General features: G+C 44.5%; 2 protein-coding genes across 3 annotated transcripts; both read left to right on the top strand.

Annotated features, from left to right (window-relative positions):
• Positions 1 to 41,452: 41,452 nt before the first annotated feature.
• On the top strand, positions 41,453 to 43,126 carry LOC125509938 (GDSL esterase/lipase At5g45910-like). Of its 2 annotated transcripts, none has more exons than XM_048675006.1 (5): positions 41,453 to 41,774; positions 41,867 to 42,082; positions 42,165 to 42,304; positions 42,388 to 42,655; positions 42,720 to 43,126. In XM_048675006.1, exons 1-5 carry the CDS (start codon positions 41,516 to 41,518, stop codon positions 42,929 to 42,931), a joined length of 1,095 nt encoding a protein of 364 aa, XP_048530963.1. In that variant the 5' UTR covers positions 41,453 to 41,515; the 3' UTR covers positions 42,932 to 43,126. The 2 variants fall into 2 exon arrangements, with proteins under 2 accessions (XP_048530963.1, XP_048530964.1); XM_048675007.1 differs by having other exon boundaries at positions 41,455 to 41,774; positions 42,388 to 42,628.
• A 139-nt stretch (positions 43,127 to 43,265) lies between these two features.
• LOC125509939 (vegetative cell wall protein gp1-like) lies at positions 43,266 to 44,939 on the top strand. The gene is made up of 2 exons (XM_048675008.1): positions 43,266 to 44,054; positions 44,216 to 44,939. The coding sequence occupies exons 1-2, from the start codon at positions 44,000 to 44,002 to the stop codon at positions 44,872 to 44,874; spliced, it is 714 nt and encodes a 237-aa protein (XP_048530965.1). The 5' UTR covers positions 43,266 to 43,999; the 3' UTR covers positions 44,875 to 44,939.
• The last annotated feature ends 17,440 nt before the right edge of the window (positions 44,940 to 62,379 follow it).

The following is a 62,379-nucleotide window of genomic DNA, read 5'->3' as shown; positions in this document are numbered from 1 at the left end:
TCCTGCGCCTAGGGTTGGAAACCCTAGGGGTGGGGGGCGCCACCCTTGCCTTGGGGGGCAAGGCATCCCCTTGGCCGCCGCCCCCCTAGGAGATTGGATCTCCTAGGGCCGGCGCCCCCCCTAGGCACCCTATATATATAGTGGGGGGGAGGGAGGGCAGCCGCACCCAAGCCCCTGGCCTCTCCCTCTCCCTCCCGTGACACTCCTCCGTCTCCCTGCGCTTGGCGAAGCCCTGCCGAGATCACCGTTGCTTCCACCACCACGTCGTCGTGCTGCTGGATCTTCATCAACCTCTCCTTCCCCCTTGCTGGATCAAGTTGGAGGAGACGTCTTCCCAACCGTACGTGTGTTGAACGCGGAGGTGCCGTCCGTTCAGTACTAGGTCATCGGTGATTTGGATCACGTCGAGTACGACTCCATCAACCCCGTTCTCTTGAACGCTTCCGAGTGTGATCTACAAGGGTATGTAGATGCACTCCTCTCTCCCTCATTGCTAGATGACTCCATAGATTGATCTTGGTGATGCGTAGAAAATTTTAAAATTCTGCTACGTTCCCAAGAGTGGCATCATGAGCTAGGTCTATGCGTAGTTACTATGCATGAGTAGAACACAAAGTAGTTGTGGGCGTCGATATTGTCAATTATCTTGCCATTACTAGTCTTATCTTGATTCGGCGGCATTGTGGGATGAAGCGGCCCGGACCAACCTTACACGTACACTTATGTGAGACCGGTTCCACCGACTGACATGCACTAGTTGCATAAGGTGGCTGGCGGGTGTCTGTCTCTCCCACTTTAGTCGGATCGGATTCGATGAACAGGGTCCTTATGAAGGGTAAATAGAAATTGGCAATTCACGTTGTGGTTTTGGCGCAGGTAAGAAACGTTCTTGCTAGAAACCAATAGCAACCACGTAAAAACTTGCAACAACAATTAGAGGACGTCTAACTTGTTTTTGCAGCAAGTGTTTTGTGATGTGATATGGACAAAGGATGTGATGAATGATATATGTGATGTATGAGATGATCATGTTCTTGTAATAGGAATCATGACTTGCATGTCAATGAGTATGACAACCGGCAGGAGCCATAGGAGTTGTCTTTATTTATTTATGACATGCGTGTCAACATAAACGTCATGTAATTACTTTACTTTATCGCTAAAGCGTTAGCCATAGTAGTAGAAGTGATAGATGACGAGACAACTTTAAGAAGCCACGATGATGGAGATCATGATGATGAAGATCATGGTGTCATGCCGGTGACAACGATGATCATGGAGCCCCGAAGATGGAGATCAAAAGGAGCAAATGATATTGGCCATATCATGTCACTATTTGATTGCATGTGATGTTTATCATGTTTTACATCCTATTTGCTTAGAACGGCGGTAGCTTATATAAGATGATCCCTCGTAATAATTTCAAGAAAGTGTTCCCCCTAACTGTGCACCGTTGCGAAGGTTCGTTGTTTCGAAGCACCACGTGATGATCGGGTGTGATAGATTCTAACGTTCGAATACAACGGGTGTAAGCCAGATTTACACACGCAATACACTTAGGTTGACTTGACGAGCCTAGCATGTACAGACATGGCCTCGGAACACGGAAGACCGAAAGGTCGAGCATGACTCGTATAGAAGATACGATCAACATGAAGATGTTCACCGATGTTGGCTAGTCCATCTCACGTGATGATCGTACACGGCCTAGTTAACTCGGATCATGTTTCACTTAGATGACTAGAGGGATGTCTATCTGAGTGGGAGTTCATTGACTAATTTGATTAGATGAACTTAATTATCATGAACTTAGTCTAAAATCTTTACAATATGTCTTGTAGATCAAATGGCCCACGTTGTCCTCAACTTCAACGCGTTCCTAGAGAAAACCAAGATGAAAGATGATGGCAGCAACTATACGGACTGGGTCCAGAACCTGAGGATCATCCTCATAGCTGCCAAGAAAGATTATGTCCTAGAAGCACCGCTAGGTGACGCACCCATCCCAGAGAACCAAGACGTTATGAACGCTTGGCAGTCACGTGCTGATGATTACTCCCTCGTTCAGTGCGGCATGCTTTACAGCTTAGAACCGGGGCTCCAAAAGCGTTTTGAGCAACACGGAGCATATGAGATGTTCGAAGAGCTGAAAATGGTTTTTCAAGCTCATGCCCGGGTCGAGAGATATGAAGTCTCCGACAAGTTCTTCGGTTGTAAGATGCAGGAAAATAGTTCTGTCAGTGAGCACATACTCAAAATGTCTGGGTTGCATAACCGCTTGACTCAGCTGGGAGTTAATCTCCCAGATGACGCGGTCATTGACAGAATCCTTCAGTCGCTTCCACCGAGCTACAAGAGCTTTGTGATGAACTTCAATATGCAGGGGATGGAAAAGACCATTCCTGAGGTATATTCAATGCTGAAATCAGCGGAGGTGGAAATCAAAAAGGAACATCAAGTGTTGATGGTGAATAAAACCACTAAGTTTAAGAAAGGTAAGGGTAAGAAGAACTTCAAGAAGGACGGCAAGGGGGTTGACGTGCCCGGTAAGCAAGCTGCCGGGAAGAAGCCAAAGAATGGACCCAAGCTCGAGACTGAGTGTTTTTATTGCAAGGGAAGTGGTCACTGGAAGCAGAACTGCCCCAAATACTTAGCGGACAAGAAGGCCGGCAACACTAAAGGTATATGTGATATACATGTAATTGATGTGTACCTTACCAGTACTCGTAGTAGCTCCTGGGTATTTGATACCGATGCGGTTGCTCACATTTGTAACTCAAAGCAGGAGCTGCGGAATAAGCGGAGACTGGCGAAGGACGAGGTGACGATGCGCGTCGGGAATGGTTCCAAGGTCGATGTGATCGCCGTCGGCATGCTACCTCTACATTTACCTACGGGGTTAGTTTTAAACCTCAATAATTGTTATTTAGTGCCAGCTTTGAGCATGAAGATTGTATCAGGATCTCGTTTAATTCGAGATGGCTACTCATTTAAATCCGAGAATAATGGTTGTTCTATTTATATGAGAGATATGTTTTATGGTCATGCTCCGCTGGTGAATGGTTTATTCTTAATGAATCTCGAGCGTAATGTTACACATATTCATAGTGTGAATACCAAAAGATGTAAGGTTGATAATGATAGTCCCACATACTTGTGGCACTGTCGCCTTGGTCACATAGGTGTCAAACGCATGAAGAAGCTCCATGCAGATGGACTTTTGGAGTCTCTTGATTACGAATCATTTGACACGTGCGAACCATGCCTCATGGGTAAAATGACCAAGACTCCATTCTCAGGAACAATGGAGCGAGCAACCAACTTATTGGAAATCATACATACTGATGTGTGCGGTCCAATGAGTGTTGAGGCTCGCGGTGGCTATCGTTATGTTCTCACCCTCACTGATGACGTAAGTAGATATGGGTATGTCTACTTAATGAAACACAAGTCTGAGACCTTTGAAAAGTTCAAGGAATTTCAGGGTGAGGTTGAGAATCAACGTGACAGGAAAATCAAGTTCTTACGATCAGATCGTGGGGGAGAATACTTGAGTCACGAATTTGGCACACACTTAAGAAAATGTGGAATAGTTTCACAACTCACGCCGCCTGGAACACCTCAGCGTAATGGTGTGTCTGAACGTCGTAATCGCACTCTATTGAATATGATGCGATCTATGATGTCTCTTACCGATCTACCGCTGTCATTTTGGGGCTATGCTTTAGAGACTGCCACATTCACTTTAAATAGGGCTCCGTCAAAATCCGTTGAGACGACACCGTATGAATTATGGTTTGGGAAGAAACCTAAGCTGTCGTTTCTAAAAGTTTGGGGATGCGATGCTTATGTCAAGAAACTTCAACCTGAAAAGCTCGAACCCAAATCGGAAAAATGCGTCTTCATAGGATACCCTAAAGAAACTATTGGGTATACCTTCTACCTCAGATCGAAGGCAAGATCTTTGTTGCCAAGAATGGGTCCTTTCTAGAGAAAGAGTTTCTCTCGAAAGAAATAAGTGGGAGGAAAGTAGAACTTGATGAGGTATTACCTCTTGAACCGGTAAGTGACGCAGCTCAAGAAAATGTTCCTGAGGTGCCAGCACCGACTAGAGAGGAAGTTGATGATGATGATCATGGAACTTCAGATCAAGTTGCTACCGAACTTCGTAGGTCCACGAGGACACGTTCCACACCAGAGTGGTACGGCAACCCTGTCTTGGAAATCATGTTGTTAGACAACGGTGAACCTTCGAACTATGAAGAAGCGATGGTGGGCCCAGATTCCGACAAATGGCTGGAAGCCATGAAATCTGAGATAGGATCCATGTATGAAAACGAAGTATGGACTTTGACTGACTTGCCCGATGATCGGCGAGCCATAGAAAATAAATGGATCTTTAAGAAGAAGACAGACGCGGATGGTAATGTGACCATCTATAAAGCTCGGCTTGTCGCTAAGGGTTATCAACAAGTTCAAGGGGTTGACTACGATGAGACTTTCTCACCCGTAGCGAAGGTGAAGTCCGTCCGAATCATGTTAGCAATTGCCGCATTCTATGATTATGAGATATGGCAAATGGACGTCAAAACGGCATTCCTTAATGGTTTCCTTAAGGAAGAATTGTATATGATGCAGCCGGAAGGTTTTGTCGATCCTAAGAATGCTGACAAGGTGTGCAAGCTCCAACGCTCGATTTATGGGCTGGTGCAAGCATCTCGGAGTTGGAACATTCGTTTTGATGAGATGATCAAAGCGTTTGGGTTTACGCAGACTTATGGAGAAGCCTGCATTTACAAGAAAGTGAGTGGGAGCTCTGTTGCATTTCTCATATTATATGTGGATGACATACTGTTGATGGGAAATGATATAGAATCCTTGGAAAGCTTAAAGGCCTACTTGAACAAGTGTTTTTCAATGAAGGATCTTGGAGAAGCTGCTTATATATTAGGCATCAAGATCTATAGAGATAGATCGAGACGCCTCATTGGTCTTTCACAGAGTACGTACCTTGACAAGATATTGAAGAAGTTCAAAATGGATCAGTCAAAGAAGGGGTTCTTGCCTGTATTGCAAGGTACAAGATTGAGCACGGCTCAATGCCCGACCACGGCAGAAGATAGAGAAAAGATGAGTGTCGTCCCCTATGCCTCGGCCATAGGGTCTATCATGTATGCTATGCTGTGTACCATACCTGATGTAAACCTTGCCATAAGTTTGGTAGGAAGGTACCAAAGTAATCCCGGCATGGAACACTGGACAGCGGTCAAGAATATCCTGAAGTACCTGAAAAGGACTAAGGATATGTTTCTTGTTTATGGAGGTGACGAAGAGCTCGTCGTAAAGGGTTACGTCGATGCTATCTTCGACACAGATCTGGATGACTCTAAGTCACAAACCGGATACATGTATATTTTGAATGGTGGGGCAGTAAGCTAGTGCAGTTGCAAGAAAAGCATTGTGGCGGGATCTACATGTGAAGCGGAGTACATGGCAGCCTCGGAGGCAGCACAAGAAGCAGTCTGGGTGAAGGAGTTCATTACCGACCTAGGAGTCATACCCAATGCGTCGGGCCCGATGACTCTCTTCTGTGACAACACTGGAGCTATTGCCCTTGCCAAGGAGCCCAGGTTTCACAGGAAGACCAGGCATATCAAGCGTCGCTTCAACTCCATTCGTGAAAGTGTTCAAAATGGAGACATAGAGATTTGTAAAGTACATACGGACCTGAATGTGGCAGATCCGTTGACTAAACCTCTCCCTAGAGCAAAACATGATCAACACTAGAACTGCATGGGTGTTCGATTCATCACAATGTAACTAGACTATTGACTCTAGTGCAAGTGGGAGACTATTGGAAATATGCCCTAGAGGCAATAATAAAATGGTTATTATTATATTTCTTTGTTCATGATAATTGTCTATTGTTCGTGCTATAATTGTGTTATCCGGAAATCGTAATACATGTGTGAATACGTAGACCACAACACGTCCCTAGTGAGCCTCTAGTTGACTAGCTCGTTGATCAAAAGATAGTCATGGTTTCCTGACTATGGACATTGGATGTCATTGATAACGGGATCACATCATTAGGAGAATGATGTGATGGACAAGACCCAATCTTAAGCTTAGCTCAAAGATCATGTAGTTCGTTTGCTATAGCTTTTCTGAATGTCAAGTATCATTTCCTTAGACCATGAGATTGTGCAACTCCCGGATACCGTAGGAGTGCCTTGGGTGTGCCAAACGTCACAACGTAACTGGGTGACTATAAAGGTACATTACAGGTATCTCCGAAAGTGCCTGTTGGGTTGGCACGAATCGAGACTGGGATTTGTCACTCCGTATGACGGAGAGGTATCTCTGGGCCCACTCGGTAATGCATCATCATAATGAGCTCAATGTGACAAGTGGTTGATCATGGGATCATGCATTATGGCACGAGTAAAGTGACTTGCCGGTAACGAGATTGAACTAGGTATTGGGATACCGATGATCAAATCTCGGGCAAGTAACGTACCGATTGACAAAGGGAATTGTATACGGATTGATTGAATCCTCGACATCGTGGTTCATCCGATGAGATCATCGTGAAGCATGTGGGAGCCAACATGGGTATCCAGATCCCGCTGTTGGTTATTGACCGGAGAGGCGTCTCGGTCATGTCTGCATGTCTCCCGAACCCATAGGGTCTACACACTTAAGGTTCGGTGGCGCTAGGGTTGTAGAGATATTAGCATATGGTAACCCGAAAGTTGTTCGGAGTCCTGGATGAGATCCCGGACATCACGAGGAGTTATGGAATGGTCCGGAGGTGAAGATTTATATATAGGAAGTCAAGTTTCGGCCATCGGGAAAGTTTCGGGGGTAATCGGTATTGTACCGGGACCACCGGAAGGGTCCCGGGGGTCCACCGGGTGGGGCCACCTATCCCGGAGGGCCCCATGGGCTGAAGTGGGAGGGGAACCAGCCCCTAGTGGGCTGGTGCGCCCCCCTTGGGCCTTCCCCTGCGCCTAGGGTTGGAAACCCTAGGGGTGGGGGGCGCCACCCTAGCCTTGGGGGGCAAGGCACCCCCTTGGCTGCCGCCCCCCTAGGAGATTGGATCTCCTAGGGCCGGCGCCCCCCTAGGCACCCTATATATATAGTGGGGGAGGGAGGGCAGCCGCACCCAAGCCCCTGGCCTCTCCCTCTCTGTAACACCCTCGATGCGACTATAGCTCCCACGTGTCGAGGCACGACGTAGAGACATAATCACATTGAAGGCATATGTCGCAAGTTAGGCAATCTTCACAACATCCCATGTAATATAATGATAAAAGGGGAGATAACATAGTTGGCTTACACTCGCCACGTCAATCAAGTACATAAATAACATTACATCGTCCAAACACTCATGGCCCGACTACGGCGCCAAAATAAAAGAGAAACCAACATGCGACACGGTCTCAATTACCCCCAACTGGGCACCACTACTGATCATCGGGAAAGGAAACATAGTATCGTTGAGAGTCTTCGTCGAACTCCCACTTGAGCTCATACGCGTCTCCTGGAGCAGAATCATCAGGCCCTGCATCTGGTGTAATAGTAATCTGTGAGCCACAGGGACTCAGCAATCTCGCACCCTCGCGATCAAGACTATTTAAGCTTATAGGTATGGCAAGGTAAAATATGAGTGGAGCTGCAGCAAGCGACTAGCAAGTATGGTGGCTAACTTATTCGCAAAGGAGAGCGAGAAGAGGAGGCAAAGCACGAGCGAGAAGCTAGAGAACAACCTGCGCAAACATTACTCCAACACCGTGTCCACCTGCCGGACTCCGCCGAGAAGAGGCCATCACGGTAACACACTCATTTGATTCATTTTAAATAAGTTAAGGTTCAAGTTATCTACAACCGGACATTAACAAATTCCCATCGGTCCATAACCGCGGGCACGGCTTTTGAAAGATCAATCCCTACAGGGGAGTCCCAACTTAGCCCATGACAAGCTCTCACGGTCAACGAAGGAATAGACCTCCTCCCAAGACATTCCGATCAGACTCGGTATCTCGATAACTCAAGACACTTCGACAGGTTAAAACAAGACCAGCAACACCGCCCGAATGTGCCGACAAATCCCGATAGGAGCTGCACATATCTCTTTCTCAGGGCACACTCAGATTGTCCAAACTTCCGGTAGGCCAGCCCAGAGTTGCCCCTGGTAGCCACCGGTGGCTGACATTTTGGACCAACACTCATAGGAGCACTGGCCCGGGGGGGGGGGGGTTTAAAAAAAGATGACCCTCGGGCTCCGGAAACCCAAGGGAAAAGAGGCTAGGTGGCAAATGGTAAAACTAAGGTTGGGCATTACTAGAAAAGCTTTAATCAAGGCGAACTATCAAGGGGTTCCCATTATAACCCAACCGCGTGAGGAACGCAAAAATCCGGGAACATAACACCGATATGACGGAAACTAGGGCGGCAAGAGTGGAACAAAACACTAGGCGAGAGGCCGAGCCTTCCACCCTTTACCAAGTATATAGATGCATTAAGATAACATAGCAATATAATGATATCCCAACAAGTAAGTAAATGTTCCAACAAGGAACGGCCTCCAATCTTCACCTGCAACTAGCAACGCTATAAGAGGGGCTGAGCAAAGCGGTAACATAGCCAATCAACGGTTTGCTAGGACAATGGTGGATTAGAGGTTTGACATGGCAATTTGGGAGGCTTTCAAGCAAGTGGTAGGCATCGTAGCAATGGCATAGCAAAAGAGCGAGCAAACTAGCATAGCAAAGATAGTAGTGATTTCGAGGGTATGATCATCTTGCCTGCACAGTTGTCAGAGTTGACTGGATCCTCACAAGCAAACTCAACGGGCTCCTCGTTAGCGAACTCGTCTCCCGGCTCTACCCAAACAAGACAAACAATTAACAAGGATACAATCAACCACGTGCAAACTCAAACAAAAAGATGCAAAGATGATATGCTATGCGGGATGCGATGCGGGATGCAAAATGCAAGATATGACAGGAAATGCATGAACCTGGCCTCAACTTGGAATTCCAAGGGTGCCACTGGAAAGATGAGATGAAATCGCTTGAAAACGACATAAAGAACGCCGGATTCGGAGTTACGGTTTGGAAATGGCAAGCGTTTCAAAAATGACACCGGTCTGCGATTTACAGCAAGTAGGTATCTAAATGCAATGAGATGAACGTGCTACAGCACCCAAACATGGTAACAAAATACATGGCAGGGATGCACACAAGATGCTTAACAAAAGTCTAGCACTGAGCTACGGCCAATTCATCCATTAGGAGGTTCAAACAAGCATGGCAAAAACGCAAATGGTAAAACAGATCTCAGACTTAGTGAAATTAACACTTGTCTGGAATTTCAGATCATATAGCCCTCTTCGGAGCAAAAAAACAACATGCTACAGGACCTGAACATGACAAAGAAAGACATGGCATGGAGCTACTCAACAATCTTAACAAAAGTCCCTTACTGACCTTGAGCCAAAAAGGATCACAAAATATACTAACAAGCACACGAACATAGCAAAAACATAATCAGTTTTCAGACTTGGTGAAAACTGGGACATGCTGAAACATAACTCACGAAGGCATGTTTACGAGCTCGACGCACTCACTACGGTGCAAGTCATGGCAATACAAGCATACATCTATTAAGAAGGCACAAAATTCAAGCTATAAATGGCAAGAATAATGGCATAGCATGCACAGATCAACTACAACAACATCGGCAAAATCGCAAACGAGTTGACGATCTGCCCAGATTCACAACGAAGCAAAAGTAGAGCTCGATTGACTCAAGCTAGAGTGCTCCATAATTGCAAACAAAGGCATGGATGGATAGAGCATAACAAGATTAACAAAACTCCTTTACTGATCATCCTCAAAAGAGGCACGGATCATATGGCATCATGAACTAAATAATCCCAGACTTAGTGAAAACTACTAAGTCCCTGAAAACAGATTTACCGGGTGCCTCACTTTGCAAGCTTGCACAAGTCACCACACACATCACAAAAATGCATGGGTTGCACCTCTGGAAAGATAACAAAAACCTTAACAAAACATCTATAGGACTCATGGGCATATCATGCACACAACAATCATGGCAAAAATGACAAAAGTCTAAGATGAACTAGCAGATCTGACAATTAACTCACGAAGGCCTCTTCTAACAGCATTTCGGGCATCAAGATGAACTCAAATGAAAATGATGCAATGGAATGAAATGATGTACTCATCGATACGAACATTTTGATATACTATATGTCCAAAACGGAGCTACAGATGCGGAGATATCACAGGTCAAAGTAGCACAAAAAATTAGGGTTTCAGGGATAAAAGTCAACCGTCAAATTTCAGATCTCAGATCTGCACGCTTCCCGAGGCTCGCCGGCGCGCACTGTTCACTGGAGCACGGAAGTCAAGGTTCGTCGGAGAGGAAGAAGACCGGGGCGGCGCCGGGGAGGTCGGAGGAGGCCGGAGCGGCCGGACGGAGGAGGAGGCGGCGGCCGGCGCGGTGGCGCGCGGCGGCCGGGCGGTGGCCCGCGGCGGCGGCGGCGGCGGTGGCCCACGGAGGTGGCGGCGGTGGTGGCCCGCGGCGGCGGCGCCCACCGGAGCTGAGGGAGGCGGCGGCGACCGAGGCGAGAAGGCGCGGGGGCGGCTCGGGCTCGCGGGGGCCCGATCTGGGCCTCCCGGGCCGCGGCGGCGGCAAGGTGGCGATGCCACGTGGCGGCGAGCCACTGGCTGCGGGCGGCGGCGGGCGGCGGGTCGGACACGTCCGGCGCAGGTCGGACACGTCCGGCGCGGCGGAGAGGGATTTAGGGTTTCGGGGAGAGGGAGAGATCCGAAATTCGGGGGGTCCTATTTATAGGCATAAGTGGAGCTAGGAGAGTCCAAATGAGGTGTGGTTTGCGGCCACGCGATTGTGATCGAACGCTCTAGGTGATGGAGCAGAGTTTGGTGGGTTTTGGGCCAAATTAGAGGGGTGTTGGGCTGCAACATACACGAGGCCTTTTCGGTCCCTCGGTTAACCGTTGGGGTATCAAACGAAGTCCAAATGATACGAAACTTGACAGGCGGTCTACCGGTAGTAAACCAAGGCCGCATGGCAAGTCTCGGCCAAATCCGGAAATGTTTAGTCCCCACACACGAAAGAAAGGTAGAATTGACCACCGGAGGAGAACGAAGCGCCGGAATGCAAAACGGACAACGGGGAAAATGCTCGAATGCATGAGATGAACACGTATGCGAATGCAATGCACATGATGACATGATATGAGATGCATGACAACGAAAACAACACACGGAGACAAAGACCCGAACCCGAGAAATAAATATAACTTAACGCCGGAAACGGCAAGAGTTGGAGTACAAATAGGGAAAGTTACATCCGGGGTGTTACACTCTCCCTCCCGTGACACTCCTCCGTCTCCCTGCGCTTGGCGAAGCCCTGCCAAGATCACCGTTGCTTCCACCACCACGCCGTCGTGCTGCTGGATCTTCATCAACCTCTCCTTCCCCCTTGCTGGATCAAGTTGGAGGAGACGTCTTCCCAACCGTACGTGTGTTGAACGCGGAGGTGCCGTTCGTTCGGTACTAGGTCATCGGTGATTTGGATCACGTCGAGTACGACTCCATCAACCCCGTTCTCTTGAACGCTTCCGCGCACGATCTACAAGGGTATGTATATGTACTCCTCTCTCCCTCATTGCTAGATGACTCCATAGATTGATCTTGGTGATGCGTAGAAAATTTTAAAATTCTGCTACGTTCCCCAACTCGTCCTTCCTTAAATTTTGCTGGAGGGGATTGTTGCCGTCTTCGGCACCGTCCGGAGTGCTATTATCTCCTGTGCCAGTATCATCACTTTTGCCTTGGCGGGACTTAGAGCGGCGCCGCTGACGCCGGCGCTTGGGTTGCTTCTTGGAGGGGTCATCCTCCATTGTCTCGTCGCCATTGCCTTCTTTGGGTGTGTCCACCATGTATATATCGTATGATGAGGTGGCTGTCCAGTGCCCTGTGGACAGTGGTTCCTCTTCGTCTCCTGCATCGTCGTCCATACCGTCGACATCTTCGGAGTCGAAGTCGAGCATGTCGGTTAAGTCGTCGATAGTGGCTACTAAGTGGGTGGTGGGTGAGCGACGAATTTCTTCGTCATCCTCATCCCAATCCTGCCAGACATAGTTCGGCTAGGATCCTCCTGACATGGAGAGAGACCTTCATGAGTTCAGTATGTCGCTAAAGGGCGAGTGCTGAAAAATATTCGCGGAGGTAAACTCCATGATCGGCGCCCAATTGGATTCGATAGGAACGGGCGCAGGCGGTTCGGAGTCCGTGGCGGTAGAAGGATCCGGCAGTTTTGCAACACGGCTCTCGTGAAGGGTAAGGTCGATATTCGGTTCGATCACCGCTTAGGATACGACCTCCGTGACGGGGTCTAACCACCCGTCCATGGATGGCGCAACTGGCTCCGAATTGAGGCTCGGAGCGGCTGCCGGTGCGATCTCCTGAATACGGTCCGACGATAGAGCTAAATCGTACTCATCGTGACCGCATGGCGCACAAGGTAGGGGCTTGAATCCGTCGAAGATCAAGTCTCCGCGGATGTCGGTCGTGTTGTTTAAGCTTCCAAACCTGACCTGGTGGCCAGGACGTAACTTTCGATCTGCTCTAGATGGCCAAGCGAGTTGGCCCGCAGTGCGAAGCCGTCGAACACAAAGATCTGTCCGGGGAGAAAAGTCTCACGCTGGACTGCATCGCTATCGATGATAGTAGGAGCCATCAAGCCTAAGGGTGACAACACAGAGGAACTCTCAATGAAAGCACCAATGTCGGTTTCAAAACTGGCGGGTCTCGGGTAGGGGGTCCCGAACTGTGCGTCTAAGGCGGATGGTAACAGGAGGCAGGGGACACGATGTTTTATCCAGGTTTGGGCCCTCTTGATGGAGGTAAAACCCTACGTCCTGCATGATTTATTCTTGATGATATGAGTATTACAAGAGTTGATCTACCACGAGATCGGAGAGGCTAAACCCTAGAAGCTAGCCTATGGTATGATTGTATGTTGTCCTACGGACTAAAACCCTCCGGTTTATATAGACACCGGAGGGGCTAGGATTACACAAGCTCGGTTACAAAGGAGGAGATATACATATCCGTATTGCCTAGCTTGCCTTCCACGCCAAGTAGAGTCCCATCCGGACACGGGACGAAGTCTTCAATCTTGTATCTTCATAATCCAACAGTCCGACCAAAGGATATAGTCCGGCTGTCCAGAGACCCCCTAATCTAGGACTCCCTCAGGCCCAGAGATACCTCTCTGTCATACGGAGTGACAAATCCTAATCTTGATTCGTGCCAACCCAACAGACACTTTCGGAGATACCTGTAGTGCACCTTTATAGCCACCCAGTTACGTTGTGACATTTGGTACACCCGAAGCATTCCTACAGTATCCGGAGTTGCACAATCTCATCGTCTAAGGAAATGATACTTGACATTAGAAAAGCTTTAGCAAACGAACTACACGATCTTGTGCTACACTTAAGATTGGGTCTTGTCCATCACATCATTCTCCTAATGATGTGATCCCGTTATCAATGACATCCAATGTCCATGGTCAGGAAACCATGACCATCTATTGATCAACGAGCTAGTCAACTAGAGGCTTACTAGGGACATATTACGATCTATGTATTCACACATGTATTACGGTTTCCGGTTAATACAATTATAGCATGAACAATAGACAATTATCATGAACAAGGAAATATAATAATAACCATTTTATTATTGCCTCTAGGGCATATTTCCAACAGTCTCCCACTTGCACTAGAGTCAATAATCTAGTTCACATCTCCATGTGATCAACACTTATTGTTCACATCGCCATGTGAGTAACACCCAAAGAGTTCACTAGAGTCAATAATCTAGTTCACATCACCATGTGATTAACACTCAATGAGTTCTAGGGTTTGATCATGTTATGCTTACGAGAGAGGTGTCAGTCAACGGGTCTGCAACATTCAGACCCGTGTGTTCTTCGCAAATCTCTATTTCATATTGTAGATGTTGCTACTATGCTCCACTTGGAGCTATTCCAAATGGTTGCTCCACTATACATATCCGATTTGCTACTCAGAGTCATCCGGATAGGTGTTAAAGCTTGCATCGACGTAACACTTTACGCCGAACTATCACCTCCATAACCGAGAAACATTTCCTTATTCCTAAGGACAATTTTGACCGCTGTCCAATGATCCACCCCTGGATCACTCTTGTACCCCCTTGCCAGACACGTGGCAAGGCACATCGCGGTACACAGCATGGCATATCGTATAGAGCCTATGGCTAAGGCATAGGGGACGACTTTCGTCCTTTCTCTTTCTTCTGTCGTGGTCGAGCTTCAAGTCTTAACTTCACACCTTACAACTCAGGCAAGAACTCCTTCTTTGACTGATCCATCTTGAACTCCTTCAAGATCATGTCAAGGTACGTGCTCTGTGAAAGTATTATCAGGCGTCTTGATCTATCTCTATAGATCTTGATACCCAACATGTAAGCAGTTTTACACAGGTCTTCCTTTGAAAAACTCCATTCAAACAACCCTTTATGCTTTCTAGAAATTCTACATCATTTCCGATCAACAATATGTCATCCATATACACCTATCAGAAATGTTGTAGTGCTTCCACTCACTTTCTTGCAAATACAAGTTTCTTGCAAACTTTGTATAAACCCATATGCTTTGATCGCCTCATCAAAGCGTATGTTCCAACTCCGAGATGCTTTCTCGAGTCCATAGAAGGATTGTTGGAGTTTGCATACCTTTTAGCATCCTTAGGATTGACAAAAACCTTTTGGTTGTATCACATACAACCTTTCCTCACGGGAACCGTCAAGGAAACTTTGTTTTGACATCCATCTGCCTGATTTCGTAAATGAAAATGCAGCAACTGCCAACATAGTTCTAACACACTTTAGCATCGCTATGATTGAGAGAGTCTCATCATAGCCAACTCCTTGAACTTGTCGGAAACTTCTTTGAGACAAGTCGAGCTTCACAAATGGTGACATTACCAACAACGTCTGTCTTCTTCTTAAAGATCCATTTATTCTCAATGGCTTTCCATTCATCGGGCAAGTCCACCAAAGTCCATACTTTGTTCTCATACATGGATCCTATCTCGGATTTCATGGCTTCTAGACATTTGTCGGAATCCGGGCCCACCATCGCTTCTTCATAGCTCATAGGTTCATCATTGTCCAACAACATGACCTTTAAGACAGGGTTACCACTAAGAAGTTGTACACACCCTTGTCGACCTACGAGGTTCGATAGTAATTTGATCTGAAGCTTCATGATCATCATCATTAGCTTTCTCTTCAACTAATGTAGTTGCCACAGAAACATCTTTCTGTGTTGTGCTACTCTCTGGTTGAAGTGAAGGTTCAACAACCTCATCAAGTTCTATCTTCCTCCCACTCAATTCTTTCGATAGAGACTCTTTCTCGAGAAAGGACCTGTTCTTAGCGACAAACACTTTGCCCTCAGATCTGAGATAGAAGGTATACCCAATGGTCTTGTTTGGGTATTCTATGAAGATACAATTTTCCGCTTTGGGTTCAAGCTTTTCTGACCGAAGCCTATCGACATAAGCATCGTAGCCCCAATCCTTAAGAAACAACAACTTTGGTTTCTTGCCAAACCATAGTTCATACGGTGTCGTCTCCACGGACTTAGATGGTGCCCTATTTTAAAGTGAATGTAATTGTCTTTAATGCATAACCCCCAAAAATAGCGGTAGATTGGTAAGAGACATCATACACCATATCCAATAAGGTTCGATTACGACGTTCGGACACACCATCATGCTATGGTGTTCCAGGTGGCGTCAACTGTGAAACGAGTCCACCTTGTCTTTAGTGATTGCCAAACTCATAACTCAGATACTTTCCCTTTGATCAGATCGAAGGAACTTGATCTTCTTGTTACGATGATTCTCAACTTCACTCTGAAATTGCTTGAACTTTTCAAACATTTCAGACTTATGCTTCATTAAGTAAATATACCCATATCTATTCAATTCACCGGTGAAGGTGAGAAAATAACGATATCCACCGCGCGCGTCAACACTCATCGGACCGCACACATCAACATGTATGATTTCCAACAAGTCACTTGCCCGTTCCATTGTTCCAAAGAACGGGGTTTTAGTCATCTTGCCAAAGAGGCATGGTTCGCATGTGTCAAGTGATTCAAAATCAAGTGACTTCAAAAGTCCATTAGCATGGAGGTTCTTTCATGCGCTTTACACCAATATGACCTAAGCGGCAGTGCCACATGAAAGTGGTACTATCATTATCAACTCTACATCTTTTGGCATCAATGTTATGAACATGTGTATAACTATGACCGGGATTCAATAAACCAATCACATTGGGTGCATGACCATAGAAGGTATTATTCATGTAAACAGAATAACCATTATTCTCTGACTTAAATGAATAACTGTATTGCAATAAACATGATCTAATCATGTTCATGCTCAACACAGACACCAATGCAAACAACATTTATCTAGGTTCAACACTAATCCCGAAGGTAGAGGGAGAGTGCGATGGTGATCACATCAACCTTGGAAACACTTCCAACACACATCGTCACCTCGCCTTAGCTAGTCTCCGTTAATTCTGTAGCTTTTCTTTCGAGTTACCAATATTAGCAACTGAACCGTATCTAATACCCAGGTGCTACTAGGAGTACTAGTAAGGTATACATCAATAACACACATATATCAAATATACTTTTGTTGAAGTTGACAACCTTCTTATCTACCAAGTATTTGAGGCAGTTCCGCTACGAGTGACCGTTCCCCTAATAGAAGCACTTTGTCTCAGGTTTGGGTTCTTGGGTTTCTTCACTGGAGTGGCAACTGGCTTGCCATTCAAGAAGTTTCCCTTCTTGCCCTTGCCCTTCTTTGAAACCAGTGCTCTTGTTAACCATCAACACTTGATGCTCCTTCTTGATTTCTACCTTTACGGCCTTAAGCACGACGAACAGCTCCGGGATTATCTTCCCTTGCATGTTATAGTTCATCACGAAACTCTAGTAGCTTGGTGATAGCGACTAGAGAACTTTTGTCAATCACTCTCTTATCTGGAAGATTAACTCCCACTTGATTCAAGTGATTGAAGAACCCAGACATTCTGAGCAGATGCTCACTGGCTGAGCTATTCTCCTCCATCTTGTAGGCAAAGGTCTTGTCAGAGGTCTCAACCTCTCAACACAGGCATGAGCCTGAAATACCAATTTCAGCTCTTCGAACATCTCATATGTTCTATGGCGTTCAAAATGCTTTTGGAGCCCCGACTCTAAGCCGTAAAGCATGGTGCACTAAACTATCAGGTAGTCATCAGAACGTGTCTACCAGATGTTCACAACATCCACAGACAACGCCGGAGGGGTTGGCACACCGAGCAGTGCATCAAGGACAGAAGCCTTATGTGTAGCAGTGAGGACAATCCTCAGACTATGGCCCTAGTCCGCACAATTTCTTACAATATCTTTCAACTTAGTCTTTCTCTAGGAACGTATTAAAACAAAGAGCTAAAGCGCGAGCTATTAATCCACAACATAATTTGCAAAGACAATTTAGACTATGTTCATGATAATTAAGTTCATCCAATCAAATTATTCAATGAACTCCCACTCAGATAGACATCCCTCTAGTCATCTAAGTGATACATGATCTGAATCGACTAGGCCGTGTCCGATCATCACGTGAGACGGACTAGTCATCAACGGTGACCATCTCCATGTTGATCGTATCTACTATACGACTCATGTTCGACCTTTTGGTCTCTCGTGTTCCGAGGCCATGTCTGTACATGCTAGGCTCGTCAGGTCAACCTAAGTGTTTTGCATGTGTAAATCTGGCTTACACCCGTTGTATTCGAATGTTAGAATCTATCACACCCGATCATAACATGGTGCTTCGGAACAACGAGCCTTCGCAACGGTGCACAGTTATGGGGAACACTTTCTTGAAATTTTAGTGAGGGATCACTTATTTATGCTACCGTTGTTCTAAGCAAATAAGATGTAAACATGACAAACATCACATGCAAATCATAAAGTGACATGATATGGCCAATATCATCTTGCGCCTTTGATCTACATCTTCGAGGCGCGGCATGAACACTGAGGGAGTCCTGGATAAGGGGGTCTCCGGACAGCCGGACTATCTCCATTGGCCGGACTGTTAGACTATGAAGATACAAGATTAAAGACTTCGTCTCATGTCCGGGTGGGACTCTACTTGGCGTGGAAGGCAAGCTAGGCAATACGGATATGGATATCTCCTCCTTTGTAACCGACCTTGTGTAACCCTAACCCTCTCCTGTGTCTATATAAACCGAAGGGTTTTAGACCGTAGGACAACAACCATAACATACAATCATACCATAGGCTAGCTTCTAGGGTTTAGCCTCTCTGATCTCGTGGTAGATCTACTCTTGTACTACCCATATCATCAATATTAATCAAGCAGGACGTAGGGTTTTACCTCCATCAAGAGGGCCCGAACCTGGGTAAAACATCATGTCCCCTGCCTCCTGTTACCATCCGGCCTAAACGCACAGTTCGGGACCCCCTACCCGAGATCCGCCGGTTTTGACACCGACAAACACCATCGTCACCGGCATGACACCATAATCTCCATCATCGTGTCTTCATGAAGTTGCCTCGCGAACTATTACTTCTACTACTATGGCTAACGGTTAGCAATAAAGTAAAGTAAGTACATGGCATTTTCATTGACACGCAGGTCATAAATAAATTAAGACAACTCCTATGGCTCCTGCCGGTTGTCATACTCATCGACATGCAAGTCGTGATTCCTATTACAAGAACATGATCAATCTCATACATCACATATATCATTCATCACATCCTTTTGGCCATATCACATCACATAGCATACCCTACAAAAATAAGTTAGACGTCCTCTAATCGTTGTTGCATGTTTTACGTGGCTGCTATGGGTTTCTAGCAAGAATGTTTCTTACCTACGCAAAACCATAATGGTGATATGCCAATTGCTATTTACCCTTCATAAGGACCCTTTTCATTGAATCCGATCCGACTAAAGTGGGAGAGATAGACACCCGTCAGCCACCTTATGCATCAAGTGCATGTCAGTCGGTGGAACCAGTCTCACGTAAGGGTACGTGTAAGGTCGGTCCGAGCCGCTTCATCCCACAATGCCGCTGGATAAAGATAAGACTAATAACGGTAAGCAAATTGAACAAATCATCGCCCACAACTGCTTTGTGTTCTACTCGTGCATAGAATCTATGCATAGACCTAGCTCATGATGCCACTGTTGGGGAACATAGCAATAATTCAAAAAAAATTCTACATGTCACCAAGATCAATCTAGGAGATACTAGCAACGAGAGAGAGGGAGTGCATCTTCATACCCTGGAAGATCGCTAAGCGGAAGCATTACAAGAACGCGGTTGGTGGAGTCATACACGCAGCGATTTAGATCGTGGTCGATTCCGATCTAAGCGCCAAACAACGGCGCCTCTGCGTTCAACACACGTACAGCCCGGGAACGTCTCCTCCTTCTTGATCCAGCAAGGGGAGAGGAGAAGTTGAGGGAGAACTCCGACAACACGACGACGTGGTGGTGATGGAGCTCGTGGTTCTCCGACAGGGCTTCGCCAAGCGCTACGGGGGAGGAGGAGGTGTAGGAGAAGGGAGAGGGGCTGCACCAGGGGAAGGGTGCGGCTGCCCTCTCTCTCCCTCACTATATATAGGGGGAAGGGGGGAGGAGGAGGCACCCTAGGGTTTCCCTAGGGTAGGGGCGGCGGCCACAGGGGAAACCCTAGATGGGTTTGGGCGCCCCCACCCCTAGGAGACTTGCCCCCAAGCCGGGAGGGGTGTCTGCCCTAGGGGAGGCGCCCCCATCTCTCCAGGTTACGTGAGATGGGGTGGGAGGGGCGCTCAGCCCCTTAGTGGACTGATGTGTCCCCTCCCCTTGGCCCATAAGGCCCCCCAACGCTTGTCGGGGCCTCTGAAACCCCTTTCGGACACATTGGTTGTCACCCGGTACCCCCGAAACAATTCCGGATTCCAATACCCTTCGTCCAATATATCGATCTGCACCTCCGGACCATTTCGGAGTTCCTCGTCATGTCCGGGATCTCATCCGGGACTCCGAACAACCTTCGGTGACCACATACTATTTCCCATTACAACTCTAGCATCACCGAACCTTAAGTGTGTAGACCCTACGGGTTTAGGAACCATGCAGACATGACCAGGACATCTCTCCGTCCAATAACCAATAGCGGGATCTGGATACCCATATTGGCTCCCACATGTTCCACGATGATCTCATCGGATGAACCACGATGTCGGGGATTCAATCAATCCCATATACAATTCCCTTTGTCTATCAGTATGTTACTTGCCCGAGATTCGATCATCCCATACCTCGTTCAATCTCATTACCGGCAAGTCTCTTTACTCGTTCCGTAACGCATGATCCCGTGATCAACTCCTTAGTCACATTGAGCTCATTATGATGATGCATTACCGAGTGGGCCCAGAGATACCTCTCCGTCATACGGAGTGACAAATCCCAGTCTTGATTCGTGCCAACCCAACAGGCACTTTGGGAGATACCTGTAGTGCACCTTTACGTTGTGACGTTTGGTACACCCAAAGCATTCCTACGGTATCCGGGAGTTGCACAATCTCATGGTCTAAGGAAATGATACTTGACATTAGAAAAGCTTTAGCAAACGAACTACACGATCTTGTGCTACGCTTAAGATTGGGTCTTGTCCATCACATCATTCTCCTAATGACGTGATCCCGTTATCAATGACATCCAATGTCCATGGTCAGGAAACCATAACCATCTATTGATCAACGAGCTAGTCAACTAGAGGCTTACTAGAGACATATTATGATCTATGTATTCACACATGTATTACGGTTTCCGGTTAATACAATTATAGCATGAACAATAGACAATTATCATGAACAAGGAAATATAATAATAACCATTTTATTATTGCATGCCTCTAGGGCATATTTCCAACAGGCCCAGCTTGCATCCCTGCATCATTTGGATAAGAGTAGCGGCAGATGTTGCCAAGATGACAAATTCAAACATATTGTTGTTCTACTTTGTAAGGTCCTCGAGAATAATCAATAAAATGGCCGCATTCATCTCCCAGATGCAGAGGCCGGGGGTCATCCTTCTTTTCTAAAAAGAGTGTTATAGAATATCACCTCAACAGTAATACTTTGAAAAATAGTGTTATGGTTTTTATTTTTCATGAGACTGCCAAAAATTGATTCCCACTGGATATTTTCCCCAATGATATATACCTAAAATGATATTGTCTCAAACTTCAAATATCGGGTAAACATTTGACATACAAACAACTCGAATCCCACGTTTTTGGGAGGAGGGGTATGGAAAGGCGAAGAGGGACTTTGGGATGGAAGGCATAAATATACACGCAATGCAAAAATTAATGTGTTTCTAGATTCCGGAGGGAAGGGGTTAGTTCGTCATGTTGTTTGTTAACACCCATCGTCCGCACTGACCCCGAAGAAGAGCCCCTAAAGGTAAAATTGGGGTTGTATGCTACTTGTCAACTCCCTCCCTCCCCCCCCCCCCCCCCCCCCCCCCCCCCCCCCCCCCGACTCCAACTGTACCAACATGCTCTATTTACCAACCAATTTTACAGTGAAATATGGCATCGACTCATAAGTCAGTAAGTCTTTTTCCTTTCCTGCCTTTCCTTTTTGCCTCTCTCCTCCATTGGTGTGGTGTTGTGGCCTTCCCCAAAAGCAACGGTGCGGTTGGCGCGACATTGATGTATTGTGGTGCACATGTGGTGTCAGGTGGCTAGGCTTCCTGGAGGAGTGGGGAGGGGATCTCAACTTGGCGAGCGGGAAGGGGGCTGATGGGGAGGTGCCGTGGGCCATCAGGATGACATAAGGAGGAAGAAAGAGATGCCACATCAACAACTAAAAATAAGGGTCGTGGGGTTGTCTACGCCCCCCCCCCCCCTATAATAGTAGGAGCTTGGATAGAGATTTCATTGGAGTTTTTTTTTGTTCCACAACCCCAATTTTTTTTTTGAACAATATACATCCCCAAAAATGGTTTAAGGGCCTGAGCGTTGCTATGTTCATCTCATGAATACGACGTAGGTTTGTTGTTTTTTCAGTGCTCATGACTTTGCTTAGTTTACTTCAGCGTGTGGTGCATGCGTATAATATATGATTCTATGGTTAAATAGGAGTCTAGCAGATCGGTTTGGCTGCTTGGCACGACGACAAAGGACGTCAACTAAAAGATGATAGTAGCAGCAACAAAACAACTTTTTTTTTCTTTTCAAAATCGAGGTTAAACCTCCTGTCTCTACATCATTGTAATGCGCATAATCATTTTATTAATTATTAGATGGAGTATAAATAAAAACAGGAGAGAATTCCTTATTTAACATTGTCTTAAAACTTTTTGCCCTATTTAACACTGGGAAAAAAATTCTTCCCTATCTAACAGTGTGTCTAAATTTTATGCCTTTTACGACACTTTTGTTCATTTTAAGCCTTAACTGTGTTAAATGACATCTAAAAAGACGTTCTTGCCCCTCATGTGATATGTGATTAAAATTTTGATAAATGTTAATATTGTATGTATGTATCCAACTAGCTCGGTTTGGTAGCTGTGTCATCAACCGCTTATGCTAGCTCTGGTGTGCGTGCGTGTACAAGTGCTCTCAGTTGCATGGTGTAACTTTGCTTGTATTAATCACATCTGTGAACTTACATATACATATCGGTACAACGAGTGGGGCAGCTCGCTACCGAATCTAAATAGAAAGGTTATCGAGTAGGCGGAGACATGCGGAGCGCGGCGCCATTGCACTTGCACCCTGCATGCGCGTGTTGACCGAGTCCACGAGCTGGTCCTTGTGTATGGAGTGGAATCCAGTTGAGTCCATTTTGGTCAAGCGTGCGTGTCTTGCTGTCTGGCAAGGACGTGCGCGACGCCTTGCCCACGTTGCCTCTTGCTAGGACGTGTGACCGAGGAGCTCGACCACAGAGATGGGGCATGTACTTGTACTGTACTTCCTTCATCCTTTAAAGAGTATACTTTCAACTTTGTTGAAGGATCAAACTATTTCAAATTTGATCGAGTTTGTGCAAAATATATCAATGTTCGTGAAATCAAATAGATATATGATGAAACTATATTTTATTATGAATCTAATGCTACTAATTTCATGACATAAATATTGATGTATTATTGTATAATTACGGTCAAACATTAAAATGTTTGACTTTCCAACAAAGTTGGAAGTACACTCTTTAAAGGACATAGGGAGTAGTCGATAGCTCATCGACATATTCCAGATAACTGGTTCATATTATGCGAGGGGCAAAAGTGTCTTTTTATATGCAATTTAACAGTGTTAGATAAAAAAATAGGCAAAAATGTCATAAAAGGCATAAAATTTAGACTATGTGTTAAATAGGGAAGAAAAAAATTTCTAGTGTCAAATAGAGAAACACATTTTAAAGTAGTGTTAAATAAGGAATTTTCTCTAAAAACAGTTACGACCGAACCATTACAAGATGTAAAATAAACATCTACGACTAAATCTACTTTTTTCACAGCAACACTTTGAAGACAAAATAAACCCCATTGTGCCACCGTCGTCACGTGTAGCCAAAGATGGCCAAGACAAGAACAAGGTAACAAAGCAACACTACGAATCTCATGGGCCGCTCGGTTATTTTTTAATAACTGTTCTACTACCTCACAAGTCAACATTAATTTGCTTCTAACACCCAACCATAAGTTGGTTCTCAATAAACAATTACTCCTAGCAAAATAAATCAACAAATAACTTGTAGTACACGGACCTACCTTCTCTACGTACGTCTATACGAGCTATGCGCAAGGAAACCATTGGATGACATGGATCTTTTCACATTCTAAATTTTAAATCCACCACATGTTAATTACTCCACGGGTTAACCGTTGAACATTAGAGAGCTCTGAAGGATCTGCAATGAGCAGTTATCCACTGTACGCTCGTGCCTGTGGAGGTCACCTGCTCCTGCTCGGAGTGGAGCTGATCAAAGCTGACCAGAAGTCCAGAACCAGGCGCGTGGCATCGTAGCGTCTAGACTGCATACCCAGGCCACCTTCATACTACTACGATCCAGCAGCTAGCCTGAATGTATGTGACGGGGCGGCTGATGGACCATGCGTATCCCGCCAGCTGCCCGGACCGTGGCCTTACCCAAATCCCATCACGAGCTCACACCAACCCGATCATCGAACCCCGTCCGCCCAGCGTCGCGACTGTGGTGCTTTCTGCTGGTGACAGTGAGTGCTTTCTGCTGCTGGTGCTCGCCTGTTCGATCTACTGTCGCCGAAGGCAACGTGTGTGCGTGGGTGTGGCCGCGCGCGCGCACGCACGCGGGCGAGATCGTGCATGCGGTGTGGGCAGCTCAGTGTCGACGTCGGCTTCACGTTGTTGCAATACTGCGTGCTTCCCGCTTCGCCGGGCGCGGGTGAAAGCTACTGCCTGTGGATCGTGTTTCACGTGAGTGATGGATGGATGGAGACGGCCGAGTCCACGTCCCGGCGGGTGTCGGCGTGACTCAGCGCTCCACGCAGGTACTACTAAAAAATGGCGCACAGACCGGGAGGCACGCCCGTGGGCGAATCTGGCGACGCCACGGCTGGTATACCTGAGAAGGATGGACATGGGCGATCGACGAATAGCCTTGTGAGTTGAGAGACGCGAGTGGATGAGACGAAGGCCGTCCTCTTTTTTTTGTTGGCCGTGGCTAGTGAAAACAAATTAGGCCTAGTCGATTTTGTAAACCATTGGATGCCAATCAATGGCTCACGGTCTTTCTTCAACCTCTTGGCGCATTTTTTTTCTTGAGCCGCCAAGTCACCGCCGGCCTAACTGCCGGCCCCCGCCACCCACGGCCGGCGCCCCTTCCTCCCCATAATCACCCCCCATAGCCAGTCTTCCGCCGTCCTCGGCCATCCGCCTAGGCCCCCCGCGCCTGTTTTTTCTTCGGCGAAGCCCCACACCACCACCCCCACAACCGCCATCCACTACCGCCCCCACCACCGCCGTCCATCACCTTCCCATACTGAACCCTAAGATAGATATTAGGGTGATGACGGCGAGCCCTTTCTTCTCTCCTGCGAGGCCCTTCCTTCTTCTTCCTTCATTCAAAAATCGACTGACCCTGCATTTGAAAATCAGCTGACTGATGTATAGCTAAATTGTTTTTTTATTTCTGAACCTGCCGTCGTTAACGGAAGAGAGCTTCCCTCAGCCATTGCACCACACAGCGGCATGGCACAAATAGTCATTTTTTTTGTTTGGTACCCTTGAAACCTAGGAGTCTATGCACTTGCCGCTATTAGCTCTCATAGTTGTGACTAGCAGTGCAGTAGTAGGACCTGATAAGCAACTAATTTGTGTTAGCTACCAAAACAAGCCCTCTCAATTAATGGTGGAATTTGAAATGGTGGAATTGTCTCTAGTAGGAGTACAACTTGCCGAAGAAGAAGATCTCAAATCGAAAGAGAAAGGAACAAACTACAGATACATTCGCCGCCGCCACCGTTGCCTCCAGATCCTAACCGTGATGCCCTCCTCTCACCTACTACACTCTCTTCTATTAGCGAGTTGTTCGATCTTTTGGGCCGAACATCTACGAGACCCTCTGAGGCCCAGTAAACTTATGACATAGCCTTTTCTCTCTTTTGGGTCTGTCCGGTGTAGTAGCTTCTTCTCCTGGCCCAAGTGCCCTTTCTGTAGGTAGGATGCTTAACCCCCTTTCTTCAGTCACAATTTGTCCCCAAGTCGGAGCAGCAGGAAAGCGACACTGGAGATTCTCAAGGTCCTCCCAGTTGTATGGAGTCGTTTCATTGTCTTTCCAACGTATTAGTCCTTCTCACGATCATACGTGAGCCATAACGCCAATGCTTATCCAAGATGTTCATAGAAATATTAATGGCATCCGAAACCGATGAAAGTGAGCACAAAGCACTAAGACCTACTGTCAACGCCCGGAGCATTGCGAGGTGTGGAAAATCGGAAAGATTGATGATCCTTTCGGAAGACTTAGCTCATAAGTGACTTCATTCACTCGAGGGATCACCGGAAAGGGTCCGAAGAATTTGAAACTGAGTTTATCAAGAAACCTGGTCTCCCACCTGAAATTCTCGGCAAGTTCTCTTTTTGTCCGCGTGCTCCTTCATAATCTGCTTCGCTTTGACAAGGTGCTGGTGGAGAATGTCTTGCCTCTGTTGGCGTTCTTCCAACCATTCATTGAGTTATGGTACTGGAGTTGCATGTTCTGGCACCATTCCCAAATGCCTCGGCTTCCAGCCATAAATGTTGACGTATAAATGTATTGTCTAATCTCTTCCATCAAATCTGTTTTTTGGTTGCATTGACTAGAGCATGCACTTCTACATGATATCAGAGTCAAGAGGTCTTGAGTTTAATATCCGGCTAATGCCGTTAAATTGCAGCTCATTTTTGGTTCACATTTAGGCCTGAGGGAGCCACACGTGAGAGGGAGGGGGGGGGGGGGGGGGTTGGGGGGGGGGGGGGGGGGGGGGGGGGGGGGGGGGGGGGGGGGGGGGGAGTGTTGACATATAAATGTATTGTCTAATCTCTTCCACCAGATCGGTCGTTTGGTTGCATTGACTAAAGTATGCACTTCTACAATAAACAACAAAGAAAGGTGTCTTCCCTAACTTAAGTATGTTTCCATGCACTAATTTACGCGACCGGTTTGTCCATCCGTCTATGGATGATGAGATGAGCTCATTATCAGTTCGACGCCCTGCAACTTGAAGATTTCCCGCCAAACCTTACTAGTGAATATAGCCTCTCCAGATCAAAAAAGAAGAAGAAAGAATATAGCGTCTCTATCAGAGTTGAGTGCTTCAGGCATTCCATGTAACTTGTAAATCTGATCGATGTATAGTTGCGCAATGGTCTGTGTAGTATATCATTGTTTGATTGGGAGAAATTGGGCATACGTAGAGAAAGTGTCCACCACGATCAGTATGCAGTTGTAATGCCTTGACTGTGGCAGTCCCCCGATGAAATCAACGAGACCAAATCCCAACCACGTTTGGTAACGGATAGAGGATGTAGCAGGCCAGAATATTGTGCAGGGCCAGGTTTAGCTTGCTGACAGACTTGACATGATTGTACGACGTGCTCTTTGACTTACTATTTCCTTCTAGGCCATGCAAATAGATGTTTGATCCTATGATATGTTGTCGGGAACACTAAATGGCCCCCAATAGCACTGTCATGCAGTGTACGCATGATCTGCTACTGTAGTCTTGCATTGTTGCCCAGCCAGACACGCCCCTTGAATGTGAATTTGCCCCTAGCCACTGGTGCGACTACGAGCCACGCAATGAGTTGTTGTGTCTAAGGATCGGCTTCATAGCCCTTGCAATTTCCTGGAGCCACGCTGGCCGGCAAACCGAGATAGCACGAACCTACTCTAGTGCAGAGATGGGTTGCCGTGACGGCGAATCCACGGCGCTGTGGTGAGTAGCTTTGCAATAACAAATACATGGTTTTTTCTTTACATTTTTGAGTTGTGCTTCTCGCCAAAGCAAATTCATGCTTCTCATGGAAGAATTCTTGAGAGAGCGCCTAACAAGCGACATATGGCGGCGGCTGGACGCACCACTTGGCGCATTCTGAGAGAGCGCCTAACAAGCGACATATGGCGGTGGCTGGACGCACCACTTGGCGCACTCTCTCCCCACCAGGTCCTTCTGCCGACATAAGTGACTCTTGCGTCAGCCGCCTCCCTAAAAGGGCCGGCCCAAACGCGCTGGAAGCCACAACCATGTTTTTTAACTTTCTTTTATACTTCCAAATATTCTAAATAAATATATTCCAAAAAACACTTTACATAAACATTTGAAAAAAATATTAACCATGTATTTAAAAAACATTAAATGTGTATTAAAATGTTTCTCATGTATACGTAAAACGTATAAAGAAATAATATGTGTGAATTTTTTTATGATGTGCCTAAAAAATGTTAACAAAGAATTTGAGAAAATGTTAAATGAGGACTTGAAAAATGTTAGCCAAACATTTGAACAATATGTACAGAAAAAATGTTGACGATGTATTAGAAAATTTTCAAACTTGTATTCGAAAAATGTTCATCAAGCGTTTGAAAATGTTAAAATGCGTATAGAAAACAATGTTAATCTTCTATTTGAAAAATATAAAATATGTGTATAGAAAGTTTTTTGACCATGTATTCAAAAATTATTGACCAAGTAGTTGAAAAATGTTAAATGTGTATAAAGAAAATCTTTCTTGTAGGTACAGAATATGTATAGAAAAATACAATGTGTATAGAAAAAGATCATGTATTAGAAAAAAAATTAATATTGTATTGGAAAATTGTAATAAACCATTTAAAAATGTAAAATTTGCATAGAAAAAATGTTGAGTATGTATTAAAAAATGTTAATCGAGAATTTCAAAATTATAAAAAATGCATATAGAAAAAATATTGACAATGTATTTAAAAAATGTGAAACTAGTATTAGAAAAATGTTAAATGTGCATTAAAAAATTGAAGTATACAATTTTTTTACAATTAAAATTAAAAGAAACAACGAAAAGAAAAAACAATGAAAACAAAAAAAACAAAAGAAACGAAAGTAAAAATTGGAACGAAAAATAAAACCAAAGAAAGAAGTGCAAAAAAGAATGGAAAACAGAAAAAACAGATAAAGAAACAAAGAAAAAACCCATTGAAAATCAAGAAAGAAACAAAACCTGAAGTAAAAAAAGGAAAATGAGAAAACCAGATAAGATACAAGAAAACCAAACAAAAAGAAACAAAAAAAAAACCGAAAAAACAAAAAAAACTTGTACAAGCACATCAACCACCGACTGACAAACGAACAAAATGATAGCACGTTATTTGGCCGGTACATACGAGCGTACATTGTAGGAAAGATTCAGCGAGGCGTATGCTAGTCTTGCTATAAGCGAGACAGAGCATTGATGCATATAAGATTCACCGCTTCACTCACCCTGCTTTGGCTTTACCGCACAGATCACCAGCACATTCTCTTTAGGGCAGAGGGGTGATTTAACGCGGAGAATATCCTCAAATCAGAAAATCTAACGCAGGGAATAGCTGCAATCCTATATGACGCCCATACCGATTTCGAATAAGAATCGCCTACATGTAATGACTAGCGGCCCGGCCTATTAGCGCGGATGCTTGCTGTCGCTCGTACCACGCTGTAGCAGGTAGGTTCGCTATGCACAAGTCTAGGGTTTCTCTCTCCTCCGGCGGCTCTACCGTCGTGAGTTGATTTTGCTCAGGCGATCATCATCTCCTACCGGTCCCCGTCCGCCTCTGTGGTCGCTGGCCGGTATAGGGTTTCTGCGTCCGTTTTTTCACACAAAACGATCTGATGGAGAGAGGAGAAGGTAGCGGATCTACGGACCCAGTTGACGAGCTACTGGAGAAGTTGCATCTGCATGAAGAGGAGGATGAAGGATTTGTTTGGGAAGATGTGGCTGAACCACCGCCCCGCGCAAAGTGGTTGGCAATTGTGAAGGTACATACCATCAGAGGTTTTAGCCCTAGTGCTCTTTACGCAGATATGCGGTCTGCTTGGGATCCGGCCAAGGAGGTGATCTGGAGGCGGGTGGATGACAACCTGTTCACCGTGCAATTTGGATGCCTGGGTGATTGGAACAAGGCTATGGTCATGGGACCCTGGTTTTTCCGCAATCAGGCGGTGCTCATGGAGGAGTATGATGGATTCTGCAACCCTAGATCGGTAATTTTGAACAAGCTCACGGTCTGGGCGCAAGTGCATAAACTTCCTGACAACTATTTGCACGAACAAATTGTAAGGGGTATGTGTAGGCCTATGGGGGAAGTGAAGGAAGTTCAAATCAAGCTGCCTGCTGGCTATGTGGGTAAATTCGTCAGAGTCAAAGTGAGTATGAAAGTTGACAAGAAACTGACTAGGTTTGTGTCTATGACCAAGGAAGGGAAGAGGGAGTGGTACCAGGTAAAATATGAAAAGTTGCCGATGTTCTGCGGAGCTTGTGGACTGCTGGGGCACTGGTATGAAGAATGTGGCAATGGAGAGCATGACGTGGAAAAGCTGGAGTGGGGCGATTTCATTCTGGCAGACGGGGGGCGGGGAAGAGGTAGAGGACGACAGGGGGTAGTGGCGGTGGTCGTTTTGGCTCAACTGCAAACCTGTTCGGCAGGGGTGGTAGCAGGGACGATGGGGGCTTTGGTCGAGGAAGGGGGAGAGGTGCTAACATACCCACTGAAAGTTGGCGCTTTAATGCTGTGTTCCAAGGCACCCAGAACGAGGAACGTAATAGTGGGGATGCAACAACGGATGATCTGACGAGCCAAGACACTCGGGTAGCAGACGGTATATTACGCAAGAGATTGGCCGAAGATTCAGTTTCAAATGAAACGCTTGCCACTGAGTCAGAAACATTGGTGGGAGCAATAGTACCGGTGGGTAAGGGCACTTTGGTGGCAAGTATGGTTGATCAGTTCGAGGCAAGTACTAGCTCTGAAGATTTGCAAAGCACGCCGCAGAAAAACGCAAACAAGAAGAAGCTGCGGGGAGTTGATGGTACTGTTGTGGTCGATATAGCAACGGAGACATATGATGATGATAGATCGGCGGCTCCCCTTGCGGGAGACCGCCGGGTACAATGAGTGTAATATGTTGGAACTGTCGCGGTTTGGGTAATCCCGCGACAGTTCATGAGGTCCGCGAGCTCGCGAACAAATTTACCCCGGCCGTGCTGTGTTTAGTCGAAACGCAAATCCAGAGCGCGTGCGCTGAAATTCTAGCTCTTTCTTTTGGTTATAATAAATCTTTTGCTGTTAGTAGCTCCGGTCGGAGCGGTGGTCTTGTAATTTTTTGGAATGAGGAAATAAAACTTAAGGTGTTGGGCTATTCGAAGTACCATATTGATGCAAGGATCTCTGATCTAGGACCGGCCCCTTGGAGGCTCACATGTATTTATGGTGAAGCGCAGGTTCCGGAGAGATACAGAACGTGGGACACACTACGCTCTTTGGCAGCAACAGCAGGAGATCCATGGATGGTGCTGGGCGATTTTAATGAAGGCTTATTTCATTCTGAGTATGAGGGAGTAGGCCAACGGAGCCAGGCACAACTTGATGGATTCAGAGATGCTCTCGATGTCTGCAGTTTAACAGATTTGGGGCACATAGGCCCTCAATGGACTTTTGAGAGGAAGGTTGCTGATGGAACTCATACAAAGGTTCGATTGGACAGGGTAGTAGCCGATCCAAACTGGTGTGCGTTATTTCCCGCGGCATCAGTTGTGCATGAGACTGCAGCCTGTTCTGATCATAGCCCTATTTTGTTGAAGTTTTCGGATGAGCTCATCAAGAGGGGGGGGGGTGCCAAAGAGTTTAAATACGAGTTAATGTGGGAAACCCATCCAGAACTGAAGGCTTTTGTGAATGGAAAGTGGAAGAAGGACCATGAGAGTAGGACAGTTGATGAGTTAAAGGAAAAGCTACAACAACTGGCAGGGGATTTGTCTAGATGGGATCGCCAAACTTTTGGTAACGTGAGGAGGGAGATCAAGAGAATGAAAAATGAACTGGAGATCTTGCGAGCTATTCCAGGTCGTGCCGGCCCATCCGTTCAAGAGCTTAAGATAACTGATAACTTAGTTGAATTATATCACCGCGAGGAGATATTATGGAAACAGAGATCTCGTGTTGACTGGTTAGTGGGAGGAGACAAGAACACCCGTTATTTCCATATTAGAGCAACCATGAGGAGAAGGAAAAATCTCATCAAATCTCTGACAAAGGGGAATGGGGATGTAGTGACAGAAATAAATGAGCTGGAGGCAATGGCGACACAATTCTATTCTGATTTATACACTTCTGAAGGGGTAACCAACATGCATGTAGTGCTGGACTCGGTCTTACCCAGAGTTACCGCTGAAATGAACGCAGTTTTGAATGCTAGCTATTCGGGGGAAGAGGTGAAATCAGCTCTGTTTCAGATGTTCCCAACCAAAGCGCCGGGTCCGGATGGCTATCCGGCCCACTTTTTTCAAAAACATTGGGACGTATGCGGTGATGAAGTGACAAAAGCAGTTTTACGTATTTTGCTAGGGGAAGAAAATGCAGAATGCATCAACCACACGTACCTTGTTCTCATACCGAAGGTCAAGTCTCCTACTTCCCTTGCTCAGTTTCGCCCCATTAGCTTATGCAATGTTCTATACAAAATAGCTTCAAAAGTTGTTGCTAACCGGCTCAAGAAGATACTTCCAGATATTATTTCACCCGAGCAGTCAGCCTTTGTACCAAGTCGCTTAATCACAGATAACATCATCATGGCCTACAAGTGCCTTCATTTTATGAAGAGAAACAAAGCTTTGAAGCATAGGAGTTGTGCTTTGAAGTTGGATATGATGAAAGCCTATGACAGAGTGGAGTGGGATTACTTGGAAGCTATAATGCTCAAGTTGGGCTTCTCGCAGATATGGGTAGACAGAGTAATGAGCATGGTGAAGTCAGTTTCCTTTTCTGTCCTTTTTAATGGGAATAAACTCGAGGTTTTTAAACCTACCAGAGGTATTCGGCAGGGAGACCCAATATCACCCTACCTTTTCTTGTTAGTAGCGGAGGGCCTCTCAGGCCTCCTCAAATCCAGAGATCAGTCGTCGCAAGTTGGTGGAATTCAGGTGGCCCCCTCGGCGCCTCCGGTTAACCACCTATTATTTGCTGATGATAGCCTTCTGTTTTTCAAGGCAAATGGTGCAGGGGCGACAGAGGTGTCAAACCTACTGAACTCTTATTGTCAAGCTTCAGGTCAGAGGATCAATAGCAGCAAGTCCTCCGTTTTCTTCAGCAAAGGATGTCCAGAGTCGACCAGGCAGGAGGTCAAAGGTATACTCAATGTGCAAACTGAAACACTTAATGAAAAGTATCTGGGCATGCCGTCTGATATTGGAACAAGTAAAACTGGGGCTTTCAAGTATTTAAAAGATAGGCTATGGAATAAGGTGAAGGGATGGATTGAAAAAGCAATCTCTGCCGCAGGAAAAGAAATTTTGATAAAGTCTGTGGCGCAAGCAGTTCCGGTTTTTTCTATGTCCTGTTTTAAATTACCGAGGGGGTTGTGTGAACAGTTAAATAAACTCATCCGACAATTCTTTTGGGGGAGCAAAGAGGGGAAGAGAAAGCCTCACTGGGTCTCTTGGCAAACGATGACACAACCAAAAAAGAATGGAGGACTTGGTTTTAGAGATCTTGAGCTCTTCAACCTTGCGTTATTAGCACGTCAGGCCTGGAGGTTGTTGACTATGCCTGACTCTCTATGTGCCAAGTTACTCAAGGCAATTTACTTTCCGGAGGTAAGCATTATGGATGCAGAAGTGGGCTCTCACCCTTCGCAGGTTTGGCGGTCGTTGATTGAGGGAAGGGACGTGCTAGCTCATGGCCTGATCCGAAGAATTGGAGACGGGAGTTCCACAGAGGTTTGGACGCATAACTGGATTCCCAGGGATACTTCTATGAAACCTATAGCCTGCTTGAGGCCGAACCCACCAATCCTAGTGTCGGAGTTGATTGATGCTGCAAATGTAGCGTGGCGATATGATCTTCTACAACAGTATTTCCTACCAATCAATATTCAGTCCATCACTAATATACCACTATGCACCATGCCTATGGCAGATTTTTGGGCTTGGCAGTTTGAGAAGAAGGGCTCCTTTTCGGTAAGATCTGCTTATAGACTGCTAGCAGAAACAAAGAAGAGACGAGAGGATTTGCTTCAAGGCCGGGCGTCAGTATCAAACATGTCACAGGAGGAGAAGGGATGGACTACACTCTGGAGTCCTAAGATCCCTTCAAAAATTAAAACATTCTTATGGAGGCTTGCTAAGCAATCTTTGCCTACAGAGGATGTCCGAAAACAGAGGCACATGAGTATCATAGACAAGTGCCAATTGTGTGGTACTGTTGACTCTTGGAAACACTCTTTAATGGAGTGCTCGATGGCGCGGTGTGTATGGGCACTGGCTGATGAAGAGATAGTGGAAGTGATGGCTGATGCTACAGAACCTAGTGCCAAACATTGGTTATTTCATGTCCAGGGGTCTTTATCACATGCTGAATTCGTGGAGGTGGCGGTCACCTTGTGGGCGATATGGACAGCCAGGCGCAAGGCAATTCACGAGGAAGTCTATCAGAGTCCATTGGCAACGCACAAGTTCGTGAAACATTTTCTGGCGGAGCTGGAGACCATCAGTACATTGTCCCAGAGGACGCTACAGAGACCAGCAGTTCGGGCTGCTGTGCAACAACGGACGAAATGGATTCCACCGCCAAATGGATTCATGAAAATCAATGTTGATGCAGCACTGTCTGACACGGGTCTAGGAGCGGCAGCAGCAGTTTGCCGAGACATCACAGGCTTGTATTTGGGCTCGTCGGCTGTAGTGATTCAAGGAGCTACTGTTCCAGCAGTAGTAGAAGCTATAGCTTGCCGTGAGGCACTCTCGCTTGCACAGGACCTTTCACTTCAGTATTTCGTTGTGGCATGCGATTGCAAAACAGTAGTTGATGACATTCAGAAAGGAAAGGGAGGAACATATATGTCAGTCATCAAGGAAATATTCATCCGTAGTTCTCTTTTTAATAGCTGTAATTTTATTTTTGAAGGGAGAGCATCGAACTTAGATGCACATAAACTTGCAAAAGATTCATTAGCACTTGATCGGGGTCTCCACCTGTGGCTGATTCACCCCCATGACCCCTTATGTATCCCTCTTAATGTCCAACTAGATGAATAAAGTTTGGGCATTTTTCCCAAAAAAAAGGTAGGTTCGCTATGCTTCATTTTTCTTTGTTTTTATTTCTTTTTTTCCTTTTTCTTTGTTTTGTTTTATTTTTCACAAGACTTTGGTTTTCTTTGTTTTCTGGTTGGATTTCTTTCGGTTTTACTTTATTTTGTTGGGTTTCTTTGTTTTTCTTTTTATTTCTTTGTCGCTTTTTATTGGTTTTATTTTTTGCACCACATGTCTAATTTTTCTCAGTACAGAATGTATATTTTTAGAGTACACGTGAAGGATTATCTGATACACATAGGACATTTTTCAATACATGATGTACATTCCTTCAAATACTTGTTTTGAACACTTTTTTGAATACACAGTAACACTTCCCAAATACCCTTGTACATTTTAACGCCAATTTTTTTTAAACTAAGTGAACTTTTCTTTTACATTGCATAAGCAAATTCGGGAGTTTCACGGACATTTATTCGAAACATGTGAATATATTTGTTAAATGTCACATGATTTTTTTCATGGAAATAAACATTCTATTAATCTTCTCAAACAGTTTTTACATTGTACTCCTATATAACACTTTGTAAATATCAAGAACAATTTTTTGGAAATGTGGGAATATTTTGTAAAATGCCCAGTACAGTTTTTGATGGTATGATTTTTTTAAATTCACTCCAACATTTATTTTACATTTTATTCCTATTTTTTTATAAATTTCTCATACATTTTCTTGAAACACTTGGACAGCCTTTTTCATTGTAACAAACATTTTTAATGTTATCTGCATTTTGGAAATTATACTACATTGTTTTGTGTTATTTTGACATTTTTTCAATTTCATGATTTAAATTTTCTTCCAAATTTGTTTTTGCAATATACACATTTAAAATATACATAATAATAAAATTAAAAGAAAAATCGAGTGACATCAGCATGACGACCCATGTCTTACTAGGCCGGCTCAGCACAACCGCTCTTTAGAGGAGGCAGCCGTCTGTCTTGCTGCAAGCAACATGAGAAGACCTGCTTTTACAGAACTTTGTGGTGGCTTTTGATTCAAAATAGGTGATTGGAGATATCCACAATGGCAACCAAGGGAAAGATGACACTATTACTATTGAGATTATTTAGAAAGCTACCATGTTTAATTGTAAATTTACTTTTAAAAGTCGAGAGTCGAATAGAGATGCTCACAGTCTAGCCAAGTTTGTACACTCTTTAGGTCAAGGGCGCCATATGTTGCTAGGTCAGCACCATGATCCGAGATGTATTCCACTATCTGTGGTTTTTTATCAGTAAACTTGGTTTTACCCCTAGAAAAAGCAAGCGGCACATAGCAGCTCCCAAGAATAGCGACAATTAGGTACCTCTCTTCCAGCCATTTCTTGTACTGGTTTTCCTAGTTTTGAGATTTTAAGGTTCTTTGTCTAATTTTTTTCTGTGTTTTATCTGACTGTTTATTTTACTTTTTTCATTTTTGTTGTCAATTTTATTTTTATCCCCCTTTTTTGTCTCCTTTTTCTTTCAATTTTTATATTATATTTCTATGTTTTCCTGTTCATGAAAAGAAATGAAATTCATGAATGTCTTTTCGAACCCCTGAAGAATTTTTCATGCTCATGAAAAATATTGGATAGTCACTATTTTTAAACTGGTGAACATTTTCAAATTCAAATTTTTTTAATGTTTGGAAATTTTTAAAATCAGAAATATTTTGAAATTTGTGAATTCTTCTTAAATTTTGGATGTACATTACCTCTAAAAATAATAATATTTTATGAGAAATAAAGGATTGGCTTAAAAACAAGTGTAACGGCCGAAACCACATGGGTCCTTTTTTTCCACGCATAACATGCAAGCGAGCTGTATGTTTGGTCCTCTATTCCACGCATAACATGCGGAACAACGGGAGTTCCTGTTCCGTGCATAGGGCCTCGTTTGTCTAGGAAACGTGCACCCCTGCAAAGGAGTGAACTGGACCACTATTGGAGCACGTGTTAAAACCTAATGTTATTTTACATCCCGCTTCTCTTTTCTCTCCTCTCTTATAGCCCCCTATGTCACTTTATTGTACTTCCTCTTAGGGTAGCCTCTAGGGCCGAGGATAAGGAGCACCTCAAGGGCGAGGCACATCTCAATGCTTAACACATAACTGACCCCTTGGTGGCGTAGCTCCGCGAGGAGGATCCACAACTCCTTGTCGTGCACCATGCGTTCTTCTATAGTCCATGGGGGACGAGCACACGAGAGAGCAAACGGATGAGCAAATTACCCGCGAGGATGCCGAGCATGACAAGATGTTTGAAGATATCCTTGACGAGGTCTTCAATGAGGGGCGGCTCGGATTTCAACTCGCACTTAGACTACCACAAATATGAGCCCTACTAGAGCTAGTTTTACTTAGCACAATGTAGCGAGTGATATAGATGTTTAAACTATGACCATAGTACTGTTTAATTTATGCATGTTTAATTTATTATGTGTAACTGATTGTACTATAGTGTTTAAATTATGCAACAAACTATGTGTTTTCTTCAAGTTCCTTTCAAAATGTGTTTTTTCTTGTTTCTTTAGCATTTTTGGTTCATCATTTTTGATCATAAAGTCTGTTTTGTCAACATAAATGTAGCAAATGGATTGTGTGTGTGCCATGTATGACTATAATAGGCTAAGTTCGTGCTTCCAGGTGGTTCGATACCCCGAGTTTAAGTGCATAAGGGACAACTCCTTTTACATGGACTTTCAGAGAACTCTCTAAGACTGTGTGTTTTACCTCAACATGTTGTGGATGAGTTGTTTATAGTTGCGCCAGAGAAATGTCTAATTATTGTTTTCTTTTATTTTTGCTTAGCACACCCCCTTCCTTGTAAGGCGTGAAGTCCTGTAGAAGCTCAATGTTGACATCGATGAGGAGACCACAAATGTGTCCAACCTAATTATGTAAAACAAAGGGCTCGGTCTCTTCAAGGTTGTTGTCGCAAACGAAGCAGGCATAACCATTTTCGGTTGCCCTTACCGTAGAGAACTTGTCGAAGCCTATTCTTTTGAAGCTGGGAAGAGGGTCTGCATGTATCTTGACTAACCTGATCATGAGATCCTGGTGGACTACTACATACCAGACTCACCATTGTTCTCGGTACTGAAGAGTTCATAGACAACTTCTATTTGCAATTAAACATGCACGTGTTTCCAATTGTTAGTGCTTTGTGTTGAACATGCTATATGGTACTAGTGTGCCCATTGAAGTGCTAAAGTTAATAGTAGTCATTTACACATGATATATATCGTTGTTATTAATCTAAAAAAATCTTGCCATAACAACATATGTGAGCTAACGTGCTCATTTTGATGCCATGACAACATTTTTGGCTAATTCTTGTTGTCGTGGCATCAGTTTTACTATGTAACACAATGCATATGCATGTATTGCAAAGCAATGTTGTGGTAGCAAAAAAATGTTGTCATAACAACATAAATGAGCCAAAGTGCCCATTTCGATGCCATGGCAGCATTTTTGGCTAAATTTTGTTGTCGTGGCATCAATATTACTATGTAACGCAATGCATATGTATGTATTGCAAAGAAATGATGTGGTAACAATTTTTTTTGCCACAACATCATTTTTTCTGTGGCCTAAGAAGGTTACTAGTGCCATTTGTCTAAAAGGGCTCACCACTAGTAGCCCAATACCTGCAACAGGTCTTCAAATGGCCCCACCACTTGTACTTATTTACTAGTGGTGGGTGGTGATGATACTGCCACTTCGAGCCCGCCACTCTGCTGCTTGTAGGCCTTTCGTGCCCACCGTGGAGCTAGTTATGTAGTAGTGTCATTACTAATTCCATGTAGGAAATTGAACTAACAGGCCGCCTAGAAAGCCTATTAGTGAATTGATCTAGGGGTTCAGGGATGTTGGTTTGTTCGTCCAAGTGAGAGTTTATGAATGAATTTTATGATAAAGAGCGCTTTTACTAACTCAAAATCTTGCATCAAGCGGATCTAGAGCATGATGAGAGACACCAGTCACTGCATAGCTAAGGTTTACAGAGTCAAGCACGAACAACCTGATGAAAGAAAATATTAGAAATCAAGATATAGATAATAGTAAAGTTGTATGTGATCGACACTATGCCTATGTCGAAGGAGGTGATGGATCAATGCAGAAATTATGCTCCCACCCATGTTGGGTAAAAATCTCTTTGGTCACCCACTCCAACCACATACACACTATTTTAAACATTGATTGGTACTTTGTTTTGTGTAGAGCATATTTCGTACGAAGTCAGTGCGTATGTAAAAAAGTAACAAGCATAGAAGTGAAGTTTTTGCCTTTAAAAACAAATATCATTTCTACATAGTCAAAGCGACCATAATAAGGCGGATGCTCCCACCCTTACTAGAGTTCTAGACCTATTTTGAATTCCATTCATCCAGCGAGCATAAATATTGGCAACACCTATGGGCGAATACAAATGGGACGCTATTTGTATGACTAACCATGTAAAACACATAAACTTGCACTGAAAGAATATTTAATCGAGAATTGGCCTTGTGCATTAGTGAGACCTGATAATGAATCACAGTTCCCAAATATTTAATCAGGAATTGACCTTGTGCACAACCAAACAGGTAAGTATATTCAGCAACCACCTCATTGACTTTTCCAAGGCAGAATAATTCATTTTTATAAGTTAATTTTAAGACCCGACATTTCCGAGGCAGAACAATTCATTTTTATGAAAGTTAATTTTAAGACCCGACATTTCCTCAAAAAGGTGAAAGGAAGACCTTTAGGTTTTGAGCCTTAGCAAGTCGATGTTCCATAGAAAGAGTCGTATCATCGACATATTGCAAAATAGAGAGGCCCCATCCACAAGGTGTGACACTACTCTTGCATCTTGACCATCTTGTTTGGCATGTTCAATCAGAATAGCCAACATGCCAGTAACATAAAAATTGAAGACATCGGGTGGCCTTGGCGTAGTCCCTTTTTCATCTTGAAGTACTGGCCCATGTTATTATTAACTTTGACAACCACATTGCTTAAATTTTGAATCAACTGGCATCATTTCTGGAAGAATCCTTTCATTCTCAGGTCTGTCGGAGAAACGACCATTTGACTTTATCACAAGCCTCTTCAAAGTCAATCTTGAATACTACTCCACTCATATTTTGGATGCATCTTATGCATTGGTCTCATGTGGGATCGGTACTTCATCTAGTATATTTCTTCCTTGAGTGAAAACTGTTTGAGATGGCCGGACGACATGGTCAACAACTGTGTTGGAACTATTGCTAGCTACTTTGGTGAAGATCTCCCGGCTGACATTAATGATACATATGGTTCTATATTGTTGGATCTGCTGCTTAATTTTTGGCAACAAACAAGCTCACCAAAATTAAGCCTGGACAGGTCAAGTTGGCCGGCATGAAGAAAATTGAACAAGCTCAGTAGATCAATCTTGATGACATCCCAAAAGTTCTGATAAAATTCTACAGGGAAGCCATCAGGGCCTGGAGCTTTGTCATGTTATATTTAGAATAATATAGTTATCACTTTCTCTTCATAGAAATGTGTGGTGAGGATATCATTCTCTTCTTTTTTTACTTATGGAATATCATCTGTTCGGGTGTCATCAAGGTTAAGTTCCCTTTGTCCAGCACCCTGAACAGAGATTTCTTGCATTTGGTGATATGATGTTTGAGCTCCGCTTGATCTTCGATTCGTACATCATCCTCTTGGAGACTAAAAATACGTTTCTTCCTATACCACCCATTGATGATTATTAAAAAATCTCGTGTATTGTTGTCTCTCTCCAAGATGAAGACAGCTTTGTATCTTTGATACCATTTGATTTTCTCTTTTCGCAGTAGACATAGAATTTTCTCATTGAATTGATTTCATATCAACATCTTATTGAGACAAAATAAAAAAAAGTTATACATGAAAAAGAAATCTGACTAGTGACAAATTGAAAATCTGTTGAGTCACAAATTGACAGCCTCTAAAGTCCATTAGAAAAAATATAAAATAAAATAAAATATAGAAACAATTATAAGAAAAAAAATTAGAAGAATCAGAGAGTCATTATTATTAATTGTAGAATCCGCAAAGAAAACCATTTGATTGAAAGTAGCAACTCTTAACTTCAAACATACGTAGATAGAGATGATAGAATATCCAAAACAAAAGAGAATTATTATGTAGCGAAGGTGATAATCGTGCCATGAATGTGATTGTAAACTGTTTATTACTCCATACGTCTCAAAATAAGTGTCTTAACTTACAAAGTTGAGACATTTATTTTGGAACAGAGTACTATTATTTCTAGATCATCGTCCCTCTAATTAAATTGCTCCTGTAGTGGCTGTCGTTGTAAGAATTTATTCCGACAGGGAGAGGTGGTCTGGTTGTTTGTAGGAGTACCAAGGTAGCTGAAACTCGTGGCTTTACCTGGCCGGCATTCACTCCATCCCTCTCCGTGTCAGAAATTATTTCTCGATCAAGCAAGATGAGGAGCAAGCGGCTGTGCCTGTGCGCTGCCGTCTGCTGGCTCCTCCTCGTACCACTCTTGGGCCCGGTCTCCGCGGCCGGGCGATACGATTCCATCTTCAGCTTCGGCGGCTCCTCCTCCGACACCGGCAACAACCTCGTCGTCTTCCCCTCCAGCGCCCGCGCCGACTACGTCCTGCGCCCGCCCTACGGCTCCACCTTCTTCGGCCGCCCCACCGGCCGCTGCTCCGACGGCCGCCTCGTCGTCGATTTCATCGGTACGCTATCGCTAGCTACCACTACGCACTACGTACTGCTCCCGGCCGATGTTAATTATTGGCTGTTCTTTGTTTGGGGCCGGATTAGTTAGCGCAACACCTGGGCCTGCCGTTCGTCCCGCCGTCGCTGGCGCACAACGGAAGCTTCCGCCATGGCGCCAACTTCGCCGTCAGCGGCTCCACCGCTCTCGACGCCGCTTTCTTCCGCCGCCTGCTTCCCCGCACCAGGAAGCCTCTCAGCACCAGCCTGGGCGTGCAGCTGCGGTGGTTCGAGTCTCTCAAGCCTTCGCTCTGCGGCACAACCCAAGGTGGTCCAACTCTAATTAACCACGCGTTTCAGCCGGTAAACTGCAGAGTGACAGCGGATTTATCTCTAATCTACGTACGCAGAGTGCGAAACGTTCTTCAGCAGATCGCTCTTCGTCGTGGGGGAATTCGGGACCAATGATTACGGCATCTTCGTCGAGAACGGCGCGGCAGGGATGGCGCTAGTTCCAGATGTCGTCGGTGCCATCTCCATGGCCGTCGAGGTACCGGCCTCAATCGCCTCGTCAACACTGCAGGTTATTATCTTTATTATCTAGCCGCGCGCGTTGATTAGCACTTGAAACAGAGGCTCATCAAGCACGGGGCGACGAGTTTAGTGGTGCCTGGGGTGATCCCGTTGGGATGCGTCCCCAAGATCCTCACCGGCGACTATTGCCTCGAAGACTACAACAAGCTAGCGACGCACCACAACTTGCTGCTGCAGGAGGCCCTGGACAAGCTCCGAGTCAGGCACCCCGGCACCACCATCGTCTATGCCGACCAATTCGGCCCCGTCATGGACATGATGGAGTCGCCTGCCAAGTTCGGTCAGTCAGCCCAGCACCACATATTCTGTACGTAGCCCTGTTTACATGGTGTGCGCCGGTGAGGATTGTACTGATGCTTGCGACTCTGCAGGTCTTGAAGAGGACGCTCTTCTTACCCCGTGTTGTGGAGGGCCCGTCACGCTTCTCTGTGGTGACGACGGTGGAAACCTATGCCAGAACCCGTCGTCTCGCCTTTTCTGGGACGGTGTCCACCTCACGGAGGCAGCTTACCACTACATGGCTCACCTCTTGCTTCGCAGCATAGACGACACCACTGTAAGAGGGGCCAGCTACAGTTTGTAATCAAGGTGGTGCTACGTACCTACGTCTCCAGACATCCAAAATTAGCCATGGTGCAGGGCGGAAGGCGTATGAAAATGATGCTACTAATTCAAAGCACACCATGCTTGCTTAGCTATAATCCTTGCAACTTCCGCCAAAGCTAGCTACCTTCCGCCAAATGAAATGAAGCATTTGAAGAGAAAAAATTGAAACAAAGTGATTGAGTGCCTTTCGCAAACGTTAAGCATGCTAATTCTTCCGCTAAACCCAAATAGCAGCACAACAGCAGTTTTCCGCCATCCGGACAGAGAGAGAGATACGTGGTGACTTTTGATTCATCATGCAGATGTCCGAACTCTTGCAAAACGCTTCACGTTTGGTTTCAGTTTACTGGAAAAATATGGTCTTGACCGCTCGGTGGACCAATACAGACCTGCGTTGGATGGTTTCTGGATCCCGCGGGAGATTTGAGGGTCCGCTTTGAAGATAACCTAACAAAGTCATTGTTGGTTTAATGTTTGTCCTAATTGTTCTTGTCTGAGGCCAGTGGGAAAGAGGTACTGCCAATCTCTGCTAGACACAAAAAAAAAACAAAGCGCGTGGCACGAGCCAATAGAAGTGGCAAAAAAATTGCTACCACACCATGTCGGTGTGTGATAAGAAACTTTTTTCATATTTTTTCTTTTTCAGTTTTTTATTTTGTATTTTTCATCTACTTCTATTTCCTATTATCTAAATCACCACTTAAATTAAAGCCTCATAACTCAACTGCATAATTTCAAATATGAAATTGCTTACCACACATACCATGTGGTGCTAACCATGTCCTGCGCAACGCTTATAAATAAATCTAACTCGTCTTAAACAACCAATGTGGTACTAAAAACAAGACATGAAGTAATATATAGTGTGCATCATTTTCTTGGGCCAGTGCAACTTGCATTCAGCCCATGACCTCCAGCTGGCAGACCAAGCCTCTATATTGGGCTACGTGGTGAAGGTCATGAAAGTCCTAATTGAACTGTTTGCTGATTGCTATGGAAAGGTCCACGTCCCCTCCTAAATGTTCTTGCACCCGTAGGATGCAACATGGCACGGTGTCTGGATGCACTTGAAGGCCCCATTCATCCAAGTGATCACAGAGGTTAGCAACTTTGTCATTTTATCTCTCATTACTAGATTAGCTCTTGCAATGCTCTATAATATAGTGATTTATGGGTTTTAGTTTGGGAGTAATTATATGTGATAGTTTATTTGATTTATATGCAATTTGAGCTCAAATTAACTCTTAATTTGCATATGTAGATTTGGTTTACTTAGTGTCTTCCCGTCCGCGTCAGCCGGCTCCTCCTTCAAGTCTGCCACCGCGTCAGCAGACTCCTGCTCTTTCAAGTTCGTCACCGCATCAGCAGAATCCTGCTCCTCCAAGTCCGGCACCGCATCAGCAAGCTCCTGCTCCTCCAAGTTCGCCACCACGTCAGCAGACTCTCGCTCCTTCAAGTTCGCCACCGCGTCAGCAGACTCCTGCTCCTCCAAGTCAGGCACCGCGTCAGCCATCTCCGCCGCCTAAGCAACAGGGGAAGAGAGGCGTCACAGCTACGACGGCTAGCGGTACAACAGGAGGCAAGAGATACAAAGTTGGTCCAAGCCTCAAGCCTGTTCCGAGGTTGCCTTACCACTTGACTGAAGAGGAAAACAAAGCCGAAGTCGCTGCCCAAGTGCAGGCCCATTTTGGACCGAAATCGCCCCCGCCGCCAGAGGAGAAAGTACCTGAGCATGTCATGCAGCACAATATTGATATGGTTCAACCACTAGCTGCCAAGCATAGGGACTCAGACTATGAGCGCCAAATCAAGAAAGTCATATCAAGCACAAAAAAAGAAGGACTCGAGCTCGAGCTCGAGCCAAGAAGCTGCCAAAAAAGTGGGAAAAATGTTCCCCAGCTGGGAGAACAGGCGGTGTAATCGATCCCCCCGCTCATTGTACCAACACATGTGAGTAACGATGCCGATCAGCTGGTAATAACCGACGATCATAGAAGGCAGGTTGAAGAGGCCGGTGTCACTGTAGAACAACTCCTAGGCATCGAGCCCATGGAAACGTTTAAAGAGGAGGAACTAAAACCGAAATATGCATGTGGCGAACCTCTGGTCAAGCCTGAGGAGATCCCGCGTCTATCAACGAGAATGTATGAATTACATGAATCCTACATGAGAGAAGCAAATACTACCGATCGAGGGTCCCTCATGGTGAAGGTCGAGGCAGAGCATTACTTCCATGAAAAAGATCTATGGGTTGAGTTTCAAGAAATGTTTCAGTTATTCAATCAAGACGCACTCGACAAATCTATCGTCAGTTGCTATTGTCTGTAAGTGATTTCTTTCTGTAATTTAAGTCTCTAGCTAGCTGTAGTGCTCGTTCATTACCTGTAATTATCCTCATTATATTCTTTTCTATGGTATTATGCAGAATGAAGATGTATGGAATGAAAAGAGCTGGACGCTATGGCATTGGGTTCATTGACCCAAATATCATTAATGAAAAGACATGGTTACAAGAATATGATCGGCCATAGACAGAGAAATGCTTGCTACAGTTCTTGAAGCACCTAAATACCCAACCAGAAATACTACTTCCTTACAACTTCGGGTGAGTGACACTCTCTTGTACTACAAATTCTGTTTTTGCTTACTAGATATTAATAAGTGTAGTTGATGAGTTATTGATACGTCTCCAATGTATCTACTTTTCCTAACACTTTTCCTCTTGTTTCGGACTCTAATTTGCATGATTTGAATGATACTAAAAACTAACCCCGAACTAACGTTGTTTTCAGCAGAACTATCATGGTGTTGTTTTTGCGTAGAAATAAAAGTTCTCGGAATGGAACGAAACTTTGCGAGGATTTTTTATACAATAAAAGAGAATTTGTGGAGCCAAGAGACACCTGAGGGGGGCACCTGGGTGGGCACAACCCACCAGGGCGCGCCTGCCCCCTAGGCACGCCAGGTGGGTTGTCCCCACCTGGTGGCCCTGTAGAACCTAAAACTGACACTATAAAATCCTATTTTCCCCGAAAAAATCAGGAATAAAGAATTATCGTGATCCACGAGACGGAGCCACCGTCACCTCCTGTTCTTTATCGGGAGGACAGATCTGGAGTCCATTTGGGGCTCCGGAGAGGGGAATCTTCGCTCTTCGTCATCACCAACCCTTCTCCATTGCCAATCCCATGATGATCCCCACCGGGAGTGAGTAATTCCTTCGTAGGCTCGCTGGTCGGTGAGGAGTTGGATGAGATTCATCATGTAATCTAGTTAGTTTTGTTAGGGCTTGATCCCTAGTATCCACTATGTTCTGAGATGGATGTTGCTATGACTTTGCCATGCTTAATGCTTGTCACTCTGGGCCCGGGTGCCATGATTTCAGATCTGAACCGTTTATGTTATCACAATTATATCCATGTTCTAGATCCGATATTGCAAGTTATAGTCGCCTACTACGTGTTATGATCCAACAACCACGAAGTGACAATATTTGGGACCACTCTCGGTGATGATTGTAGTTTGAGGAGTTCATGTATTCACCTTATGTTAATGCTTTGTTCTGATTCTCTATTAAAAGGAGGCCTTAATATCCCTTAGTTTCCAATAGGACCCCGCTGCCACGGGAGGGTAGGACAAAAGATGTCATGTAAGTTCTTTCCATAAGCACGTATGACTATTTACGAAATACATGCCTACATTATATTTATGAACTGGATCTAGTGCCGTATCGCCCTAGGTTATGACTGTCACATGATGAATATCATCCAACAAATTACTGATGCAATGCCTACGAATCTATCTTATATTGTTCTTGCTAAGGTACTACTGCTATCGTTACTATTGCACTTGCTACAAAACTACTGCTATCATGGTTACCGTTACTATTGCTGCTACTACTATCAAAACTATCATACTACTTTGCTACTGATCACTTTGTTGTAGGGGAACACATTAATTTCTAAAATTATCCTGCGCACACGCAAGATCATGGTGATGCATAGCAACAATAGGGGAGAGTGTTGTCTACGTACCCTCATAGACCGTAAGCAGAAGCGTTATGACAACGCGGTTGATGTAGTCATACGTCTTCACGGTTGACCGATCCTAGTACCGAAAGTACGGCACCTCCGCGATCTGCACACGTTCGGCTCGGTGACATCCCACGAACTCTCGATCTAGCTGAGTGTCGAGGGAGAGCTTCATCAGCACGGTGACGTGATGACGGTGATGATGATGCTACGAGAACAGGGCTTCGCCTAAGCACCGCTACGATATGACCGAGGTGCATTATGGTGGAGGGGGGCACCGCACATGGCTAAGGGATCAATGATCAACTTCTGTGTCTATGGGGTGCCCCCTCCCCCCGTATATAAAGGAGTGGAGGAGGGGGAGAGGGCCAGCCTCCTAGGCGCGCCCAAGGGGGGAGTCCTACTCCTGGTGGGAGTAGGATTCCCTCTTCCCTAGTTGGAGTAGGAGAGGGACGGAAGGGGGAGACAGAGAGAATGAAAGGGGGGCCGCCCCCCCTCCAATTTGGATTGGGCTTGGGGGGGCGCGTCCCCACCTTGTCCGCCACCTCCTCCTTTCCACTATGGCCCATTAAGGCCCATTGACTCCCCGGGGGGTTCCGGTAACCCCCTGATACTCCGGTATATGCCCGAACTCTATCGAAACCTTCCTCATGTCCAAACATAGTCATCCAATATATCGATCTTTATGTCTCGACCATTTCGAGACTCCTCGTCATGTCTGTGATCACATCCGGGACTCCAAACTACCTTTGGTACATCAAAACACATAAACTCATAATACCGATCATCACCGAACGTTAAGCGTGCGGACCCTACGGGTTCGAGAACTATGTAGACATGACCAAGACATGTCTCGGGTCAATAACCAATAGCGGAACTTGGATGTTCATATTGGCTCCCACATATTCTACGAAGATCTTCATCGGTATGTTACTTGCTCGAGATTCGATCGTCGGTATCTCAATACCTAGTTTAGTCTCGTTACCGACAAGTCTCTTTACTCGTTCCTTAATGCATCATCCCGCAACTAACTCATTAGTCACATTGCTTGCAAGCCTTATAGTGATGTGCATTACCGAGAGGGCCCATAGATACCTCTCCGATACTCAGAGTGACAAATCCTAATCTCGATCTATGCTAACTCAACAAACACCATTGGAGACACCTATAGAGCATCTTTATAGTCACTCAGTTAAGTTGTGACGTTTGATAGCACACTAAGTGTTCCTCCGTATTCAGGAGTTGCATGATCTCATAGTCATAGGAACATGTATAAGTTATGGAGAAAGCAATAGCAACAAACTAAACGATCATCGTGCTAAGCTAACGGATGGGTCAAGTCAATCACATCATTCTCTAATGATGTGATCCCGTTAATCAAATGACAACTCATGTCTATGGTCAGGAAACATAACCATCATTGATTCAATGAGCTAGTCAAGTAGAGGCATACTAGTGACGCTCTATTTGTCTATGTATTCACACATGTACTAAGTTTCCGGTTAATAAAATTCTAGCATGAATAATAAACATTTATCATGATATAAGGACATATAAATAACAACTTTATTATTGCCTCTAGGGCATATTTCCTTCAGTCTCCTACTTGCACTAGAGTCAATAATCTAGATTACATTGTAATGATTCTAACACCCATGGAGTCTTGGTGCTAATCATGTTTTGCTCGTGAGAGAGGCTTAGTCAACGGGTCTGCAACATTCAGATCCGTATGTATCTTGAAAATCTCTATGTCTCCCTCCTTGACTTGATCGCGGATGGAATTGAAGCGTCTCTTGATGTGCTTGGTTCTCTTGTGAAATCTGGATTCCGTTGCCAAGGCAATTGCACCAGTATTCTCAAAAAGATTTTAATTGGACCCGATGCACTAGGTATGACACCTAGATCGGATATGAACTCCTTCATCCAGAATCCTTCATTTGCTGCTTCCGAAGCAGCTATGTACTCCGCTTCACATGTAGATCCCGCCACGATGCTTTGTTTGGAACTGCACCAACTGACATCTCCACCATTTAATAAACATACGTATCCGGTTTGTGACTTAGAGTCATCCGGATCAGTGTCAAAGCTTGCACCGACGTAACCGTTTACGACGAGCTCTTTGTCACCTCCATAAACAAGAAACATATCTTTAGTCCTTTTCAGGTATTTCAGGATGTTCTTGACCCCTGTCCAGTGATCCACTCCTGGATTACTTTGGTACCTCCCTGCTAAACTAATAGCAAGGCACACATCAGGTCTGGTACACAGCATTGCATACATGATAGAACCTATGGCTGAAGCATAGGGAATGACTTTCATTTTCTCTCTATCTTCTGCAGTGGTCGGACATTGAGTCTGACTCAACTTCACACCTTGTAACACAGGCAAGAACCCTTTCTTTGCCTGATCCATTTTGAACTTCTTCAATACTTTATCAAGGTATGTGCTTTGTGAAAGTCTAATTAAGCATCTTGATCTATCTCTATAGATCTTTATGCCCAATATATAAGCAGCTTCACCAAGGTCTTTCATTGAAAAATTCTTATTCAAGTATCCTTTTATGTTATTCATAAATTCAGTATTATTTCCGATCAACAATATGTCATCTACATATAATATCAGAAATGCTACGGAGCTCCCACTCACATTCTTGTAAATACAGGCTTCTCCAAAAGTCTGTATAAAACCATATGCTTTGATCACACTATCAAAGCGTATATTCCAACTCCGAGAGGCTTGCACCAGTCCATAAATGGATCGCTGGAGCTTGCACACTTTGTTAGCACCTTTTGGATCGACAAAACCTTCTGGTTGTATCATATACAACTCTTCTTTAAGATATCCATTAAGGAATGCAGTTTTGACATTCATTTGCCAAATTTCATAATCATAAAATGCTGCAATTGCTAACATGATTCGGACGGACTTAAGCATCACTACGGGTGAGAAGGTCTCATTGTAGTCAACTCCTTGAACTTGTCGAAAACCTTTTGCAACAAGTCGAGCTTTGTAGACAGTAACATTACCATCAGCGTCAGTCTTCTTCTTAAAGATCCATTTATTCTCTATGGCCTGTCGATCATCAAGCAAGTCAACCAAAGTCCACACTTTGTTCTCATACATGGATCCCATCTCAGATTTCATGGCCTCAAGCCATTTTGCGGAATCTGGGCTCATCATCGCTTCCTCATAGTTCGTAGGCTCGTCATGGTTAAGTAACATGACCTCCAGAACAAGATTACCGAACCACTCTGGTGCGGATCTTACTCTGGTTGACCTACGAGGTTCGGTAGTAACTTGATCTGAAGTTTCATGATCATCATGATTAACTTCCTCATTCAGTGATGAACTACTTTCCAACAAGGGAGTAGGTACAATTACCTCATCAAGTTCTACTTTCCTCCCACTCACTTCTTTCAAGAGAAACTCCTTCTCTAGAAATGATCCATTCTTAGCAACGAATATCTTGCCTTCGGATCTATGATAGAAGGTGTACTCAACAGTCTCCTTTGGGTATCCTACGAAGAAACATTTCTCCGATTTGGATTCGAGCTTATCAGGTTGAGGTTTCTTCACATAAGCATCGCAGCCCCAAACTTTAAGAAACGACAACTTGAGTTTCTTGCCAAACCACAGTTCATAAGGTGTGGTCTCAACGGATTTAGATGGTGCCCTATTTAACGTGAATGCAGCTGTCTCTAAAGCACAACCCCAAAATGATAAATAACGATATCCGCCGCGAGCCTCAATGTTCATTGGACCACATACATCAGTATGTATGATTTCCAATAACTCTGTTGCTCGCTCCATTGTTTCGGAGAATGGAGTTTTAGTCATCTTGCCCATGAGGCATGGCTCGCAAGTACCAAGTGATTCATAATCAAGTGATTTTAGAAGTCCATCAAAATGGAGTTTCTTCATGCGCTTTACACCAATATGACCCAAACGGCAGTGCCACAAATAAGTTGCACTATCATTATCAACTCTGCTTCTTTTGGCTTCAATACTATGAACATGTGTATCAATACTATCAAGATTTAGTAAAAATAGACCACTCATCAAGGGTGCATGACCATAAAAGATATTACTCATATAAATAGAACAACCATTATTCTCTGATTTAAATGAATAATCGTCTCGCATCAAACAAGATCCAGATGTAATGTTCATGCTCAACGCTGGCACCGAATAACAATTATTTAGGTCTTAAACTAATCCCGAAGGTAGATGTAGAGGTAGCGTGCCGACGGCGATCACATCGACTTTGGAACCATTTCCCATGCGCATCGTCACCTCGTCCTTAGCCAATCTGTTGGGGAACGCAGTAATTTCAAAATATTTCTATGCACACGCAAGATCATGGTGATGCATAGCAACGAGAGGGGAGAGTATCGTCTACGTACCCTCGTAGACCGTAAGCGGAAGTGTTATGAGAACGAGGTTGATGTAGTCGTACGTCTTCACGATCCGACCGATCCAAGTACCGAACGTACGACACCTCCTAGTTCAGCACACGTTCAGCTCGGTGATGCCCCACGAACTCCAATCCAGCAGAGATTTGAGGGAGAGTTCCGTCAGCATGATGGCATGATGACGGTGATGATGATGCTACCGACGCAGGGCTTCGCCTAAGCACTGCTACGATATGACCGAGGTGGATTATGGTGGAGGGGGGCACCGCACACGGCTAAAAGATCAACTGATCAACTTGTGTGTCTATGGAGTGCCCCTGGCCACGTATATAAAGGAGTGGAGGAGGGGGAGAGGCCGGCCCTCCTAGGCGCGCCCCAAGGGGAGTCCTACTCCCATCGAGAGTAGGATTCCCCCTTCCATGTAGTAGGAGTAGGAGAGAAGGAAAGGAAAAAGAGAAGAGAAGGAAGGAGGGGGCGCCGCCCCTCCCCCTAGTCCAATTCGGACTAAGCCTTGGGGGGGGGCACGCAGCCTCCCCTCTCTCTTTCCCCTAAAGCCCAATAAGGCCCATATACTCCCCGGCGAATTCCCGTAACTCTTCGATACTCCAAAAAAATACCCGAATCACTCGGAACCTTTCCGATGTCCGAATATAGTCGTCCAATATATCGATCTTTACGTCATGACCATTTCGAGACTCCTCGTCATGTCCCCGATCTAATCCGGGACTCCGAACTACCTTCGGTACATCAAAACACATAAACTCATAATACCGACCGTCACCGAACGTTAAGCGTGCGGACCCTACGGGTTCGAGAACTATGTAGACATGACAAGACACGTCTTCGGTCAATAACCAATAGCGGAACTTGGATGCTCATATTGGCTCCTACATATTCTACGAAGATCTTTATCGGTCAAACCGCATAACAACATACGTTGTTCCCTTTGTCATCGGTATGTTACTTGCCCGAGATTCGATCGTCGGTATCTCAATACCTAGTTCAATCTCGTTACCGTCAAGTCTCTTTACTCGTTCCGTAATACATCATCCAACAACTAACTCATTAGTTGCATTGCTTACAAGGCTTTAATGTGATGTGCATTACCGAGAGGGCCTAGAGATACCTCTCCGACAATCGGAGTGACAAATCCTAATCTTGATCTATGCCAACTCAACAAGTACCATCGGAGACACCTGTAAAGCACCTTTATAATCACCCAGTTGCGTTGTGACATTTGGTAGCACACAAAGTGTTCCTCCGGTATTCGGGAGTTGCATAATCTTATAGTCATAGGAACATGTATAAGTCATGAAGAAAGCAATAGCAACAAACTAAACGATCATCATGCTAGGCTAACGAATGAGTCAAGTTAATCACATCATTCTCTAATGATGTGATCCCGTTAATCAAATGACAAATCATGTCTATGGCTAGGAAACTTAACCATCTTTGATTCAACGAGCTAGTCAAGTAGAGGCATACTAGTGAAACTTTGTTTGTCTATGTATTCACACATGTACTAAGTTTCCGGTTAATACAATTCTAGCATGAATAGTAAACATTTATCATGATATAAGGAAATATAAATAACAACTTTATTATTGCCTCTAGGGCATATTTCCTTCAGTCTTCCACTTGCACTAGAGTCAATAATCTAGTTCACATCGTTATGTGATTTAACACCAATAGTTCACATCTTTATGTGATTAGTTCACATCTCCATGTGACTAACACCCAAAGGGTTTACTAGAGTCGATAATCTAGTTCACATTGCTATGTGATTAATACCCAAAGAGTGATCATGTTTTGCTTGTGAGAGAAATTTAGTCAACGGGTCTGCCACATTCAGAGCCGTATGTATTTTGCAATTTTTCTATGTCTACAATGCTTTGCACGGAGCTACTCTAGCTAATTGCTCCCACTTTCAATATGTATCTAGATCGAGACTTAGAGTCATCTAGATCGGTGTCAAGGCTTGCATCGACACAACTCTTTACGACAAACTCTTTGTCACCTCCATAACCGAGAAACATTTCCTTATTCCACTAAGGATATTTTTTCACCGCTGTCCAGTGATCCACTCCTGCATCACAATTGTACCCTCTTGCCAAACTTATGGTGAGGTACACAATAGGTCTGGTACACAGCATAGCATACTTTATAGAACCTATGACTGAGGCATAGGGAATGACTTTTCATTCTCTTTCTATTTTCTGCCGTGGTCGGGTTTTTGAGTCTTTACTCAAATTCACACCTTACAACACAGGCAAGAACTCCTTCTTTGACTCTTCCATTTTGAACTACTTCAAAATCTTGTCAAGATATGTACTCATTGAAAATATATCAAGCGTCTTGATCTATCTCTATAGATCTTGATGCTCAATATGTAAGTAGCTTCATTGAGGTTTTTCTTTGAAAAACTCTTTTCAAATACTCCTTTATGCTTTCTAGAAAATTCTACATTATTTCCGATCAACAATATGTCATTCACATATACTTATCAGAAATGTTGTAGTGCTCCCACTCACTTTCTTGTAAATACAGGCTTCACCGCAAGTATGTATAAAACCATATGCTTTGATCACTTTATGAAAGGATCGAGAAGAGGTGTCTAGAGGGGGGGGGCTGATTAGACACTAAGTGCCAAAAGTTGCAATTTTTAATATTCTTAAGTTTAAGTGGAGTTTAAGCACAAGTTTAACAAACACAATACATATCAAGCAAGCATGCAATGAGTATATGAGCAGCGGAAAGTAAAGCATGCAACTTGCAAGAATGTAAAGAGAAGGGTTTGGAGTATTCAAACGCAATTGGAGACACGAATGTTTTTGTCGTGGTTCCGATAGGTGGTGCTATCGTACATCCACATTGATGGAGACTTCAACCCACGGAGGGTAACGGTTGCGCGAGTCCACGGAGGGCTCCACCCACGAAGGGTCCACGAAGAAGCAACCTTGTCTATTCCATCACGGACGTCGCCCACGAAGGACTTGCCTCACTAGCGGTAGATCTTCACGAAGTAGGCGATCTCCTTGCCCTTACAAACTCCTTGGTTCAACTCCACAATCTTGTCGGAGGCTCCCAAGTGACACCTAGCCAATCTAGGAGACACCACTCTCCAAGAAGTAACAAATGGTGTGTTGATGATGAACTCCTTGCTCTTGTGCTTCAAATGATAGTCTCCCCAACACTCAACTCTCTCTCACAGGATTTGGATTTGGTGGAAAGAAGATTTGAGTGGAAAGCAACTTGGGAAGGCTAGAGATCAAGATTCATATGGTTGGAATGGAATATCTTGACCTCAACACAAGTGTAGGTGGTTCTCTCTTAGAAAATGTGTATTGGAAGTGTAGGTATGTTCTAATGGCTCTCTCCACGCATGAAGAGTGGGTGGAGGGGTATATATAGCCTCCACACAGAATCTAACCGTTACACACAATTTGCCAAACTCGGTGGGACCGAATGGTTAGACTCGGTCGGACCGATTCAGCAAACCTAGTGACCGTTAGGATTTTCGGTGGGACTGAGATGCAACTCGGTAGGACCGATATGGTTAGGGTTAGGGCATAACGTAATCTCGGTGTGACCGATTACACAAACTCGGTGGGACCGATTTTGGTAATAAGATAACCAGAGAGTTGGTCAGGCAAACTCGGTGAGACCGATTACACAAACTCGGTGAGACCAATTACACAAACTCGGTGGGACCAATTTTGGTAATAAGCTAACCAGAGGGTTTGCATTGTAATCTCGGTAGTACCAATTGCTCAAAATCGGTGAGACCGATTTTGGTAATGGACATACACAGAGAGATTACAATCCCATCTCGGTGAGACCGAGATCCCTATCGGTGAAACCGATTTGCTAGGGTTTGTGGCAGTGGCTATGACATCTGAAACTCGGTGGCGCCGGATAGATAGAATCGGTGGGGCCGAGTTTGACTTTTGGTTTAGGTCATATGTGGATGTGGGAAGGTAGTTGAGGGTTTTGGAGCATATCACTAAGCACTTTGAGCAAGCAAGCCATTAAGCAACACCTCATCCCCTTTTGATAGTATTGGCTTTTCCTATAGACTCAATGTGATCTTGGATCACTAAAATAGAAAATGTAGAGTCTTGATCTTGAAGCTTGAGCCAATCCTTTGTCCTTAGCATCTTGAAGGGGTTCCACATCCTCTAGTCCATGCCACTCCATTGTTGAACTTATCTGAAACATACTAGGTAAAAGTGTTAGTCCAACAAGAGATATGTTGACATTAATTACCAAAACCACCCAGGGAGCACTTGTGCTTTCAATCTCCCCCTTTTTGGTGATTGATGACAACATACATCAAAGCTTTAGATAAAGGTATAAAGAATAGCAAGTAAAGCTTTGGAAAGACATGTAACATGCATAGGCTCCCCCTACATGTATGCAATCATGTGAATATTGAATATAGGAGCATGTGAATGCGTAAACATGACAGAGTAAGAAATGTGTTACATGTATCTGTTGGAAATATGCCCTAGAGGCAATAATAAATTAGTTATTATTATATTTCCTTGTTCATGATAATAGTTTATTATCCATGCTAGAATTGTATTGATAGGAAACTCAGATACATGTGTGGATACATAGACAACACCATGTCCCTAGTAAGCCTCTAGTTGACTAGCTCGTTGATCAATAGATGGTTATGGTTTCCTGACCATGGACATTGGATGTCATTGATAATGGGATCACATCATTAGGAGAATGATGTGATGGACAAAGACCCAATCCTAATCCTAGCACAAGATCATGTAGTTCGTATGCTAAAGCTTTTCTAATGTCAAGTATCATTTCCTTAGACCATGAGATTGTGCAACTGCCGGATTCTGTAGGAGTGCTTTGGGTGTGCCAAACGTCACAATGTAACTGGGTGGCTATAAAGGTACACTACAGGTATCTCCGAAAGTGTCTGTTGGGTTGGCACGAATCGAGACTGGGATTTGTCACTCCGTGTAAACGGAGAGGTATCTCTGGGCCCACTCGGTAGGACATCATCATAATGTGCACAATGTGATCAAGGAGTTGATCACGGGATGATGTGTTACGAAACGAGTAAAGAGACTTGCCGGTAACGAGATTGAACAAGGTATCGTGATACCGACGATCGAATCTCGGGCAAGTATCGTACCGCTAGACAAAGGGAATTGTATACGGGATTGATTAAGTCCTTGACATCGTGGTTCATCCGATGAGATCATCATGGAACATGTGGGAGCCAACATGGGTATCCAGATCCCGCTGTTGGTTATTGACCGGAGAGTCATCTCGGTCATGTCTGCATGTCTCCCAAACCCGTAGGGTCTACACACTTAAGGTTCGGTGACGCTAGGGTTATAGAGATATTAGTATGCGGTAACCCAAAAGTTGTTCGGAGTCCCGGATGAGATCCCGGACGTCAAGAGGAGTTCCGGAATGGTCCGTAGGTAAATAATTATATATAGGAAGTGCTATTTCGGCCATCGGGACAAGTTTCGGGGTCACCGGTATTGTACCGGGACCACCGGAAGGGTCCCGGGGGTCCACCGGGTGGGGCCACCTGCCCCGAGGGGCCACATGGGCTGTAGGGGGTGCACCTTGGCCTACATGGGCCAAGGGCACCAGCCCCAAGAGGCCCATGCGCCAAGAATCAAGGGAAAGGAAGAGTCCTAAAAGGGGAAGGCACCTTCGAGGTGCCTTGGGGGGGAGGGACTCCTCCCTGGCCGCACCCTTCCTTGGAGGAAGGGCCAAGGCTGTGCCCCCCCTCTCCCTTGGCCCTATATATAGTGGGGGAAGGGAGGGCAACCTAACCTAAGCCCTGGCGCCTCCCTCTCCCTCCCATGACACATCTCCCTCCTCCCGCAGCGCTTGGCGAAGCCCTGTTGGAATCCCGCTACTTCCACCACCACGCCGTCGTGCTGCTGGATCTCCATCAACCTCTCCTCCCCCCTTGCTGGATCAAGAAGGAGGAGACGTCGCTGCTCCGTATGTGTGTTGAACGCGGAGGTGCCGTCCGTTCGGCGCTAGGATCATCGGTGATTTGGATCACGACGAGTACGACTCCATCAACCCCGTTCTCTTGAACGCTTCCGCACGCGATCTACAAGGGTATGTAGATCCACTCCTCCCTCGTTGCTAGATGACTCCATAGATAGATCTTGGTGACACGTAGGAAATTTTTGAATTTATGCTACGTTCCCCAACAGTGGCATCATGAGCCAGGTTTATGCGTAGTTTCTATGCACGAGTAGAACACAAAGTAGTCGTGGGCGTTGATTTTGTTCAATATGCTTACCGTTACTAGTCCAATCTTGATTCGGTGGCATTGTGGGATGAAGCGGCCCGGACCGACCTTACACGTACTCTTACGTGAGACTGGTTCCACCGACTGACATGCACTAGTTGCATAAGGTGGCTAGCGGGTGTCTGTCTCTCCCACTTTAGTCGGATCGGATTCGATGAAAAGGGTCCTTATGAAGGGTAAATAGCAATTGGCATATCACATTGTGGTTTTTGCATAGGTAAGAAACGTTCTTGCTAGAAACCCATAGCAGCCACGTAAAACATGCAAACAACAATTAGAGGACGTCTAACTTGTTTTTGCAGGGTATGCTATGTGATGTGATATGGCCAAAAGGATGTGATGAATGATATATGTGATGTATGAGATGATCATGTTCTTGTAATAGGAATCATGACTTGCATGTCGATGAGTATGACAACCGGCAGGAGCCATAGGAGTTGTCTTAATTTATTTATGACCTGTGTGTCAACATAAACGTCATGTAATTACTTTACTTTATTGCTAACCGTTAGCCATAGTAGTAGAAGTAATAGTTGGCGAGACAACTTCATGAAGACACGATGATGGAGGTCATGATGATGGAGATCATGGTGTCATGCCGGTGACGATGATGATCATGGAGCCCCGAAGATGGAGATCAAAAGGAGCAATATGATATTGGCCATATCATGTCACTATTTGATTGCATGTGATGTTTATCATGTTTATGCATCTTGTTTACTTAGAACGACGGTAGTAAATAAGATGATCCCTCATAATAATTTCAAGAAAGTGTTCCCCCTAACTGTGCACCGTTGCGACAGTTCGTTGTTTCGAAGCACCACGTGATGATCGGGTGTGATAGATTCTAACATTCACATACAACGGGTGTAAGACAGATTTACACACGCAAAACACTTAGGTTGACTTGACGAGCCTAGCATGTACAGACATGGCCTCGGAACACAAGAGACCGAAAGGTCGAGCATGAGTCGTATGGTAGATATGATCAACATGAATATGTTCACCGATGAAGACTAGTCCGTCTCACGTGATGATCGGACACGGCCTAGTTGACTCGGATCATGTAATCACTTAGATGACTAGAGGGATGTCTATTTGAGTGGGAGTTCATAAGATGAACTTAATTATCCTGAACATAGTCAAAAGGTCTTCGCAAATTATGTCGTAGCTCGCGCTTCAGTTCTACTGTTTAGTTATGCTCCTAGAGAAAATTTAGTTGAAAGTTGATAGTAGTAATTATGCGGACTAGGTCCGTAAACTGAGGTTTGTCCTCATTGCTTCATAGAAGGCTTATGTCCTTAATGCACCACTCAGTGTGCTGAACCTCGAACGTTGTCTATGGATGTTGCAAACATCTGACATACACATTTTGATAACTACGTGATAGTTCAGTTAAATGGCTTAGAGTTGAGGCACCAAAGACGTTTTGAAACGTCGCGAAACATATGAGATGTTTCGAGGGCTGAAATTGGGATTTCAGGCTCGTGCCCACGTCAAGAGGTATAAGACCTCCGACGATTTTCTTAGCCTGCAAACTAAGGGAGAAAAGCTCAATTGTTGAACTTGTGCTCAGATTGTCTGAGTACAACAATCGCTTGAATCAAGTGGGAGTTGATCTTCCAGATGAAATAGTGATGGTTCTCCGAAGTCATTACCACCAAGCTGCTTGAGCTTCGTGATGAACTATAATATATCAGGGACATATATGATGATCCTTGAGATATTCGCGATGTTTGACACCACAAAAGTAGAGATCAAGAAGGAGCATCAATTGTTGATGGTTGGTGAAACCACTAGTTTCAAGAAGGGCAAGGGCAAAAAGGGATACTTCATGAAACGGCAAATCAGCTGCTGCTCTAGTGAAGAAACCCAAGGTTGAACCCAAACCCGAGACTAAGTGCTTCTGTAATAAAGGGAACAACCACTAGAGCAGAATTACCCTAGATACTTGGTAGATAAGAAGGCTGGCAAGGTCGATAGAAGTATATTGGATGTATTATGTTAATGTGTACTTTACTAGTACTCCTAGTAGCACCAGGGTATTAGATACTGGTTCGGTTGCTAAGTGTTAGTAACTCGAAATAAAAGCTACGGAATAAATGGAGACTAGCTAAAGGTGAGCTGACGATATGTGTTGGAAGTGTTTCCAATGTTGATATGATCAAGCATCGCACGCTCCCTCTACCATCGAGATTGGTGTTTGCGTTGAGCATAGACATGATTGGATTATGTCTATCACAATATGGTTATTCATTTAAAGAGAATAATGGTTACTCTGTTTATTTGAATAATACCTTCAATGGTCTTACACCTGAAATGAATGGTTTATTGAATCTTGATCGTAGTGATACACATGTTCATGCCAAAAGATAGTAATGATAGTACCACCTACTTGTGGCACTGCCACTTAAGTCATATCGGTATAAAACGCATGAAGAGGCTCCATGTTGATGGATCTTTGGACTCACTCATTTTTGAAAAGTTTGAGACATGCGAACCATGTCTATTGGTGTATATGCATGAAGAAACTCCATGCAAATGGACCGTTTGGACTCACTTGATTTTGAATCACTTGAGACATGCAAATCATACCACATGGGCAAGATGACTGAAAGCCTCATTTTCAGTAAAATGGAACTAGAAAGCAACTTGTTGGAAAAAATACATTTTGATGTGTGCAGTCCAATGAGTGCTGAGGCGTGTAGTGGATATCATTATGTTCTTACTTCACAGATGATTTGAGTAGATGTTGAGTACATTTACTTGATAAATCACGAGTCTGAATTATTGAAAGGTTCAAGTAATTTCAGGGTGAAGTTGAAAGATCGTCGTGACAAGAGGATAAAATATCTATGATATGATCATAGAGATGAATATCTGAATTACGAGTTTGGCACAGAATTACGACATTGTGGAAATTGTTTCACAACTAATACAGCCTGGAACACCATAGTGTGATGATGTGTCCGAACATCATAACTGCACCCTATTGGATATGATGCATACCATGATGTCTCTTATCGAATTACCACGATAGTTTATGGGTTAGGCATTAGAGACAACCACATTCACTTTAAAAGGGGCACCACGTAATTCCGATGAGATGACACCGTATGAACTATGGTTTAGAGAAACCTAAGCTGTCATTTCTTAAAAGTTTGGGGCTGCGACACTTATGCGAAAAAGTTTCAGGCTGATAAGCTCGAACCCAAAGCGGATAAATGCATCTTCATAGGACACCCAAAACAGTTGGGTATACCTCCTGTCTCAGAACCGAAAGCAATAAGGGATTGTTTCTAGAATCGGGTCCTTTCTCGAGGAAAAGTTTCTCTCGAAAGAATTGAGTGGGAGGATGGTGGAGACTTGATGAGGTTATTGAACCGTCACTTCAACTAGTGTATAGCAGGGCACAAAGAGTTGTTCCTGTGGCACCTACACCAATTGAAGTGGAAGCTTATGATATTGATCATGAGACTTCGGATCAAGTCACTCCCAAACCTCGTAGGATGACAAGGATGCGTACTACTTCAGAGTGGTACGTAATCCTGTCTTGGAAGTCATGTTGCTAGACAACAATGAACCTACGAGCTATGGAGAAGCGATGGTGGGCCTGGATTCCGATAAATGGCTGGAGGCCATAAAATCCGAGAGAGGATCCATGTATGAAAACAAAGTGTAGACTTTGGCAGAACGGCTCGATGGTCGTAAGGCTATTGAGTACAGATGGATTTTAAAAGGAAGACGGACAATGATGGTAAGTATCACCATTAAGAAAGCTCGACTTGTCGTTAAGATTTTTTCCGACAAGTTCAAGGAGTTGACTATGTTGAGACTTTCTCACTCGTAGCGATGCTAAGAGTCTGTTGGAATTATATTAGCGATTACTGCATTATTTATGAAATCTTGCAGATAGGATGTCAAAACATTGTTTCCTCGACGATTTTCTTGAGGAAAGGTTGTATGTGATACAACCGGAAGGTTTTGTCAATCCTGAAAGATGCTAATAAGTATGCAAAGCTCCAGCAATCCTTCTAAGGACTGGAGTAAGCATCTCGGAGTTGGAATGTATGCTTTGATGAGATGATCAAAGATTTTGGGTGTATACAAAGTTTATGAGAAACTTGTATTTCCAAAGAAGTGAGTGGGAGCACTATAGAATTTCTGATGAATATATGTTGTTGACATGTTGTTAATCGGAAATGACATAGAATTTTGGAAAGCATATAGGGTTATTTGGAAAGTGTTTTTCAATGGAAAGCCTAGATTAAGCTACTTGAACATTAAGCATCAAGATCTATAAGGATAGATCAAAAATGCTTAATGGTACTTTCAAATGAGCACATACCTTGACATGATCTTGAAGGTGTTCAAGATGGATCAGCCAAAGAAGGAGTTCTTGCCTGAGTTGTAAGGTATGAAGTTAAGACTTAAAGCTCGACCACGGCAGAAGAAAGAGGAAGGACGAAGGTCGTCCCCTATGCTTTTGTCATAGGCTCTATACGGTATGCCATGCTGAGTACCACACCTGATGTGTGCCTTGCCACATATCTGGCAAGAGGGTACAAAGGTAATCTAGGAGTAGATCACCAGATGGAGGTCTAAATTATCCTTAGAGGAATAAGGATATGTTTCTCGGTTATGGAGGTGATAAAGAGTTCGACGTAAA

The sequence above is a fragment of the Triticum urartu genome, chromosome 5 (assembly GCF_003073215.2).
Source record: "Triticum urartu cultivar G1812 chromosome 5, Tu2.1, whole genome shotgun sequence".
In the NCBI taxonomy this organism is placed as follows: domain Eukaryota; kingdom Viridiplantae; phylum Streptophyta; class Magnoliopsida; order Poales; family Poaceae; genus Triticum; species Triticum urartu.
Note: the sequence above shows the minus strand (reverse complement) of the source record. Positions and strands in the feature narration are given on the sequence as shown.

Coding starts and splice junctions, on each gene's coding strand:
- LOC125509938 (XM_048675006.1), top strand. CDS start 41,516: ATGAGGAGCAAGCGGCTGTGCCTGTGCGCTGCCGTCTGCTGGCTCCTC. Junction 42,083..42,164: donor GCTCTGCGGCACAACCCAAG/GTGGTCCAACTC, acceptor CTACGTACGCAG/AGTGCGAAACGTTCTTCAGC. Junction 42,656..42,719: donor AGCCCAGCACCACATATTCT/GTACGTAGCCCT, acceptor GCGACTCTGCAG/GTCTTGAAGAGGACGCTCTT.
- LOC125509939 (XM_048675008.1), top strand. CDS start 44,000: ATGGCACGGTGTCTGGATGCACTTGAAGGCCCCATTCATCCAAGTGAT. Junction 44,055..44,215: donor TCATCCAAGTGATCACAGAG/GTTAGCAACTTT, acceptor TTGCATATGTAG/ATTTGGTTTACTTAGTGTCT.